The sequence below is a fragment of the Phacochoerus africanus genome, chromosome 14 (genome assembly GCF_016906955.1).
Source record: "Phacochoerus africanus isolate WHEZ1 chromosome 14, ROS_Pafr_v1, whole genome shotgun sequence".
Classification (NCBI taxonomy): Eukaryota; Metazoa; Chordata; class Mammalia; order Artiodactyla; family Suidae; genus Phacochoerus; species Phacochoerus africanus.
In genome coordinates this window covers 21652681-21709250 of record NC_062557.1, presented here as the reverse complement: position 1 = coordinate 21709250, position 56570 = coordinate 21652681, and the positions used below count along the sequence as shown (strand labels likewise).

The following is a 56570-nucleotide window of genomic DNA, read 5'->3' as shown; positions in this document are numbered from 1 at the left end:
TATTTTTGCCTTTTTTTGCTTTTGCCTAAGGAGATGGACACCCCCTGCCCCCGCCACCCAATATTGCTTAGACAAATGTCACAGAGAGTGCTGCATTTCTTTTCTCCCAGGAGTTTTATGGTTTCGGGCCTTACATTCAAGTCTTTAATCCACTTTGAGTTTTATTTTTGTGTATCATGTGAAAAAAGTGTTCTAGTTTCATTGTTTTCCGTGTAGCTGATCAGTGTTCCCAGTACTGCTTATGGAAGGGACTTTTCCCCCATGGCAAATTCTTGTCACCTTTGTTGTAGATTAATTGACCATAAGTGCATGGGTTTGTTTCTGGGCTCTCTGTCCTGTTCCATTGATCCATGTGCCTGTTTTGGTGCCAGAACCACATTGTTTTGATTTCTGTAGCTTTGTAGTATAGTTTGAAGTCAAGAAATATGATACCTCCTGCTTTGTTCTTCTTTTTCAAGATGGCCTATGGGAAGGTCCTTGCACACCAAGATTCTTCCTTATTTAGCAGTTCTTGGTGCCTAAAATTCAACCATGTATCGTGTTTCATTTGCCAAAATATTGCTTCCTATTTAAAAAAAAAAAAAAAACCCTTAAGGTATTGTTTGCTTTTTTATTCATCCATTCATTCATTGAAAAAATATTTATTGACTACTCAGTCTAAGTGGCTGAGGCATAGAGAGCAAGGGGGAAAGTAGGATGAAATGAGCTGGCAATGCACACAGGTGCTGGGTTGTTCCAGGATTTCTCAACTCTGCTAAGTATTTTGATCTTTCGTATGAGAGCTATGGAAAACCACAGAATGATTTTAATCAGGGGAGTGCCATGCAGTGGTCATATTAGCATTTTAATATGATTACCCTGGCTGCCTTGTGGAGAATGAATGAGAGCAGGAATGAATGTGTGGGGGTCAGCTGGGAGGTTATTATACCAGTGCAGGAGCAAGAAAATGGGCATTTGTTTATTTATTTCTTTTCTGGTAGAAGAATGACTCAGAGAAATGTGCAGAGATATTAGAGAGTAGCACAGTATTAATTAGTTTTCTGCCCAGAAGACGACGACATTGGAGTAAAATTCAACTTATCATTGATTTTTTTTTTTTCTTTTTAAGCTTGCACCTGCAGCATATGGAAGTTTCCAGTTGAGGGGTTGAATCGGAGCTGCAGCTTCTGGCCTATGCCACAGCTTATAGCAATGCCAAATCTGAGCTGCATCTGTGACCTACACCACAGCTCACAGCAATGCTGGGTGGTTAACACACCAAGCGAGGCCAGGAATCGAACCTGCATCCTCATGGATAGTAGTCAGGTTTGTAACCCACTGAGCCACAACAGGAACTTCCTGTTATTGATTCTCATGGCATCCATTGTAAGCATATGCTTCATTCATCTATTCTACAGTATTATATATAAGAAATAGTATTTATTGTGCTATCTTTAGCTATGCATACCTGGTAATATTCTAATCAGTATGCTTTTTTGACAGGATGTCGTCATATATTTTGCTAAAGTATTTTTTTGTTTAAGGATCTTGTTTCATGAGCCGATAACTATATGACGGACTCTTTATAGATGAAAGAATTAAACCAGTGAAAGGAGAAAGACCTGCCTAGATAAATATCCCCTTATAAAAGGTATCCTTCTGTCTCCAGATGAATTAAAAAAAAACATTAATTTCAAGTGTGCCGGAGGCCAGCTCCGGTGGCCAGGGAGTGTACACTTTTCCCGAAAGAGAGGGATGCGCATCAGCTTTTGCAACGGAGACAGCCTCTTTGTCCCTTCTTTCAGGGCGCTGGACTGTTCAAATTTTTTTGGCATAAGTGTAGACAGTTCCTAACTACAGATTACATCATAGTGTTAAAAGTACATTGGTTAACTTTTACATGGTACAGCAGCTATACATAATGTTCTAAGATCTTTTTTTTAACTAAATTTAGTGAGTACAATTTAAGGGCAGTTAGGTACAATACATCATGTGGAAAGGAGGAGACTCAATACAAATCATCCCATAGCCAGCAAGTCTCCACAAGTTGAAGAGGTCACAGACAGAAGAATTTGGCATTCACAAATCTTGTTTTTAGACTGGTGCTTATCTTTAAAGCGTTATGGCAAGGAGACAGTGCAAGAAAATATAAACCAACTTAACTAGCTATCACTTAAAAGCTTCTATAACTCATAGCTAGGTGTCTTTTGGTCATGAATAATATATGTCTAACTTCTATGAACCTCATTAAAATCCTAACTCTAAAGTTTATTGTATAACTAGTTCGTAGATAAACACTATGTTTTAATTAAGTTGGATTTAAGTAGGGGAAAGTCCTTCAGGATGAAATTCTTATTATATTGTTGAAATTTTGTTAAATCACAAATCACCACAGGAAAATAAGAATGAAAAATAAGAACAATAAGCAAGTAATCAGGAAAGACTGAGGAAAACTGAATAACAAGTGCATAACAGAAAAGACTAAGTCATCCATGGAACAATCCCCACTCAGCAACGCAAAATGGAAATCGTTTCCTGGAAAATTCAGTTCCCCACCAATGTCAGCAGGCGAGCCTTATTGTCTTCTGGGGCCTGTCCTCGGAATTGCGCCCGTACAGGCAGACGTCTCCTTGTCTAGGAATCTGCCCTCGGAACTGCGCTGTTCAGACAGGCCCCTTTTTCTGATTAGGAGCTTGCCCTCGGAGTTGTACCATTCAGGCAAGCTCCCTTCCTCGGCTCCTTGTATCTTCTCGGCTCCTTGCACAAGTGTTTAAAAAAAATTTTTTTTTATTATAGTTGATTTACAGTGTTCTGTCAATTTCTGCTGTACAGCAAAGTTGACCCGGCCACACATATATACACAGACATTCTTTTTCTCACCTCATCCTCTCATGTTCTAAACCAAGTCCATGGAAAGGTCCGCCTAAGTTTACGCTGATGAATGTTTTGGTTACCAGCATGAAGTTCAAATTCTGATTTTACTCTCTGCCATCCAACCCCTCAGGCCTCAGTTTCCACAAATGTGAACTGAGATTCATACTCACCCCTGGGAATTCTCACTGTGCTTCAACGGGTTAAGAACCAGACTAGTATCCATGAGGATGCAGGTTTGATCCCTGGCCTCACTCAGTGGGTTAAGGATCCAGTGGTGCCATGAGCTGTGGTGTAGACTGGCAGTTGTAGCTCCAGTTTGACCCCTAGCCTGGGAATTTCCATATGCTGCAGATGCGGCCCTAAAGAGAAAAATAAGGAAAAGAAAGAGATAAAAACCTCAGTCCTGATTGATGGGGTTATTGTGGGAATTAAATTAGAAAATCCATGCATTGCACATAAAAAAAGGTTCAGTGGTTCTGTTTTGTTATATTTGTTTATTTATTTAGTTTTTTAAAAAATATTCCCCGGAGTTCCCGTTGTGGTGCAGTGGTTAACGAATCCGACTAGGAACCCTGAGGTTGCGGGTTTGATCCCTGCCCTTGCTCAGTGGGTTAAGGATCCAGGGTTGCCGTGAGCTGTGGTGTACGTCGCAGATGTGGCTTGGATCCCGTGTTGCTGTGGCTCTGGCGTAGGCCGGTGGCTACAGCTCCCATTGGACCCCTAGCCTGGGAACCTCCATGTGCCGCGGGAGCGGCCCAAGAAATAGCAAAAAGACAAAAATAAATAAATAAAATAAAATAAAATAAATAAATGTGAACCTGAATGGACAATACAAAAAAGAGGAACAGGAGTTCCCGTCGTGGCACAGTGGTTAACGAATCCGACTAGGAACCATGAGGTTGTGGGTTTGATCCCTGCCCTTGCTCAGTGGGTTAAGGATCCGGCGTTGCCGTGAGCTGCGGTGTAGGTTGCAGACGCAGCTCGGATCCCTTGTTGCTGTGGCTGTGGCGTAGGCTGGCAGCTACAGCTCCGCTTAAACCCCTAGCCTGGGAACCTCCATATGCCGCAGGAGTGGCCCAAGAAATGGTAAAAAAAAAAAAAAAAAAAAAATTCCTCATTTAGGTGGAAACACGAGTACTTGTTCTTCTTTGACTTATCTAAGTATAAATACCTTCTGTGTCCATCTGTGTTGTGGCACGTGGAAGATTTCATTCTTTTTCATGGCTCAGTAAAATTACATCATATTTTTACCGTATCTTCTTCAGCCATTCATTTGTTGATGCACATTAAGAGATACAAACTACTGGTTATAAAGTGAATGAAGACACACAGGTGTACAGCACAGACAATATAGTCAGTAACTTTGTGTAGAGTATAGTCTATAAATATTGAATTTCTATGCTGTGTATCTGAAACTAATATAATATTGTAAGTCAACTATACTTCAATTAAAATGAAGGAAGAAAAGAAAATATGGGCAGAAGGAAAAAAAGGCTCAGTAGTGCTATTATTAAAACACATTTGTTGTGTGTGTTTGTGTGTGTGTGAGTTGCTGGAATATTCTATTTTGCACAACTCAACAACCTAATTAAAAAATGGGCAGAGGACCCAAACTGGCATTTTTCAAAAGAAGACCCACGGAAGGCCAACAAGCACATGGAAATATGCCCTACATTACTAATCATCAGGGAAATGCAGTTCAAAACCCCAGTGAAATGTCCCCTCCCACCTCTTAGAATGCTATTATCAAAAAGATAAGAAATAACGAGTGTGGAGTTCCCATCCTGGTGCAGTGGAAAGGAATCCGACTAGGAACCATGAGAGGGCGGGTGCAATCCCCGGCCTCGTTCAGGATTTAAGGATCTGGCGTTGTCATGAGCTGTGGTGTAGGTCGCAGACTCGGCTCGGATCTGGCGTTGCTGTGGCTCTGGCGTAGGCTGGTGGCTATAGCTCAGATTGGATCCCTAGACTGGGAATCTCCATATGCTGTGGGTGTGGCCCTAAAAAGACAAAAAAAAAAAAAGAAATAACAAGTGTTGGAGTACACGTGGAGAAAAGGGAATCCTTGAACACGTTAGTGGGAATGAAAATTGACGCAGCCACCGTGGAAAATTGCATGGCAATTCCTCAAAAAAATAAGAATAAAACTACCATGTGATCCAGCTATTCCACTTCTGGGTTGTTCTCCAAAGAAAATGAAAACAGTAATTAGAAAAGATAATAGGAGTTCCCGTCGTGGCGCAGTGGTTAACGAATCCGACTAGGAACCATGAGGTTGTGGGTTTGATCCCTGCCCTTGCTCAGTGGGTTAATGATCCGGCGTTGCCGTGAGCTGTGGTGTAGGTTGCAGACGCGGCTCAGATCCCGGATCCCGCGTTGCTGTGGCTCTGGCGTAGGCCGGTGGCTACAGCTCCGATTCAACCCCTAGCCTGGGAACCTCCATATGCTTCGGGAGCGGCCCAAGAAATAGCAACAACAACAACAACAACAACAAAGACAAAAGACAAAAAAAAAAAAGATATATACACCCCAATATTCATTCACTGAAGTATTGTTTACAAAAGCCAAGATATGGAAACAACTTGTGTCTATCGATGGATGAATGGATAAAGAAGATGTGATACCCACCCACCCACAAGCACAATGGAGTACTATTCGTATTAAAAAAAGAAATCTTGCCATTTGTGACAACATGGATGCACCTTGAGGGTATGGTGCTAAAGAAGTCAAGTGGAGAAAGGCAAAGCATATGATTTCACTTCCATGTGGAATCTAAAAACAAACAAATGAACAAGCAAAACAAAGCAAAAGCAAACTCAGAATAAACTAGTGATTACCAAAGGGGAAGCAGGTTGGATGGAGCAAAGTGGATGGAAGGGACCAATTGCATGGCGATGGATGATAAATAGACTTATGGCAAAGATCATTTTGTGGTGTATACACATATCTGAATTATAAAGTTTTACACCTGAAATTTATATAAGGTTACATGCCAGTTTTACAGCAATAGAATAGAAAACTGCCAACTACCAATTTTCTCTAAAATTTTTAGATGCGGTTTTGACAAACACAAAATAATACATTAAATGTTGTGAAGCATAAAAACCAGAATTTCACAACGTGAAGACAATTTGGGGATTATTGCAATATTGCTCATGGTTTACCAAAATCCAATATCTTTTCAGCTGTAGAAATGGAATTTTGGCCAAGCACATGTCTGTCCAGCCACAGTGCCTTTCTTAGTTTTGTTTATGCTCAGCTAGGGCAGCGTGTCTAAGCTCTTGCCAATGCAGTGCAGGCAGAAGGGTGCATGCCTCCTTACAGGCTGTGGCCTTGCACCTGAGCCTGTGCCTCTGCCATGTTCTCTTTCTTCTTCCCACCAGCTGCAACCCAAGAGCACAGCTGTGATTTATGCAACTCCATCAATGCCCGGGGCTGGAGTCACAATACAGAAGAATGAACCTGGGTCCTTGGATAAACAGTGTAGGGCAGATATGCCTGCCCAACTGGAACACTCCCCTGGGACTGTTGCGAAAGGAAACAGTCCATTTTGACTTCTTTTGTCACTTAAAGAAAAAGAATAGGGAGTTCCTGTTGTGGCTCAGTGGTAATGAACCTGACTAGCATCCATGAGAACCAAGGTTCGATCCCTGGCCTCGCGCAGTGGGTTAAGGATCTGATGTTGCTGTGAGCTGTGGTATAGGTTGCAGACGTGGCTCGGATCCCGCGTTGCTGTGGCTCTGGCGTAGGCTGTGGCCGTGGGGTAAGCCGGCAGCTACAGCTCTGATTAGACCCCTAGCCTGGGAACCTCCATATACCGCAGGAGCAGCGGTAGAAAGACAAAGAGGAAAAAAGACAGAAAAAAGAAAAAAAAAAAAAGAAAAAGAATAGTCTATTTTGGTCAGGCAAAATGAACCTATAGCATACTGGCTTTGTATCCAGTTTGCTGGGAGGTTATATACATTTTTTATAGAGTTCTCTAAATTTATAGACTTCACTTCAATATCTACTGGGTGCATTTTATTATTTATGTATTTATTTATTTCCCTTATTAGGGCTGCACCCGCAGCATATGGAAGTTCCCAAGCTAGGGGTCAAATCGGATCTGCAGCTGCCAGCCTACACCACAGCCACAGCAACACCAGATCTGAGCCACATCTGCAACCTATACCACAGCTCAAAGCAGTGCCAGGTCCTTAACCCATTGAGCAGGGTCAGGGATCAAATCCACATCCTCATGGATACTAGTGGAGTTCTTAACCCTCTGAGCCCCAGTGGAAACTCTGTCCTGGGGAACTTTCAAAGTCTCTCTTTCTCATATTTGTTTAAGTTAAAGCATAGCTGATCTACAATGTTGTGCCAATTTCTGCTGTACAGCAAAGTGACCCAGTCCTACATACATATACATTCTTTTTCTCATAGTATCTCCCATCATGGTCTATCCTGAGAGATTGGATATAGTTCCCTGTGCTGTTCAGCAGGACCTCATTGCTTATCCATTCTGAATGGAATAGTTTGTATCTACTAACCCATCCCCTCCCTCTCCCCTCCCCCAGGCAACGGCAAGTCTGTTTTTATGTCCATGAGTCTGTTTCTATTTTGCAGATAGCTTCATTTGTGCCCCAAGTCTTTCTTTCCTTTTCTTTTCTTTTTTTTCTTTTTCTTTTCTTTTTTCTTTCTTTTTTTTTTGTCTTTTTGCCTTTTCTAGGGCCCCACCTGTAGCATATGGAGGTTCCCAGGCTAGGGGTCTAATCAGAGCTGTAGCCACCAGCCTATGCCAGAGCCACAGCAATGCAGGATCCAAGCCTCGTCTGTGACCTACACCACAGCTTACGGCAACGCTGGATCCTTAACCCACTGAGCAAGGCCAGGGATCGAACCCACAACTTCATGGTTCCTTGTGGGATTTGTTAACCACTGAGCCACGACGGGAACTCCCACAAGTCTCGCTTTTCTATATAGATTATATCCCATATATAATTCCCAGTTAATTTGATTGGTATATTTTATTCCTACTGCTTCCAAGTTATCTATTGAAAGTTATTTTATATCTTACAAGGGATGCTATTTCTACTCTGAGGCTCCCAGAACATTCCATATGTCAGAATGTGTTATAAGACCTGGGGTCCGAGGTAGGGTGGAGCAGTGAACCAGCTTCCCTAGGGAGGCTTGAATTTGTCCTATTTCTTTGTAGCAGGTAAAAGTCACCTCCCAGTGCCTGTTGTTGGATCTCACTTCCATTCTTTCCCTCCCATCTCTCTGTCTTCCTCACTTCCTGAATGGACTATGACTCTCTCTTTCTCCCTCTCTTTGTTCTTTCCTTGTGCTCCCAGAATTAGAGGAGCGGTCAGGCAGGGGTGGGCAAGTTGGCTGGAGAGACGGCATCATTCCAGCTAGTTGTCCTTTTTCTTTAATATTAAGATCATAACAAGTCAATTAGGGAATACATTCTTGCCATGGGTACCGTGATTAAAAAAAGAAGGAGGTGGTTTTTGCACGATGGTTGAAAGTGTAGAATCTGGAGTCAAATCGTCCTAGGTTTGGATCCTGGCTCTGATACTAATTATGTGTGTGACTCTGATTTAAGTGTAGAATGATTTCATGCCTCAGGCTCCTCCTTTGTAAAGTGAGCAGTGCAGCAACTGCAGGTAGAGAACACTGACCACTTTGTCTGGCACATGGGAAGTACTCAGTAAATGCTCATTGTTATTATTGTTGCTATAAAAAGATGCTCCCCAGAGGGTTATGGAGCATGTTTACATCTTCAAACCATTAGTTAAGGTGTAAGCCTAAATATATACTATCTTTAGGTCAGTTGTGTTCCCTGAGGCTTGGAGTACAATATGGAAACTTGATTTCATGTTGAAACTTTATTTAAACACTCATGACATTGTATGCATCCATCTCCAGATTTGGTCTTGGCATTCTAGGAGATAATACATGAGTCTCTCTCCCTCTCTCTCTCCTACTTAATTGTAGGCAAGTATAATAGGCAGAATAATGGCTCCCCAATCCATGGCAAAGGAGGGTTTAGGATACTTGCAGTATCCTAACTGTTGAGTGCCTGATGAGCAGGCTAGAATGCAAATATGTTAATTTAACATTGAGGGACGATCCATGCTGCAGCCATAATGTTCCTGTCTGCTTCTCAGGGCATCTTCTTTGTTGTTGTATCTGAGTATCCAAGAAAACAAATTGTGACATGGAGTTTGTTTGGCAAAATGGACTCGGAAGAGAGATGTGGGGTCTCAAGAATGAGGCCTCAGGAATGGCTCCAACACTCCATGTGCTAACGTGATGGTGTCCAGGGTCCCTCCTTCCTGGATTGGGCTGATTAGCGACAGCATCGAGTTGGAGTTCCCCTCGTGGCTCAGGGGTAACGAACCCAACTAGTATCCATGAGGACCTGGGTTTGATCCTTGGCCTCACTCCGTGGGTTAAGGATCTGGCATTGCTGTGGCTGTGGTGTAGGCAGGCAGCGGCAGCTCCCATTCAACTCCTAGCCTGGGAACTTCCTTATGCCATGGGTGTGGCCGTAAAAAGACAAGCAAAACAACACAAAACAAAAAAATCATTGAGTTGCTTTGGGGCTCCCCTTTTTCAGAACTCCATGGCAAACACATTATATCTTTAACCATCTATGCCTTTGATTGAGTTACAGGTATTTTATTGGCCAATGTGAGTAAGATCAGGCCATTTAGAGTAGAGAAGACTTGAATTTGTTGAAATTTTAACTTGACCCTTTAATGACCATATGATTCTGAGCAAGTTAACTTCTGTAAGCCTCAGTTCATTTATTAGTGACTTGGGAATAATAATGGTATTACAGGCTTGTTTTGAGATTGGGTGAGATAATCCATATAAAGCACTTAGCCGGGTCCAAGGCATGGTATTCAAAAGACCTTTAGTTGAGTACAAGTAGCACTCTTCTTTGTACTTTTTGGCCACAGGAGGGATTGTGGCTTCTGCACAGATCTAACTGCTTTGATTGTCTCTTGCCTGTATTATGTTAATTCTGAGAGTTTTGAGGAGCCTTCCTAATGCTTTCTCTGCTGGGCCCATAACCTGACTCCAGGGAACACTGGGCCCTGAGAGACAAGGGTAACAGCTATTGTACCAGGAGAAGAGCTACCAGTCCTTTGTGAACTGCCCTGTTCACAAAAATGATCCTGCTTACATGCCTGGCTTCATCCTCTTCTCTCTCCTCTTCCTGGGCCGTCTTCTTCCTATTGGCTGCCAAGTATGAAGGTTGGCATATTATGGGGAGGTTTTTGCCAGCTGAGTACCATAACATTCTGGAAAATAAAAGAGTTGGACCTATGTGTCATTTTATGAAGTTTATGTATCACTGTGCATAATTTTTATTAAAACTAAAATAAAAGGTATTTCATCCTGGGGTTCTTGTCATGGCTCCGTGGTTAACGAATCTGACTAGTATCCATGAGGAGGCAGTTTTTATCCTTGGCCTCACTCAGTGGGTTAAGGATCCGGCGTTGCCATGAGCTGTGGTGTAGGTCATAGACATGGCTCGGACCCTGAGTTGCTGTGGTTGTGGCAGTGGCTGGCGGCCACGACTCTGATTCGACCCCTAGCCTGGGAACCTCCATATGCTGCAGGTGTGGCCCTAAAAAGCAAAAGCAAAAAAAATTCCATCCTAATCATTATCAAGATGGCTTTGTAGGGCTGTGCCATTGTCTGATTGAGTGAAATACCTCATTAGCTCAAGTGTGAGTGTTTTGCCTGTTGAACGGGAGCTTTTCAAAGCAGCACAATGAAATTATACTCATGATGTTACCAGATGCCAGGGGTGTTTTCAGGGCTTTGCGTGCATTTACTGGTGTCATCATCTCAACCCTGTGAAGTAGAGGCTATTTATAGCCTCAGTTTAAAGACGAGGAAGTGGAGATGGAGAAGTTAAGTCATTGCCCAAGGTCTCAGGGTATGTGGCAGGGCTGGGAATCAGACCGGCTGGTCTAGCTTCAAGAATCTGTTCTTGATCAGCATGTGATTCTGCCTCTTGACCAGAGACGGCCAGCATTCTCTTCTGGCTTTTTCTCATGCCTCAGGAGGAGCCACTTGTTCTGAATTTTTGTCCTAGCCTCCTTTTCACCCTCAAGTGACAGAGTCCTCTCAGATGGGTTGTAATTTTTATTTGCCTTCCACTGTGAGACTTTGCCCTGCACCCACAAAAACCATGCTGAAGGATGGGGAGGGGTGGTTTCTCAGGCTGTGGAGGTGGAAGAGGAGGGCGGAGTTAATTTTTTTCTGATGGGTCAGTGGAGAATGAATTGACAAACACTTACTGTCTATTGAGAGGCAGAGAACAGACCTTCTGCTGTTACATACAGGTTAGACCCGGGTGGTTCTCTATAACCAACTATGTGGATTTGGAGAAACTCAGCCTCAGGTTTGGCCTCTCTCTAGGTCTTCTGGTTCCGTACAGTTAAGTTGCTTCTCCAAGGGCCACGCACCTCAAATATGGGTACAGTTCTCCCCAGAGTAACTCTCAAGCACCGACTAGGTTCCCTGGGTCATCATAAAGAGCCAAAATATCAGAGATTTTTGCCCTGGTTAGAGTAAAAGCTTGCTTGATTTTTTTTTTTTTTCCGGTAGTTCTTTAGAGAAAGACACAGAGACGCTGTCTCTTTCCGGGAAATAGGAAGAGAAACTTTAGCCTCAGGTGTGTTCTCCAGGTACCAGAGAATGTGTCTGAGTTGATTTTTAACACTGTTCTAGACAGAGAGGGACGGGGGAGGGAGAGAGGAAGAGGAGGAGGTGGGGGAAGGGGGGGAGGGGAGGAAAGAGGAGGGAGAGGAGGGGAAGGAGAGTAGGAGGAAGTAAGAGGACCAGAAAAAAAAAAAAAAAAAAAAGACCCATATTCAGAAACCTTGCTGCTGGTGACACCACCTTAATTAGGCTATTTGGAAACAAGGCATGTTACATGCTTTTCTTATGTGTCTCTTAGTGATGGCCTGTGTCTTCAAAGCAGCGCCCAAGAAAGCCCTCCAAATATGATGTTCTACCTGAAATGGTAATTCAATTAAATACACCTTTTCAATGTGGCCACATGGGGTTGTGCCCATTGGAATGGTGTGTGTGGGTTGTTCCCAGGAAGCTTGTGAATCATGCATGAACACCCTGGCCAGCTATTCCTAGCCACCAAATAGCCAAAGGATTCATTTCCTATAAAAGACATTTGATTCCAGTGTTGAAACAATTCTTCGCAGGCTTGCTTGTGCTGATACGAACCCATGGCACTGTCTTATGGGTGCTGCTTGCCTCAGCCTAGAAACTTCCTAGCATGGGTGGAACTTTTTTTCTTCTGAATTTTAATCCCCCCTTTTTAATTTAATTTAATTTAATTTAATTTAATTTAATTTAATTTATTTTTATTTTTGGCTGAGCCCACAGGATGTGGAAGTTCCCAGGGCCAGGAATCGAACCTGAACCACAGCAGTGACAATACTGAATCCTCAACCATTAGGCCACCAGGGAACTATAGAACTTTGATTTTAAATCAAAACAGTTAAGATAAACCTACTCAGGCAATGAGTAAGATACTTTTATTTGATAAATGGAATTTATGGGAATTTATAGTAGTAACAACATACTATTGTTATCTTACGAAGAACTTAAAGATCTTATCAATCACATCTAATTGCTTGTAAAAGAAACCAGAGAGAGAAGGAGTTAGAGGATGTTAATTCTGGTGTCATTTCCTATGTGCAGATGCAGAAGATTAGACACAATGGGGTGAAGTAATATCAGGGCTTATAAGGGAAACTAAAGATATTAGATCAAAAAGATCCTTGGTTGAGTACCCCCCGTCTAAGCACAGAGAAGTCAAATGATGCTCCTACGAACTATACCTGAAGGTCATGTGTAGGGTCCAGGGTTGTTTCCATCACACCCAACTCTAGCCGTCTACTATATCCCATCCACCACTGATTCAACCGGGCGTGAGAAGTAGAAGAGAGGGCACTGGATTCTCATTGACTGTGTACTGATGGACCAGTCACCCTTCTTTCTGGGCTGCAGTTTCTCCACCTCTGGTATGAAAAAGGCTGTTAGACGCCACCAAAATACCTTTCTAATTTTCGAAGAGATATTAGCACTCTCACGTTCATTGCGGCTCTATTCTCAATAGCCAAGAGGAGGAAACAGCCACTTCTGTTCATTGATGGATGAATGTGGATGAATGCATAAAACAGAATCATGTACATACACATTGGAATATTATTCAGCCTTGAAAAATAAGGAACTTCGTCAATATCCAACAATATGGCTAAACATTACACTGAGGTTAGCCAGTCACACGAGGACAAATAATGCATGATTTCATTTATATGATACCTCTTAAATAATAAAAGTCATAGAAATGAAGAGTAGAATAGTAGTTGCCAGGGGCTTGGAACTGGGGAAGAGGGGGGAGTTACTAATCAAGAAGTATAAAATTTCAGTTGGACAAGATAAATCTGTTCTAGGCATCTACTGTACAGCCTTGTGCCTATAGATAACAAAACTGGAATCATTCATTTAAAAATCTCTTAAGGGGATAGATCTCACGAAAAATGTTCTTACAACAGCAAAACAGAATTTAAAATAAATTCACTTGTCTATGAATTTCCGGACAAAGAGAATGATCAGTGCTGATGGCATAAAGACTCCTTGGATGGTTTCTCGGTAGAAGCAGTGACAAGCAAGCTGGAGAAAGGTGCTTGGAGTGATTGAGAATAATCTGTTGCTACTGTGAATTGTTTCTACTCTTGGGGACTGATTGTATAATGTGTCAATACAATGCTGTATGGACTTTCCTAGGGAAATCAGAGAACTTAAAATTCAGCCTTGTTACTGTGTGGCAAATATAACTCCTCAAGGGAGTCACCTAACTTCTCTATCTGTTGGTTTCTTTATCCTTTTTTCTTGTTTTTTAAAATTTTTTAAATATAATTTTTGTACAGTTTTAAAAGTTTACTTTCCATTTACAGTTATTACAAAATACTGGTTTCTTTTATTTTTTTTGGGGGGGGGCTTTTTAGGACTGCACCCATGGCATGTGGAAGTTCCCAGGGTAGGGATCTAATCAGAGCTACAAGCCATAGCCATAGCCACAGCCATAGCAACTCGGGATCCGAGCCAAGTCTGTGAGCTACACCACAGCTCAAGGCAATGCTGGATCCCTAACTCACTGAATGAGGCCAGGAATCGAACCCAAATCCTGGTGGATACTAGTCAGGTTCATTTTAGCTGCACTGCAGTGGGAACTCCTCTTCATCTTTTAAATAGGAATATTATTAGTAGCTCCTTCAGGGTAGTATTGTTAGGATAAAGTGAGTTAGTAACATTTGTTTTTTAATTTTTACAATTATTTTATTTTATTTTACTATTTTATTTTTGCTTTTTTAAGGCCACACCTGCAGCATATGGAAGTTCCCAGGCTAGGGGTCAAATTGGTGCTTCGGCTGCCAGCCTACACCACAGCCACAGCAATGCTGGATCCTTAGCCCACTGATCAAGGCCAGGGATTGAATTTCATGGATACCAGTTGGGTTTGTAACCCACTGAGCCACAACAGGGACTCCCTAGTAACACTTCCTAATGTCTTTATTATTGACTAACTCCACTTATAATCAAGTAGGTAGGTATGTGGAGGAGGTACTGTCTCCAAGTGAGGTCATCTGTCAAGCTAGTGTCAGAACCTAAAAGAAAGCCTCAAAAAGACATCAAGTCACCTAGATTCTTAAACCAAAAGACACCTGTCAATTAGAAAGCAGGGAATTCCCTTTGTGGCTCTGTGGGAATGAATCCAACTAATATCCCGGAGGATGCGGGTTCAATCCCTGGCCCCAACTCAGTGGGTTAAAGGTCCAGCATTGCTGTGAGCTGTGGTGTAGGTCACAGACTCAGCTTAGATCCCGTGTTGCTATGGCTGTGGTGTAGGCCAGCAGCTGCAGCTCTGATTTGACCCCTAGCCTAGGAACCTCCATGTGCCTCACCTATGGCCCTAAAAAGGAAAAAAAAAAAGAAGGCAATTAATCTCTATCTCAAAAGCCTATTTGTTTCTTTCTGGGCTTTCTATGTATATATTTCCTTTATTATTGCTCTCTGTTTCACCCCATCAAATGTCAACTCCCCTAGGAAGGAACTTTGTCTTCCTTGTTTAATGCCGCATCTCTAACCATAGTCAGACACCTGGCACTTACTCCTCCAAGTATTTTAATCCTCAGAATGAGCTGGTGGTTGTTAGCACTCATGCCCCCATTTCACAGATGGGAAAAGCAAGTCCCAGGAAGGTTCAATAAACAGCTTGAGGTCTCAGGGTGAGGAAGCAGAGATGGAACTTGAACCCAGACTCTAGAGTACCTGGTATTTCCTGACTCACGGTTGTCTTTTGATTTGGGCTACAATTCTACTTGTATTGAATCCCCCCATCTCCCTCTCCATCAGCCCCCTTTCTACTAGAACTGCTGGCCCGTGCTAAACTGGGTAAAAACCCTTTGCCTCCCTCCTGTGGCTGTAGAGGATTCTGATGTACCTTCCTGGCAAAAATCCATTACCTTTAAGAGTTTGATGCCTCATAGGCAAGGTCTAGTAGATGACTCTACCTTCCCTTCTGTAGAGAAAATACTTGAAACATCCATCAGCCTTTGAGTAGTCTGGCTCCCTCTTCCCCACGCAGTTTGTAACAAGTAATTCTGATCGTGGAAGGCACGTGGGATACTTTGCTCTGAGCGGGAGGAAGATGTTCCGATCCTGAGCTCAACTGACAATGGCAGTTACCTGCGTTAGCTCCAGGTTTGCCTGAGTCTAGCGAGGTTCTTAAACCCTCAGTCATGTTGGAATTAAACCTCAGAGCACACCGGCTGGTTTCCCATTGAGTGCAAATGGTATGGGGTCCACTAGGGACCATCTCTGAACCAGACACAAAGGAAGAAGGCGTGGAAGGAAATGACCTGGACTTAGTTTTCAGTGTAGGAAACTCCTTTCTGCACAGTGTTTTACAGCTGACCAGACCCTTCACATGCTAATTCCATTTCATCCTTCCAGCCATGCAGCAGGCAGAACCCAAGTTGTTAGGTCCCTTTTAGGCAGTGACACATATGCCCACACTGGGTTGAGACTCTGTCTTAGGGTTTCTGGGTCCAAGCCCCATGCTCTTTGCACATTTCCATCCTTCATTCTGAGACAGCATGCAAGATAAGTGCTGGCTGGCCAGGGGTAATGTGAGCATTCAAGAGGAACAAGAGATTATTGATAGAAAAAGAGATCCCTCTGGGAGTTGTACATTCCATTTGCTTAGTGTAAGTTGCTACTTGTCTGGAGGAAGTGGATGGCTAAGCCATGAGCTAAGCAATGCTTTGGTCTTTGATGTGGGTATCTGCCATCAACTGATACCTGATACACACGCTAAGACTTCAAAAACACTTTATTGAGTGGAGCTTGTGGGTTTGATCACGGGAGATCTTGTTCTGTTCTTTTTCTCCCCCAAAGCCAAACACTTTTATTAAAACTCCCAAACATGACTGGAGAACTAAATTCATGGAGGAAGAATTTTAACCTGCGATAATCATGACATCATTAGGTCTAGGGGCTCATATAAAAATAACACAATGGAAGTCGGTATGAGAAAAAGATTGTATGTATAGGTATGACTGAGTCACTATGCTGTACAGCAGAAATGGACAGAGCACTGCAGATCAGCTATACTCTCATAAAAGGAAAAAATAATTTGTGGTGTACTTTTCAGCGTACGAAGCAGCCTTCCGTAGCCAATTTCATTTGATCTTCACAACAAAATAGGTATGATCCTCATTTAACAAACAAACAAAAAAATTAAATGTGATGAAGCCTAAATGTTTTACCCAGGGTGGTGGTTAGGAGGTGGCAAGCATAGGGCTTCGGGACTTTTTGACTTCACGTTCTGCGTTTGACTTGGAACGATTTACTAAAATCTCTGTAAATGTCAAATAGTTTTTGGAGGGATTGATTTAAATACTCTGCTGCCCCACTAGTATGAGAAAAAGAAGGTATATAGTTGTTTGACTGGGTCACCATGCTGTACAGCAGAAATTGACTCAACACTGGAAATCGACTACACTCTAATAAAAAAAATATTTTTTTTTTTGAAAAGAAAACGCTTTGATAGTGGCTGGTACCTAAATGGTGCTTTCTCACACTGGGATTGCCTTGTGCTTGTGAGCAGCAATTCTTCATGATAACTTTTCTGCAAGGTGTATATCTCTATTAAGTCCGTTTGTCTCTGATGGATAGACGGAAGCAGGCCTCTAGAGTATATTTTCATGGTCACCTGTCACAGGGAGAGAGAGAGTCAGGGTTGTCTTGAGAGTGCCAGCTACATGTCCCTGGTCAAATAATCAGAACCAAATATGATGCCCTAAAGACTAGAAAGAGACATAGCCAACATTTCATGAAAGGGTCCGTGCTGTTTCTTCCAGACGCCAGAGATTCACTCCCCCCAATGATTCCTGAAGCTTGATAGAAATACTTGGAGCATCTCATGGTCCACAAAGTTTTGAAGGTCATGGACATCTTTCAAAATATCTCGGGGGAAGGTGATGTGTTGTGCGTGGGGATGAAAGTAATGGAGGCGCCAGGGTTCAGCCAGATTCGGACTCGGGATGATCCAAGGAAGCAAAGTCTTCAAGGTCTCTTGCTCTGTTCATGTGGATCCCACGTAGGCTTCTTTCTACATCCAAAGAAGGTGTTTAGAAGGGAAGGTTGCAGCTTTTCAAAGCCTTCCTGTGCCATGGCCAAGAACAATCCACAAACTTGCCTGACTGGCTCGGATGTGGAACGTAAGTAAACAGGGCTGAATAAACAGACCAGAAACCTGCCCATCACCTGTGGAGGATGTAGGTCACCTTCCCGGGCACCTAGACTTCAGTGCCTGAACCTCGGATAAACGGGAAATGGGCTCCCAGAGAAATGTCACTGATTACCGTGTTGGCGGCAGCGACTTAGGGAAAGACAGAATAAAAGATTTTTCTCTCTAGCGATGGGCCCCTGATGAGTAGCAGGAAACTAACTACTTTAAGGGATTGGGGGGGGCGGGGTTCTTAAGCCTTTCTGGCAGGAGCAAGTTTTGGCCTCTCTGTCATGAATGAGGGTCATTTTTATCACCTTTTGAGGTTAGGCTTTGGCAGTCCGGGTGATGAAGCAAGGCTGCACGTGCTCGTGAGAAGAAATGACTTTCCCATCCTTAATCTCCTTGGTGGTGGTGCAGATTTTGATGAGAATTCGGGACAGGTCTCTGCAGGCAGCTCGGGCCTCGGGTATCCCACAGGGGTCTGAGGGAGGTGTGTGAGGCCGGGCTGTGCGTTCCACGGCTCTGGCCTTACTGGATGTGCAAGTGGAAGGTTGATATTTGGTGGCACATGGGTGACAGGGGAGCCTAGGGGGAGAAAAACAAAAAAAACAACAAAAAAGGAATTTTACCTGTAATCGAGGGAAGGCAGCAATGGTACAGAGAAACACGGCAGTGGTTAATTTTTCAATACCTGTCACTCAAAACAAGTATTTCCTACAGCTTGTTTATTCGTGGATACGGCTGTCATTAGTGGAAGAAAAAGGATCAGACCAGATCTACGGGAAAGCAACATCCTAGGTTTAGAAGTACTGGGATTGGAGTTCCCATCGCGGCTCAGGGGTAATGAACCCGATGAGTATCCATGAGGATGCGGGTTCCATCCCTGGCCTTATTCAGTGGGTTAAGGATCCAGTGTTGCCACAGATGAGGCTCTGATCTCCTGTGGCTGTGGCTGTGGTATAGGCTGGCAGCTGCAGCTCCAATTCGACCCCTAGCCTGGGAACCTCCATGTGCCGAAGATGTGGCCCTAAGGGAAAAAAAAAAAAAGTGCTAGAATTATATAAGCTGCCATTACAGCCAACGCCACAGCGTTGCATGAACATTCCCAGGAATCAAAGACTGGGATGGAGCCCAGCTCTGTCACTTGCCAGCTGGTGACCTCAGATGTCAGTTCACCCTCCCCAGCTTTAGTTTTTCATCTGCAGAATGGATATAATGGAAGCTCAACAGTGACAAGGAACAAGTCAGAGGGCATCCTATCTGAGGAAAGGAAGTTAATCTGGTATTTTTCATAATCAGAGGATGAGTCGTGATGCTTCTGGTAGCCTGATCCCCATCTCTGGAAGAGTCCTCAACAGCTTCATCCTGAAGCTCTAAAGTCCTTCCGGGTGTCTATAAATGAATCATCTTTAGAGAATCGGAGCCACGAGGAGTTAAAAGTAAGAACTCTTTGGAGTTCCTGCTGTGGCACAGTGGGTCAGGAATCTGACAGCAGCAGCTCGGATCCCTGCAGAGCCGGTTTGATCCCTGGCCTGGTGCAGGGGGTTAAAGGTTCTGCAGCTGCAGCGTAGGTAGCAGCTGGGGCTCCACAGGCCATGAGGGTGGCACAGCGTCATGCTTCTTTGATGATTCAAGGCACTTTGATATATTGCAGCTCCTCAGCGTGATGACGTAGGTCAGCACTGTGCTGGTACAATGCGCACCTGCCAGTTCAAAGGTGGCCGTGGACCCGAGTTCACTTGTTTCGGGGAGGGAAGTCTCCTTAGCATTTGTAACTAAGTCTGCATCTGCAGTGTTAGTCTGGACCGAGTTGCATCCAAGAGCTCGTGTTCCCATGTCAGTTCCTTGTGAATTGGTTAGATTCTTATCATTTTTTCAAAAAATGACAACTTCTCTAAAAAAGTGCTGAGAGGGAGTTCCCATCATGGCTCAGCAGTAACGAATCTGACTGGTATCCATGAGGAGGCAGGTTCAATCCCTGGCCTCCATCAGTGGGTTAAGGGTCTGGCATTGTCATGAGCTGTGGTGTAGGTTGCAGATGAGGCTTGGACCTGGCGTTGCTGTGGTGTAGGCCCGCAGCTGCAGCTCCAATTCGACCCCTGGCCTAGGAACTTCCATACACTGTGGGTGCAGCCCTAAAAGACCCCCCCCCCCCAAAAAAAAGTGCTGTGCTGCTGTCGGCCATCGAGGACAAGTGGCTGGACAGAGCTAGGGTTTCAGCCATGGTGGAATGTTTCTCCAAAAGAGCAGGATTGTCCTGTTTGATCTTGTGAAAGTCAGGCATTCATCTCAGTGGGGAGAAATCTGTCAATCACCAGGAATATTTATCTCTGGGGAGACTTTTTTTCACTAGTAATTTTTTTTTTTTCCTTTTGTGGCTGCACTTGCACCATATGGAGGTTCCTGGATCAGGAGTTAAATCAGCTGCAGCTGTGGCCTGTGCCACAGCCATGGCAACACTGGATCCAAGCCACATCTGCAACCTGTGCCACAGCTTGCAGCAGCACCAGATCCTTAACCCACTAAGCAAGGCCAGGGATCGAACCTGCATCTTCATGGACGCTTGTCAGGTTCTTAACCCTTGGAGCCACAAGGGGAACTCCTCCCTACTATTTTTTTTTTTTGTCTTTTTAGGGCTGCACCCACGACATATGGAGGTTCCCAGGCTAGGGGTCGAATTGGAGCTGCAGCTGCCAGCCTACACCACAGCCACAGCAACTCCAGATCCAAGCTGCATCAGTGACCTACACCACAGCTCATGGCAACACCGGATCCTTAACCCACTGAGCAAGGCCAGGGATCGAACCTGCGTCCTCATGGATGCTGGTCAGATTCGTTTCCATTGAGCTGTGATGGGAACTCCTCCCTCATAACTTTTAAAACTCTTAAGAAGCTAGTCAACCTGTAAGGACTTGAACTGGACCACTGTCTCTTCAAGATGATGCAGCCCAGCTAACTCTTCACTTAAGTGACAGTGGTGGTGTCCAAACGGCTCAGCTGGAGGGAATGGACGGACTCTCCCAACCAAGGCTCCCCATCACTAGCAGGAAGACCTAAGCATCTGTCCCCTGTTGCCCTCGGCAGTACACACATGTGTGTGTTTAAGCCTTTTTCTCATGGAAGCTGCTTTTATTTACATACTTGCCATCTGAGCACTCCAGAAGGCTGCGGTACGTGGTAATCTCACACTCCAGCCGGGACCGGATGTCCAGCAGAATCTCGTATCCTTGGTTCTGTCTTTCCAGGGCCCCCCGGATCTCTGCCAGCTGAGCCTCTAGGTTATCAATCAAACGCTGGATCTGGGCCAGCAAGGCTGCGTAGCGGGCCTCCGTCTCCGCCAGTGCCCATTCCTGGGAATCCCTCTGCCGTGGAAGAGGACAGGAGGAAGGAGGATTTACAGTGGGGACAACTCCTCTAAACCCAGGTCACTTGTGATCAGTATCATTTCATTTCTTTCCTTCTTTATTAGGGCCTCATATTTGGCACATGTGCCACCATGGGAGCTCCTAATTTTTATAGATGTGAAAACTAAGGTTCAAGAGGTGAGAGTTGCCCGAGGTCACTTGACTAGCTGGTGCCAAGACCCGCTTTGGGTCAGGGTCTTTCTAATACCCTTTGTATCAGAGCATTTATTGCTTTAGAGAGGCTGTAGAATGAAGTGGTCCCACCTTTGGAACCAGCATTCTGGCTCAGACTCTTATTTCTTTTGGGACTTTTGACAAGTTACTTAATGCTTCAGGACCTCATGCCTCCATTTACAAAATAGGGGAGATGAAACATCTTGGCTTTGACTTGGGAAAAAACACCTTAGCTCTCTGAGCCTCATCTGAAAAATTGGCTTCGTAATGATGCCGCTTCCTACATAAGATTATTTCATAAATTTGATAGTTTGTAAAAATGTTTTGCATATAGTAAAATGCTCTCTTGCTGTTTCCCAGAATGTACTCTGTGGATTATCATTGCCATGAGGTGCTCTTTGAAAAAAGAGTCTATAGTCAAATACAAAATACTATATATCCCTTTCCTACAGATTTGTTTAAAGAACGTGCCCATGGCATATGGAAGTTCCGGGGCCAGGGATTGAATCTGAGCCATAGCTGTGATCTATGCCATAGCTGTGGCAATGCCAGAGCCTTTAACCCACTGTGCTGGACCGGGAATCGAATCCCTTCCTCTGCAGTCACCCGAGCTGCTACAGTCGGATCCTTAACTCACTGAGCCACAGCGGGAACTTCAGGAAGGTACTCTGTTTAATCTTTGTTTAATACGCCATTTCCCAGACTTTCTTGGCCAGAAAGTCCTTTTTCATCACCAGACCCATTAACCAAGAAAGGAACTGTTGGAGTTCCCGTCGTGGCGCAGTGGTTAACGAATCCGACTAGGAACCATGAGGTTGCGGGTTCGGTCCCTGCCCTTGCTCAGTGGGTTAACGATCTGGCGTTGCCGCGAGCTGTGGTGTAGGTCGCAGATGCGGCTCGGATCCCGCGTTGCTGTGGCTCTGGCGTAGGCTGGCGGCTACAGCTCCGATTCGACCCCTAGCCTGGGAACCTCCATGTGCAGCCCAAGAAATGGCAAAAAAGACAAAAAAAAAAAAAAAGAAAGGAACTGTTGTCCTGAGGACAGGCTTTGGGAAACATTGCAGTGGACAGGGGTCAGGGGCTACTGCCAACCCTGCTGTGCTAAGTTCGGTCAGTGTTTCAGGTACCATTCGGTGCTGGGCCTGCAGTTCATTCTCTAGAGCCTTCACGGTGCGTCTCAGTTCAATGATCTGCCTCTGGCAGCACTGCTGCTGCTGAGTGCTGGTCGCCACCTGCTGGTTCAGGTCCTCCATCTGAAACACAGTCAAAGCCCATGGGTGGCTTGAAGGACAACACGCCTGTAGGTCAAAGGCCCCTGGAAATGCAAAGTTGACTTTTGGTTTTCGACCTGTCTCCCCTCCCTACCTGTGTGCAGAACCACTGTTCCACATCTCTGCGGTTTGTCTCCACGACGGACTCATACTGACATCTCATTTCTTGTAGAACCCGGTTTAGGTCAATAGAAGGGGCCGCGGTCACTTCAATGCTGAGTCTCTCCCCAAGCTGGCTCTGTAAGGAGCTGATTTCCTATGGACATAAGAGGATTGCGAGATCACTTGGTGTTCTTATTTCTCTCTAAGAGCAATAATGTAGCCTAATTGCACCTGAAGGAGAGCCCACGATAAAGGAATATGTAATTTATAGGTGCTGTGAAGATGCTGTAAAATGACGTGAGGCTATTTCAGATATGACTGGGTGTTCAAATAGATGCAACATTAAAAGGAATTGACTAGCAAGATCGGGACTTTAAAGAATTTAGACCATTTCCAGGGGTAATGGTGAAGTGTCACAGAGATAGAATTCCTCATGAAATACCGTAGTCTCCATGATGCCAATACGGGCTTATGCCAATATTGACTTCTGCCAATGGTGGCAGAAGTCCGTGCAGAGATGCCTGCAAAAAAGATGGGAAACCTGTGAGGACAGGAAAATTGGGTTGCTTCCTTCTCCTGGAAAAGCTAGAGAAGACAACAGAAGTTTCAGATATTGTGTTGTAGGCAAGGGATTTGAACCAATGGATGGAACCAATGATAGTAGCAGTGAGTCTATTCAGGGCTGAAAGACAGAGCAGTGGCCAGTGGGAATACCTTTTGTCAAATTCAACTCAAAGAAATTGATGCCATTTTTAGAGGTTTAGTTTGTGATGCCTCCCTTGACCTTTCTCTAACCTCTTCATGGTTGTCTTTGAGGCAAAGGAGCTCCTCCTTCAGAGACCGGACTTGTGCTTCCAGGTCAGCCTCGCCCAGGGTCAGTGCGTTCAGGATCTGCCGGAGGCCGTTGGCATCTGCCTCCACTAGCTGGCGTAGGGACACCTCAGCTTCGTACCTTGGAAAGTGAGACATGGCAAAGAAAACATTAACATGTAGGTGGTGTACCTCAAGCCATGCAGAACTTTCTTTTGCATGTTCCTCTGGGCTTCTCATTTCCTATATTACTAGCATAGGTTTTATTCTCTTTAGAGGTGTAACCACTTGAAAAACATCCCTACTTAGTTATGACTCCTAAATTAGTTTGCCAGAGTGATGCTCCTTGTTATTTGAGACGAGAGGGATTATCCTTTTTTTCCCTGCTCCTTGAGGTAGTGCAGGTAAGTGGAAAGAGCAAGGAATTATGGCTTAGCAAGCTTGGGTCCAAATTTTGGCTTTGTCTTGGATAAGTAGCTGAACCCTGTGAAACCTGTTTTCTCACCTTAAATGGGGTAGTAATATATTATTAGCTTTACCTATTTTATGGCTTATTGTGCTGGTAATCAGATGCGTTCATATGTTAGAAGCTACAGGTACTGTATATATGTGAGTTGTTATGATTCAGTCATTTATATTGAATTTGCAGTCTTCTCTGGGCGAGTTCTGACATGGTATGGGCAGGAGGGCTAGCAGACTTGGAGATGACCTTTTTGGGCACGTGTAGCGTCAGGTGCAGGGTCATGAATGGCAGTGTTGGGTGGGCTTACTTGGCTCTCAAGTCATCAGCAGCCAGTTTGGTGTTGTCAATTTGTGAGACCAGTCTGGAATTCTCAGCCTTGGTACACAAGATCTAGAATTAAGAAGTTGGACACACAAATGAGACAAACACCAAGATCTCCTCTGTAAAAGCCTCTGAAGGGCTTATGAGTGTTTCAATTGACAGGGGCAGGCTAGATAGGCTTCTTATAGCTTTAGGCTTCTCATAGCTATGCTTAGGATGCTTGGGAAACTTGGGAAAGTCATAGTTTTTGTTATTTTCCTAAAAGATCAGCAAAAATTACGTCAATAAATTTGAAAAGATACATGTACCCCAGTGTTCATTGTAGCACTATTTACAATAGCCAAGACATGGAAGCAACCTAAATGTCTATCAACAGAGGAAGGGATAAAGGAGATGTGGTACATACATACAATGGAATATTACTCAGCCGTAAAAAGGAATGCAATAATGCCATTTGCAGCAACATGGATGGATCTAGAGATTATTATACTAAGTGAAGTAAGTCAGAAAAAGACAAATATCATATGATATCACTTATATGTGGAATCTAAAAAAAGGATACAAGTGAACTTATTTACAAAACAGAAACAGACTCACAGACATTGAAAATAAATTTATGGTTACCAAAGCTGCCTGGCCTACACCAGAGCCACAGCAGCACCAGATCCGAGCCACGTCTGTGACCTACACCACAGCTCATGGCAACGCCGGATCCTTAACCCACTGAGCAAGGCCAGGGATCGAACCCTCAACTTCATGGTTCCTAGTCAGATTCGCTAACATTTGATCCACGATGGGAAATCCACTTCAATAAAATTTTTAAAAATGAAAAAAACTTTTATAGATGTTTTACTGTTAAAGTATAAAATTAATCCTAAATTTGCATAACATGCCATGCCGTGGTCCACTAGAGTAAATGCTACAAGGGTGAGATTTTTTAATGCGATATGTCCCCAGAGCTAGAATAATATCTGGTGCCTTGTTGTTGATGCTCAGTAAATATTTTTTGAAAAAATATAACAGAATAAATGCAGCATGTGTAGCAGCAGCATGTCATTCTGAATAGGAGATAGGTTTAGTGCGGGGAGAAACTATTTAAACAATTTGGGGATGATGAAATGAGCATTAAAATGGAAAAGAGTGGTGATGGTCGAAAAAAATGGGACAAAAGTTAAAGTGTGTAACTTATTAAAACAAAATTCACTTTCTCAGACCCCTGTTTTCTTATTCTTATTAAAGGACGGTTGCTAATACATACACGTTTTGGTCTCGCATGCTCCAGTTTTAATGGCAGAGTCTATCTCTGGAAAATGAAAACCTATAAAACTCTAGATGTTGCCTCAAGTTGACAGTTTCATTCAAGAGGTTTTCTTACTCTACGGAATGTTGTTCAGCATAAAGGGAACTAAAAATATGAAAGTTTAGCCAATGGCCACTGCCTGGAGAATGTCAGTTCACAACTTGAGTATACAGGTTCTCGAGCATCTTACCTTCTGCTGGATCTCCTCAATGATAGCGTAGCAGGACTGGTAGTCAGGACACATGACCGGGAGCTCTTTGTCACGCTCTTCCTGGATTTTACACTCCAGGGCGGCGTTCTCTCGTCCCAGCATTCGTACCTTTTCCAGGTAGTCAGCAAGGCGGTCATTCAAGAACTGCATGATCTCTTTCTCCTTACAGTGGATGCCTTCCTCACACCAGTGGCAATCATCCAGAGAGGGACAGGCACTGCACTTGTTTATTAAGCAGAGGGGCGGGAGCCCAAAGCAAGGAGTGGGTTGGCAGCGCTGAGACAGGTGATTTCTCAGACCATGACCCGTTGGTTGACAGCTGTTGGCGTCCAGACCACCATGCCGGCAGCTGGTATGAGAAACAGTGGTCCTCACGTCTGTGATCCTAGAACAGCTTCGACGTGGCGCTGGAGAAGACATAGTTGTTGTACAGCCTTTGGTATCCGTAGTGTGTGTGCCTGGCCTCGGTTTAGGTCAACGTCTTGGTCTCCAGGATCCAAAGCTCAAGCAACTGGGACGGAGTTTAAATTCCAAGCCTCCTGGCTTTTTCCTCTTTGAAGTGCTTATATAGCCTTTGCTCTAGGTGGTGTCACAGCAGGTGGGATGTTTTCCTTTCTAATGTTATATCAAATCCCATAGAAACATCTCATTAGTCTGCTTTTTACTTGCCTGGGAAGAGTTACTTGACTCATAAAAATGTGCGTTTAGGTGGTTACTAAGTTATGACCTGTCACAACTACTACTTGTCATGGGATTCAGAGCTTCACCGTATATCTTCAAAAGGAACTCTCCTTACAGTTCTAACAGCATCCCTTATTAAGCAGGTGTGAGTGTATTAGGTTCATTAAGGCCTTTTGACCTCTTCCTCCGGCATTGAGCTTGACCAGGAATGAATCCATCCTTCTTTTCCTTTCTTCTTTAGAAAAAGGTGTCTATTGGTATCTAATAATTATTAATGATCTTAGAAATCAGTATTTTATTTTAGTCTCACCCACTGATTTTGCCATTTTCATCATTCAGACATTGTGAATATGGATGAAAATGTTGGCCTTAAATAAGACTCTTTTAAAGGTCTAGATTCCTGGCTTTCCAGGTAGGGTTTGTCTGATAATAATAAATGCCTTGGAAAAGAGGTTGGGGCGCTCCTATCGTGGCTCAGTGGTTAACGAACCCAATGAGGACCTATGAGGCCTCGGGTTCCATCCCTGGCCTTGCTCAGTGGGTTAAGGATCTGGCATTGCTGTGGCTGTGGTGTAGGCCAGCAGCTGCAGCTCCCATTTGACCCCAGCCTATGCTGCAGGTACAGCCCTGAAAAGACAAAAGACAAGGAAAAAAAAAAAAAGACTTGGTTAACTTCTGATTTTTCTGGAGCTCACATTCTATAACTTTTTTTTGTTGTTCTGTGTTTGCTTGTCTTATCACACTAGCTAAAAATTTGTCATGGTATTGGTTTTATGTTTGCCGCTGAAACCTGATCTGTTGAAAGGTGTGTTCTTTCTTAGCATTTTCTTAAGAAAACTGTTTGTTCCTCATCCTTTCTGGAGGCCCTAGGAGAGAGTCATGGCCTTGCCTTTCCCAGCTTCTAGAGGCTGTCCGCGTTCCTCGGCTTGTGGTCCCTTCCATCTTCGTAGCGGGCAATGGCCGGTCAAGGCGTCCTCACATCGCTCACATCTGACACGGACTCTTCTGCTCCCTCCTCCGTATTTAAGGAAGAGGCCTTGTGATGATGTTGGACACACTCATCATCGAGGATAATCTTCCTATTTTCAGGTCAGCTGATTAACAACCTCCCTTCCCCTTTGTCCCGTAGCCGAACACAGGCAAAGGTCCTGCGGTTAGAACATGAACAACGTTGGGGGCCATTATTCTGCACTACCCACCCTGGTAAGGAAAAAATACACAACTTAACAACAGTACCAACACCTAAAAAATATGCAGGAATCAATTTAGTTAGAAAGGCAGAAGACCTACATGAATAAAATGTTAAAATAGACCGAAGAACAGAAAACTAGAATAAGTGAAAAGATAGGTCCTTGGACTGAAATATTCTATTCATCATTATAAAAATGTCAGTTATCTTTACCTTAATGCCACTTAGATCTTAACACATTTATTGAGATTGTCTCATGATGTGACTTTTTTCAAGTAGGTGAGATAAGTGTAAAGTTTTATAAGAAAAAGGAAAATACGAATGTTCTGGAACTGGACATTTTATCAGTTCAAGTGAAGTATAGAAACCTTACCTCCCGTGACCTCCTTTTACTCTCCTCTTCTTGGTTATTTTCCCGTCTATACCAGCAGGTGTTTCTGAATGGTTGGTTTCTCCAATTCTGGGGCGTATGAGGCAAAAAGAAACCCCAGGAAACTCACCACTGTGTGGTTCCTTGACTCTCAAAGACTCTAGTTGATTTGGCTTCTTCTGCCTTTCAGAGTCAGCTTTTATTTGTTCTCTATGTGATTCTCAGGATTTAGAAGAGGAATGGGGGGAATATACATCTACTTCCTCTTTCTGGAAGTTCTCTTCCTTACTGTTTATATGCGTGAGAATATTCATTCTTACACCCTGAGTGTCCAATGAACCTTAAGGTATTTTATGCAACCACAAATATAATGATCCTGAGACAATCTTATACTTTTTATTAGGCATGTAAACACCTAGATGGCAGAGTGAAAAAATAGGTCAAGGTTATATGCATATGCAACTATGATTACTGCTATAGGGGAAAAACCATTGTGAGAAAGAAAAGTGGATGTTTTCAGAATACGGGCAGTGGATGTTTGGGCTATGGAATGATGAGGGATTTTTCCCTTTCATGTTCCAAATTAAAAAAAAAAAAAAGGAATCTGGTACTTTTATAATTAAAAGTAAAATAAAATACACATTTATTATATTCCTAAGTTTTTTCTCAGAATGATTCATAAAACTAATGACATTTTACATAAATAAGCTAATCTATCTGTATTAGCTAATCTATCTGCATTAGCTAAATAATCTATCTATCTGCTAAAAATATTTCTCCTCTGGATTTAGGCAAAATCAAACCACTGGCATGGGCAGTAGTTAGATAATTACCTTGGCATCAAGTGGCTAGTATTTGAACAGTAATAAGTCACAAGGCTGTGTCTGCCATATGCTGAAGGAATGAAAACATTTTATTTGGAGATCAGCAAGAAAGCTCTACAGACACTGAGAATATCGCAAGCAAGCAAGCAGGGGAGGGAATGGTAAAACAGATATACATCATGGATGCTTAGAGGACAATTTCAAAATATGAAAGCCTTTTTTTTTTCTTTTTAGGGCCGCACCTGAGGCATGTGGAAGTTCCCAGGCTAGGGGTTGAATTGGAGCTGTAGCCTACACCACAGCCACAGCAATGCGGGATCTGAGCTGCACCTGCAACCTACACCACAGCTCACAGCAATGCCAGATCCCCAACACCCTGGGCGAGGCCAGGGATCGAACCCGCCCTCATGGTTCCTGGTAGGATTTGCTTCCGATGCGCCACAACGGGAACTCCTATGAAAGTCTTCTTGACTTGAGTTTCAAGTGTGGGTGTCCTCGAATGAAGCGCCGTCCCCTTCCCAAGATGCTGCTCGATTCCATCCCACCATCTGCAGGGCTGGGTGTTTACACCTTCATGCACAGCAGTTTTCAACGGTGCAAATTATGTACGCTGAACATGGCTCACAAGCATTGCTTGATGTGCTGGTTGCAGTGCATGGGTTACAGGGAAGCCTGTGGAAAAATCCATTTTTAACTAAGCTTCACATGGGGAAGCTGGATAAAATGTCAATGCAGAGAAAAACCATGGCAAAAATGTGCCCTGCATATTATGTTCTGAGGAATACTCTTTGCAGAATAACATTTGACTGAAACCTATTTTTTTTTTTTTCTTTTTAGAGCCACACCTATGGCATATGGATGTTCCTGGGCTAGGGGTCAAATTGGAGCTGCAGCCGCCGGCCTACAGCAGACACAGCAACACCAGATCTGAGCCACATCTGTGACCTACCCCACAGCTCTCGGCAATGCCAGATCCTTAACCCACTGAGCGAGGCCAGGGATTGAACCATATCCTCATGGATACTAGTTGGGTTCTTAACCCACAGAGCCACGATGGGAATTCCTGACTGAAACCTATTTTATCCCTGGATCTACAATTGTCACTTCATATACATTGCAGCAGTGATGGTTGAATGAGCTTTCTTGTATTTTCTTTACTTGGCAAATGCCATCTTATGTCTGTTCCTGAGTTCCCCTTAATGGAAGACAGGAGCAAAGGGAGACGACGCAGCAGCATGAGATGTCATATAGGATATCGTTGCTGCTTTAGAACTTTAGAATACTTGGAACATTTCTATTGTCATGGGATTAGCCTCGGCTGCTTTTCATTCTTTTTTTTTTTGTCTTTTGTCTTTTTTTAAGGGCCGAACCCTAGGCATATGGAGGTTCCCAGGCTAGGGGTCCACAGCAATGCCAAATTCAAGCCGTGTCTGCGACCTACACCACAGCTCACGGCAACACCGGATCCTTAACCCACTGAGTGAGGCCAGGGATCAAACCCGCAACCTCATGGTTCCCCGTTGGATTCGTTTCCACTGCGCCACGACGGGAACTCCTGCTTTTCGTTATTCTTTAGGGAGATCCTTTAACACATCAGGGATGTTTGACCTTGGCCAGATCTTGAGGAAATAAGATTGTCCTTGAGCCTCTCTGTGACTCTGGGGCATGTTGAGAGTAATCGTGTGGAACTTGCCTGCGGTCCTCGCTCTCCAGGAGCCCCCGGTACGTGGTGATCTCACACTCCAGCCGGGCCTTCGTGTCCAGCAGCACCTCGTACTCCTGGTTCTGACGCTCCAGGTCGCAGCGGATCTCAGCCAGCTGGGTCTCCACGCTGTCGATGAGGCGCTGCATCTGGGCCAGCTGCGAGCTGTACTGGGCCTCGGTTTCTGCCACCGTGCATTCCAGAGATTCCGTCTGCAGAAGGAAAAGAGTACAAGAGCTGTTTTTACTCAGTCGCCAGGGCCAGATCACCTGTTTTCCATCCTTGTCTTAGCTTTTCTTCCCCACCCACCCCCAGCTCTGTGACTTTGGGAAGATTACTTAACTTCTTTCTCTGAGCTTCAGTTTTATTCTATAAAAAACGAGGAATGCAAAGTACCTTATTTCACAGGATGTTTGCGAGGGTTAGGCGAATAAATATATATAAAGTATGTAAAACGGTGCCTGGAAAAACTTTAAGGGTGGGTAAGCATTGATTTTCATCATCACTACAACCACCCAACCTGCCACATACATCTGTAGCCTAAAGAGGATCAAAAGCATTTGAGAGGCAACGTTGTGGGTGGTCTCCTGGCTCCTCGGTGGTTGAGAGAAGAGACTCTGAGATTGAACCACTTGGATTCAGTTTCCATTTCTGCCATTGCAGGACCCGGAGTTCCCGTCGTGGCGCAGTGGTTAACGAATCCGACTAGGAACCATGAGGTTGCAGGTTCGATCCCTGCCCTTGCTCAGTGGGTTAAGGATCCGGCGTTGCTGTGAGCTGTGGTGTAGGTTGCAGATGCGGCTCAGATCCCATGTTGCTGTGGCTCTGGCGTAGGCTGGTGGCTACAGCTCTGATTCGACCCCTAGCCTGGGAACCTCCATATGCCTCGGGAGTGGCCCGAGAAATGGCAAAAAAAAAAAAAAAATTGCAGGACCCTCTGTTACTTAATCCCAGTCTCGGTTCTCCTCACCTGTCTCACAGGGTCAGTACAAGGGCTTTGCCCCATGAGGTTATGGTGACGCTTAATTAGCTTTGTGCCTCTGCCTTTCACACAGTGAATGCTCAGCTATTATTCACCTAAATGTTCTCTGGAGGACCTAGGGTGGCACCCACAGAGGAATGGCTTAATGTAATCTCGAATGCGTGGTAGTCTCTTTGCTTGCGTGGAGTGGGAGGCAGGGAGGGGTCCAGGTGAGGTGTGGATCCTGGGAAAGTTTAGAATGGTTGTAGAATGCCAAGTCTGGACCTCTGTGTTTCAGATGGGATGGGGGCTTGGAAAACTGGCCCGAATCAAAAGAGAGATGGAATCCATTGGAATTCTTGAGTGCCTTTGACTCAGAAGTTCCCCTCTCCTTCTGCTCCTGCCCATTCCCTCTCTTTCCTTGTCTCTGGAGGGTGCTGCAGGATCAGGCCTGAGCCCCGGGGGGGACGGTCAGGGCATCCTAGTGGGGCAGTGCAAGCTGCTGACCTATCCCTTCTGCTTCTAGCTGCATAAACAGCATACTTGAAACAGGCAAGGGTAGAGATTACTAATATGTGGAATCAAATTAAAAATGATACAAGAGAACTTATTCACAAAATAGAAATGGAGTCAAAGGTTTTGAAGCCAAACTTAGGGTTGTGAAAGGGAAAACGCTGGGGGAGGGATAAACTGGGAGATTGGCATATACACACTACGATACACAAGATCAGTAAGTAACAAGCCCCTACTGTATAGCACAGGGAAAGCTGGCTATTCAGGACTCTTTGATAGCCTACGTGGGGAAAGAATCTGAAAAAGAATGGAGATATATATATATATATATATATATATATATCCACTTATGGAGATATCCATATATATTTCACTTTTGCTGTGCACCTGAAACTAACACACTGATATAGTAAGTCAACTATATTCCAACAAAATTTATTAAAAAAAGAAAAAAAAGGCAAGGAAATGCAATCCTTGCACATTGGAAATTCAGACCTTCTGCTCCATGAACTGTGGGTCTCTCCTTTGGGTTATGGGGACACTATCTCAAGGCCTGACTCTTCAGTGACAAAACAGTTATCTTTCCCTTACACACCAGGCTTTGCTGTGCTTGAAGCTCAATCTCCAGAGCAGTGGCTGTGCGTTTCAGTTCCAGCATCTCCATCTGGCAGCCCTGCAGCTGCTCTGCACTGGACAGCTGCTGCTGGTTCAGCTCCTCCGTCTGTAACACAGGCCTGATTAAGAGAAGGCAAATAGGGCACAATCGGGATGCCTGGCGTTTTGCTGCTCCAGATGCTCACCTGAACGGCGAACCATTCTTCCATGTCTCTGTGGTTGTTGGCGAGCACGGTTTCATACTGACCACGCATCTCATCCAGGACCTTGTTGAGGTCCACGGTGGGGGCACTGTTTAGCTCCACACTGAGTCGGTCCCCCAGCTGTTCACGAAGCACGTTAACCTCCTGTGGGTGGATATTATGGAGTAAATAATATCAGAGTGGTGGGGAAAAAAAATTCAACTTCACACCCCAAAGGCATCCCATTTCTGCTTTGGGGAGTAGTGGGTAAAAGTGAGGGATCAGATTCAGACTGCCTAACCTGAGTCTGGTTTCATCACTCAGTTTCTCCACCTGTGGAATGGGTATGATTTTTACCTTTACCAGAGAGTTATTGCGAGATATATGAGTTAAGAGACATAGAAAACACTTATCAACACTTATTGGTACCCAGTAAGTTCTCAATGTCGGCTGTTATTATCGTCAACAAATGTTCAAGGGGAAGTTAGACTTTGTTATGTCATCCAGCTCTTCATTTTTTTTAGCATCATCAATAAGGGATAAGTAGGAGTTCCCTCTGTGGCTCAGTGGTTAATGAACCTGATTAGTATCCATGAGGATGAGGGTTCAATCCCTGGCCTTGATCAGTGGGTTAAGGATCCAGTGTTGTAATGAGCTGTGGTGTAGGTCACAGACGCAGCTCATATCCTGCATTGCTGTGGCTGTGGTGTAGGCCGGCAGCTACAGCTTGGATTTGACCCCTAACCTGGGAACCTCCATATGCCAAGGGTGAGGCCCTAAAAAAGACAAAAGACAAAAAAATAAAAAACAAAAAATAAGAGATAAGTATACACTTCACATTTAATGATTTTTTTTTTTTTTTTGGCCATGCCCAATGCATGCAGAAGTTCCTGGGCCAGGGGTTGAACTGTGCCATAGCAGTGACCAGAGCCACAGCAGTGACAATGCTACGTACTTAATTGCCAGGCCACCAGGAAACTCCACATTTAGTGATTTTTAAAAGTTTATAAATGCAGCATATTTAAAAGTATTTGTCCAAATACTGCATGAGTCTATATTGCCTTTTTTTTTTTTCTTTTTCAGGGATGCACCTGCAGTGTGGAAGTTCCCAGGCTAGGGATCCAATTGGAGCTGCAGCTGCTGGCCTACACCACAGCCACCACAATGCTGGATCCAAGCTGCATCTTCAACCTACACTGCAGCTTGCGGCAATGCCGGATCCTTAACCCACTGAGCAAGGCCAGGGATCAGACCTGAATCCTCCTGGATACTAGTCGGGTTCCTAACCTGCTGAGCCACAACAGGAACTCCTATTCCCTTTTTGAAATGGCCTTTATTTTCTGCAATGATCAGCCTGCTTTTCACACCTTATGAGTTAGAGTTAAGAGCAGCAGAAAGCCTCCAGGAAAACCATGTGTGGGTTTGCCTCGGCCACAAAAGCAGTGGCAGGTGAAAGGTTTGATTCCTCCAGGGGTTAATTCCGTTACATTCAGAGACACACCAGAATGATCAGGCTGGGGAGTAATAGTGCCTCGAGTCCTTTTCTTCCACCTTAAGCAACATCTACTCAAGTCCAATCTATATACACAACACGGGTTCTGTCAGTTTAACTGTGCCCCTCTTAGAGCCGTTCAGGGATTTTGCCCTTTTCCTCACCTCTTCGTGGTTTTTCTTAAGGCAAAGGAGATCGTCCTTCAGAGACTCCACGTGAGCTTCCAGGTCGGACTGGCACAGGCTCAGCTCCCCCAGGATCCCACGCAGGCCGCTAATGTCCATCTCCACCAGCTGGCGGAGAGACAGCTCAGCATCGTACCTTTCACAGCAAGAGACACAGCCAGTGCTTACCCCGCTGGACGCTGTGCAAAGCGCCGGGCCTACCAATGGCGGATGCATGGGCCCAAGGAACCCACATATCGTGACTCCTTATACTCCCCAAATAATGAAAATTCAAGCTGCGTGAGCATTCTTCGCTTTTTATATATATATTTGGGGGGGGGGTTGGAATTTTCTTCTGTTTCCTTTACACAGAATGAAGCATTTACATATTTTATAGGGTTTGCTCAGAGATGAAAACAGAAGGAAATTTCAAAATTACTTCTGGCTTAAAAAATATTATGTAGAGAATACCAGTGGTGTGTGTGGAGCTATGTGAGAGAAGGAGAGAAAGAGGCAACCGTAAATTATTTTCCAATTCAAATTAACCTTACTTTGACCTAAAGTCATCGGCAGCCAGTTTGCAGTTGTCCAGCTGTACAGCAAGTCTTGAGTTCTCTGCCTTCGTACACAAGATCTGGGAAGCAAGATATTATGTCATAAGTGGTTCTGTGAAAAGAAACCCAAGTATCTACTTGTTTAACCACTAAGGCATCACTTATCTTTTAAAGTTTTACAAGAAAATATAAAGTAGCTTTCAGGCTGCTTTTATTAACCATGTCAATTTGTGAAGAAAAAAAGGAGCGCAAGTTATAAATGAAATGGAGAAATAAAAAGGTTTAGTTTTTTAATGACACAAGACTTTTTTTTTTTTTTTTTTTAAACCGTCACACCTAAGGCAGGGCCAGGGGTCGAACTGGAGCTGCATCTTTAGGCTAATACCACAGCCACCTCAACAGTAGATCCAAGCCACATCTGTGACCCAGGCTTGCAACAATGCCAGACCCTTGACCCACTGAGTGAGGCCAGGGATCGAACCTGCATCCTCATGGATACCATGTCACGTGAACCTGATGAGCCACAACAGGAACTCCAACCTAAGACATTTTGCAGTATCCCTTGGCACTTAGGTTTTTCTCCAGAAGTAGTTTGTTTTATGACTGTAGTCCCATTCAAGATAATAAAAAATTCATCAGTAATAAAGGGAAATAATTACTAGGTGAAATTATAGGATTAAAAAGATGACATTTTGGGAGTTCCCTGGTGGCCTAGCAGTTAAGGATCTGGCATTGTCACTGCCATGGCATGGGTTCAAACCCTGGCCCGGGAACTTCTCCATGCTGCAGATATACCCCCTCCAAAAGACATTTCAATATCTGCGTTAAAAATACTGTAGAGGATTTCCCGCTGTGGTCAGTGGGCTCAGCAGAGGCTCGATCCTGGCCCAGCACAGTGGGATAAGGATCCCACATTTTCTGCACCTGCAGCGTAAGTCACAACTGCAGCTCAGATCTGATCCCCAGTCCAGGAACTCCGTGTGCGGGGGTGGGACGGGACAAAAAAGAAAAAAAAACGTGTACATGTGTACACATACAGTGTGTCATACAGAAGTCCTTCTCGATATAACACTGTTGTTCCTCCTTCCCTAGCTGATAAAGGTAAATTTAGAGGTCAATTATTTTATCATGATCACTTAGTAATTAGCGGCAGCCTGGGGGCTGGTGCTGAGGCCTCCTGACTTTCCTCTGCATCGCATTACCTCTGAGAAGTCCCTCCCCTTTCCCTGGTATCCTGCCACAGAACAGCCTCTAACAGAACAAAAATAAAGCAAGTCACAGACCGGGAAGGTGGGACTTCAGGGCGATGAGATACGAGACCTTTTGTTGGAGCTCTTCAATGGTGTCGAAGTAACTCTGGTAATCAGGGCACACCGACGGGGCGTCCTCTTCACTCTGTTCCCGGATCCTGCATTCCAACTCCGCATTCAGCTCCTCCAGCCCGCGCACCTTCTCCAGATAGTTGGCGAGTCTGTCGTTCAGGAACCGCATCGTCTCCTTCTCGTTGCTGTTGAACACGCCATCCTCACCCCAGACACAGTTCCCCACCAGGCACGGAGCGTGGCAGCTCCCGGCCAAGCAGCGTGGCGTGAGGCAACCAGCTGATGCACAGGACCTGGGGAGGAAGGTGGGAGTGTGGCATCTGGAGGTGGCACAGGCGCTGGGGAGACACGTGGCGTCCACGGGACCGGTTGAAGCAATCGCGCCATCAGAAGCCCCGGCCCTCGACGCAGAAGAGCAGCAGGAGGGGGAAGAGTCAGAAGCCATCCTATCAGACGAGAAGGGCAGAGACTAGTTGCAAAACTCCAGCTCTCCTTCTCTCCGGAGACTTTTATATCAGCCCCCAAATGGGTATTTACGCAAAGCACGCAAAGCACCGGATGTTTTCCGGTGCCAGTTTTCATATGAACACTCATTAGTGTTGTTTATTTGCTGAAGAAGAGTTTTATGCCTCATAAAACAGGCATAACTTCAAGTTGCTAAATAAGGACACTGTTGCCATGTGCCGGGAGGATAAAAATGCTTTTTTTCAGAAAATCTTCATAGGAAATACTTTCCTTTTGACCAAAAGGAAAGAAAAGGGAAAATTTGGCCAATCAGTAATTATAGATACAATTGATTGGGCATAAGGAAAATAATATTCCCACAGATTTTGAGCCTGTGCCTTGAAAATGGTTTATGTCTTCTTTTAAAATTAATATTAGAAGTCATTTTTTCATTTTTTTAAGGTTTTGTTGAGGTAGAATTGACTTACAAGGTTGTGATCATTTCTGCTGGACAACAAAGCGGTTCAGTTATACACGTGCCCACATCCATTCTCTTACAGATTCTTTCCCCACATGGATTATTACAGAAGACTGGGTGGAGTTCGCTATGCTATATGGCAGGTGTCCGATGGCCAGTCATTCCATATACCTCAGGGTGCATCTGCCCATCCCAACCTCCCCGGTCCATCCCCCCCTGCCCCCACTTATCCCCTTTGGTACCCACAAGTTTGTTTTCAAAGTCTGTGAGTCTGTTTCTGTTCTGCAGATATGTTCATTTGCATCTTTTTTAAGATTCCACCTATAAGTGATATCACTCATTTAAGCGCCCCTTGTTTGTTTGTGTCACCACCATAAAAGTGTCCTGTGTGGTTTGCAGTCCTTGCAGTGCTTTCTGTGGTCTCGCCGTGCTCACGTGGTAAAGGAGTGAGGTGTGTACTGGGTTTAAAGTGTGTGTGTGAACCATACCTACTTGGGTGCAAATTGACAAGTCACTTTACATAACAGATGGGCTTAATTTTTGCTCTCCAGTCCGAAAATATAAATTGGTTATCAAGTTATGGGGTTGTGATCATTGCGATTTTTTTTTTTTCTTTTTTAGGGCCACACCTATGGCATAGGGAGGTTCCCAGGCTAGGGGTCCCATTGGAGCTGTAGCTGCTGGCCTACGCCACAGCCTCAGACATGCCAGATCCAAGCCACATCTGTGACCTGCACCACAGCTCACGGCAACGCTGGATCCTTAACCCATTGACTGAGGCCAGGGATCAAACCCGAAACCTCATGGCTCCTAGTTGGATTCATTTCCGCTGCGCCACGACAGGAACTCCTGGAGTTGTGATCTTTGATTTCCTGAAAATTGCCGTCTCCACATTTCTAATGCCTCGTTTTCCTATCAGGGATACTGTGGGGTTTTTTGTTTTTTTTGTTTTTTTTTAACTGCATCTCTAATAGGAATGAAATACAAACTCTCTTATAATCTTTTAGTTTCTTGGGAAACTAAACCCTCATTAATTAAATTACATTTCAGAGTAGGGGCAAGGAAGAAACAGGCTTTTCTTCTGGGATATGGAGCCTCTTTTCTCTTTTTTACTAATTTATTTAGTCTTGAAGCTCCCAAGAGCATGAAAATTAAAAATACTGGAATTTACGAATAAAATTCTATGAGTTCCAGCAGTTCCATTGGATGAAATCTCTTGTGGTACCAAATGGATAGGTATTTGAGATCTAAGTTTTCAGGATTCTCTCTTAAATTTTATCTTCACTTTTCACTTTTCTTGGCTTTAATTGTGATATTTATTTCCTTAAAAATGTACAGAATAATTTGTCTGCAGAATCTTTAAAATCTTTATGGGAAAAAAACAATTATTCTGACAACATTAATATTTTCTTGATTTAGAATAAACAATTTTTTTCTAATTTTGAGCACTACTTCCTTAGGTAGCTGATAACAAAAATAAACAAATAACCAAAGCCAAACCTAGAAACCTTAAATAAATGCATTAAAATAGTCTCTTATGACTTATTATTCATTGAGCAGAGTTGGGTTTTTTCCTTTTAGGGCCACACTGATGGCATAGGGAAGTTCCCAGGCTAGGGGTTGAATCAGAGCTACAGCTGCCAGTCTACGCCATGGCCATAGCAAAGCGGGATCTGAGCTGACTGTGCGACCCGCACCACAGCTCACAGCAATGCCAGATACTTAACCCACTGAGTGAGGCCAGGGATGGAACCCAAATTCTCACAGAGACTAGTCAGGTTCATTACCACTGAGCCACAGTGGGAACTCTGAGCAGAGTTGGGTTTGATTTTAGTAGTTCTCTTAATATTTCCACACTTGTGCTTAAAATTCTTAGCGTGCCAATGGTATAATGATGCAGTTCTGCAAAGGACATGAGTTCAAAATTTCAAAAACATACTTGAAAGTTATAAATATCCACAGGAAAGTTATGATCCCACGGTGACCTAGAGTCAAAGGAAGTTTCTTTGAAAAAATAATCCACGTCTTGATTGTCCACCCATAGGTTCTAGGGGTTAAGGATCTGGCATTGTCGCTGCTGAGGCTCAGGTCACTACTGTGGCATGGGTTCAATTCCTGGCCCAGGAACTTCCGCATAATGTGGACACAGCCAAAAAATTTTACAAAAAGGATATTACTAGCTTTTTCCCCCAATATAATTATACCATTTTACATTCTTGACAATAACATTTGAGAGGTTTAGTTCCTCTGTATCTTCACCAACATGTGGTATTGTCAGACATTTATGATTAAAATGATTTTTTTGGTCACATTTAAGTGTTACAGTTTAATTTACATTTTTCTTTTGACTAATGATGTTGAGCAACTTTTCATGTATTTATTGGCCATTTGGATATCTTCTTTTGTGAAGTGACTTTTCAAATCTTCAGCTTATTTTTCATGGGCTGATTATCCAGGAGAAAGTATATGCTACTTGGCAATACAGTCTCCGCAGTTCTGCTAAATTGACCATTTCCAGGATTCTTTTATGCTTCCTGTAGGTCTGAGATTTCATTTGATATAATTATTCTTTTAAAGAAAAAGACTATTCTTTAGTGTTTTCCACAGTATAAATCTTCAGGCAATATTTTTAATCAGTGTTGTTTATCTAAAAATATTTTTGCTTTCCTTTCAAGTTTTGAAGGCTATTTTGCAAGGTATTAGAATTCTGGATTAATGCTTTTTTTCACTTTCAGGACCTTAAAGATGAGGTTTGACTGAACAGAAGTTAGGCATCATTTTTCTCTGGATCCTTAGGCGTGGTTTTAGCTTTTTCTGGGACAGGTGTAATTTAGTGTGTTCTTTACTCGGGACTGTGATCCTTACTCTTTTCATAAGGCTCCTTACTCTTCTGGAATACGACTGAATGCCTAAGGGACTCAAAGAGCTTTGCCTGCTCCAGAAAGCCTGGAACTTCAAAGTCTTTTAGACTTGAATGACTTCTTGTATTTCCACTCAGCTCTTTATCCCCCAGCAGCCATTCTATGCTAGCATCTTGGAATTTCATCCTGCGTGAATGCAACGCAGCCTTTTGCAAGTACTTGATCAGATCTTTTATATAGACCTTTGCTCCTTCCCTCATACCTCATCCTCCTAGAACCCTACTGTGCAAATTCCAGCTGCCTAGACTTCATTTAGATATGCCACTTGTGTCTTGCCATGTCTGCAGCAAAACTCAGTATTCCCCTTTTAATTCTTTCCTGCTTCTCTGCTCCCATGCTCAGTTGGTGACCTAACACCACTGCCCAGTCTCTCTTTGGCAGCATCTTCTTTATCATAGTCTTTTGATCTCCAGCTTCAGTCAATTTGTCCTTGACTATGTCTTTCTCTTCTTTATCTTTGGGGCAGCTATCTTGATTTCTTAATGGTTCTCACTTTTGTGGTACCACAGAAGTTTATTAATGCTACTGGTAGAGCACTTATATTTTTATCATAATACCATGCCTGGCATTCAATTAATAATGATCAATTGTATGAGGGAATGAGAGGGTATTGTGTATGTATCTGCCTTATCCTCCAGACAGTCAGCTTATTTTTAGCAGGGACAATAAAACAGGCTTTTAGTATGCTTGTTGAATGGATGATATTGTTATTATTATTTTATTTTTTTGCAAAAACAGATCAGGCATCTGGGTTAGTTGATTTATTATTTCATATTTGGTCTTACCTTAAACCATTTTGGGGGCAGAAAGTCAGAGAAGGTATGCCAATATACTGGACCATTTTATATGCAAAGCCATTTAGGTTTCTTAAAACAACAAGAACGATAAAAGCAAGAAATATTTGTCCGTATTGTCACCCTTTTTGATTTTTCAGATGTTCTCATTTCTTAAAATGCGGACCTTTGGATTCAAGAAATACACTCAATGAATTAACAAAAATAAACAGAAGTAACTATAGACGTTTGTGCTATGCCAGAGATGTAAAATTTATTAGGATAATCATGAAGTTCCTCAATTTCCAGGAAGATACCATTCAAGACTGGAAAAAGAATTCCCAAAGCACCCAAAGAAAGATACACTTTCATATGAAGGAATCAAGCAACTTTGGCAAGTCTATGAGCATCCACCTATTCCAATTGCCCTAGTTTACTGATCTCTGATCCGTGGCCGTTGAAAATCTCTTGGTTTCTTTTTTATGGAGGTTGTCAATGACAGCGCCATCCTTGTTCCAACATTGAAAGTGGAGCCACATTTGTTGCAGGTACCGAGACAGGTGAATACTAGAGCTTCTGGGTTGACTCGTTCCACGTCAGGCTCCGAGCAAAGCAGTCATCACTCAGCAGCATCTTGGGATGCAGGGCTCGCTGCCGCAGCCGGGCTGAACGTAGGTTGTGAGATTGAGGGTCTCCAGGCCAGGGGTGGGCTGGGAGGAGTTGAGCAGGAAGCAGGTGGGCACACAGGGCTTAGGGATGTGGCAGGGTGGGGGGCAGTTGTCACAGCAGATTGGCTCCAATAGCCAAGTCGTGTGGGGGCAGGTGCTGGGCAGGCAGACTCCACACCGGCAGAATTTGTCAGAGGAGCAGATGGTGGTGGCGGGGCCGGTGGGGACGCTGCAGCATCGGGCAACACAGCAGGCCATGGTGTTGGGAAACTGTGTTTTTGATCGGTTTGATTTAAAGAAAGCTGAGACTTCTTCTGAGATGTGAATGTCTCTCTTTTGCTCTGGAGCTCTTATATATCCTCTCCAGTGGGTGTTGGTCCAACCAGAAGGCTTCTTTCCTGGTTCTTGTTTGTGTTAGTGCACCCATTATCCTTTGATTGGTTTGACATTTAGAGGCTTGTAAAGAGTCTCTAGTTTCCTAATTAACCTTTATTTGAGTTCATTGCTAAATCGGAACTGATTACTCTTGCTATTTGTCACTAGAACACAAGCTTTATGAGGTATCACTGAAGGCTTCTGCTATTATAATTCCAACACCAGCCCTGACGGGAACACGCGTGATGTGCGCCCGTAGTATGTAGGTCTCTTCTCTGGTGCTGCTCAGTTTTTATTCTCGTGACCCGTTGGTCTGATGAAGTATTCTTGTTTTAAAGAGAAGAACCTTGTTTCAGTAACTCTCTTTTAGCTTTTGGGACTTTAAAAAATTATCTAATTTTTAATCGATGTGTCATCGATATGGAATATTGTATTAGTTTAGTCTGGGTACTTTTGAAGATCAAAATTACATTAATATGGGGAAATACGCTATTTTTCCAGTCTCTATCATCACATATTACGTATTCATTTAAAACTTTGAACTACATAGAGAGGTATAAAGAAGGGAGTTCCCGTCGTGGCGCAGTGGTTAACGAATCCGACTAGGAACCATGAGGTTGCGGGTTCGATCCCTGCCCTTGCTCAGTGGGTTAACGATCTGGCGTTGCCGTGAGCTGTGGTGTAGGTTGCAGACGCGGCTCGGATCCCGCGTTGCTGTGGCTCTGGTGTAGGCTGGTGGCTACAGCTCCGATTGGACCCCTAGCCTGGGAACCTCCATATGCCACTGGAGCGGCCCAAGAAATAGCAACAACAACAACAAAAAAGACAAAAGACAAAAGACAAAAAAAAAAAAAAGAAAGGTATAAAGAAGACAAATCATCCATGATTTTATCATCAGGAGAAATTCTCTACTAATGTTTCCATATATCCCTCTGGTCATTTTTCTATATATTTGTTTATCATTTTATTAAATCACAGGAGTTACATATATATATATATATATATATATATATATATCATATCTGTCTTTGGCTCGGCATGTGGAATTTCCGGGACCAGGGATCAAACCTGGGCCCCAGTAGTGATAACTCTGGGTCCTTAACCCTCTGAGCCACCAGAGAACTCTCACTGGAATCATATTGTGCCTACTGTTGTATAACTTGCCTTTTTGCTTAAACATATACATTTTCATTATCTTGTATTCTTAAGTATATTTGATAACGTTATTTTTAATATTTCCTAGCGTTCATTGTAAAACTGTATTTCTAAGTTGCCTAAAAATCTTATCTTTTTCATCATTTAAGCTATTTGCAACTTTATGATAATTGTGGCCATAGTTACAATTGTCTATAAATCTTCATGCACTTTCCTGATCACTTCAGAAACGAGAGTAATTACTGGGTGGAATTATTGGACCGAACATTAAGGAACGATATTTTAAGGCCTCTGATATTCACTGCCATACTGCTCTCCAGAAATGGGTCTATTTACCTTTTTTTTTTTTTTTTCCTGTCATGTATTCCTAGCAACTCTGTTTGAGAATTCCTGTTTCCCTATGTTTATGGTGGATCTGTTATTTGAAAAGTGTTTCCCAATTTGGTGGGTGAAAAATGAAATTTTATTATGGTAGTATTTGTATTTCTTTTATAACTGTTGGGTTTGAACATTCGTGCATTGTCCATTTATCTTTCTAGTGAGAACAACCTTGCTTCGTTTCCTTCTCTGCTAAGAATTGGAAAGTTGATTTTTTTTTTTTTTTGTCTTTTGAGGGCCAAACCCGCAGCATATGGAGGTTCCCAGGCTAGGGGTCCAATCGGAGTTGTAGCTGCTAGCCTACATCAGAGCCGCAGCAGCAACGTGGGATCCAAGCTGCATCTGCAAGCTACACCACAGCTCACGGCAATGCCGGATCCTTAACCCACTGAGCGAGGCTAGGGATCGAAACCCTGTCCTCATGGGTGCTAGTCGGGTTCGTTAACTGCTGAGCCACGACGGGAACTCCGAAAGTTGGATTTTTAGCTTATTTCTATATAATAAGTAAAAGAATAATTAAGGACAGAGATACTAATATTGCTACTAGTGGAAAGTGAAGTAAAGGGGGTTCCTGCCGTGATGCAGTGGGTGAAAACTCCAACTGCAGTGGCTCGGGTTGCCTCAGAGGCTCTGGTTTGATCCCTGGCCAATGCAGTGGGTTAACGGACCTGGTGTTGCTGCAGCTGTGGCATAGGTTGCTGCAGCTGTGGCTCGGACTCAGTCCCTTGTTTGGAAATTTCCATAGGCCTTGGGTGCAGCTACAAAAAAGAAAAAGAAAAACAGAAAAAGAAAGTGAAGTTAAGGACCTAAACTAATTGGTCCACATTTGACCTTGTTCACTGTTACTGTTGTTGCTGCTGTTTTCCCCAGTGTCCTGCATTTTCTCCCCGGATAGTGGAGACTGGCTTCTAGATCCAGTAGACGGCTGAAGCGTCAGGCTTGGCGCCTTCTGTGAGAGGGATCGCAGAGTGGGCTCCTGTCCAGGGTTGTCCTGACAACTCAAGCCAATTTCCCCTCAGCTGTGACTCACCCATCCTTCAAGCCTTCTCACTTCCTTTAGGTATTCCTGTATCTCAGTGCTCAGTGGCGGGAAGGTCTGTGTGGTTTTTTCGGGAGATGGTGTAGATTCAGAAGGGCCACATTCAGGGTTATGAGAGCCCTTTTCCAGGTATTGCTGGTCACTTCTTGTTAGGGCAGGCAATGCACTTCTTGGAGCCTCACCTCTCTCCTCTGCAAAATAGGGGTCTTTCCATTTGCCTTCTTCCCCTCTGAACACCATTGTGAGGCTCGCATGAGCTAAAAATGGATTCAAGTCCACAGACAACCATAAAGTGCCATTCAGAGATATATGATCATGGCCATTATCTGAGCACGTCACAGAGCAAACTCAGGGCAAGAGAAAGGGGAGGAAACATAGTGCAAAGAAGAAAAAATAGTTGAAAGGAGGAAAAAGAGCAACCTTATAGGAAATAACAGATATTAATCTACCAGTTCACACCTATGGTTAGAGGACATGACCGGCATAGAAATGAATACATTTTTTTGGGTCTTTTTTTCCTTTTCTATGGTGGCTCCCGTGGCATATGGAGGTTCCCAGGCTAGGGGTCGAATCGAAGCTGTAGACCCCAGCCTACGCCACAGCCACAGCCACAGCAACGCAGGATCCGAGCCACGTCTTCGACGTACACCACAGCTCGTGGCAACGCCGGATCCTTAACCCACTGAGTGAGGCCAGGGATCGAACCTGCAACTTCACGGTTCCTTGTCGGATCTGTTAACCACTGAGCCATGATGGGAACTCCAATAAATTTCAAATTAAGAAAAACTCTCCATGGTTCTTGCAAGAAAGGGTTCACGATCTCTGCTAAGGTCCCTAGATTCCTCTCAGATTGATTTTTGTGTGAATACCTGCAAAATTGCTCACCCTTTTACTCTGGACTGATTAATATTTTTTTCAGTATTTAAGAAATAATTCAACATGCATTTATTGAACAGTTGCCCTGTGCTAGGCACTGTGGTAAGTGGTGGATGCACAGCAGGGAGCAAAATAAACATTGTCTCTGCTTTCATGGACTTCAGAGTCTGGTGGGAGGTTTAGCGTATACACAATGGATTATTATAAATTACTGTTGCTATAATTTATGATAGGAAGGAAAACAATTGAGTTCCAAGAGCAAAAAATAAACAGAAGGGAGTTCCCGTCGTGGCTCAGTGGTTAACGAATCCGACTGGGAACCATGAGGTTGCAGGTCCAGTCCCTTCCTTTGCTCAGTGGGTTAACGATCTAGCGTTGCCGTGAGCTGTGGTGTAGGTTGCAGACGCGGCTCGGATCCTGTGTCGGATCCTGCGTTGCTGTGGCTCTGGCGTAGGCCGGTGGCTACAGCTCCGATTGGACCCCTAGCCTGGGAACTTCCATATGCCGCGGGAGCGGCCCAAGAAATAGCAAAAAGACAAAAAAATAAAATAAAAAACAGAAGGAAATTATATTGACGTTTTAAGAAAAGCATCATAAAGGGGTTTGCAGACTCTCACAATTAGAATTTCATGGCAGAAAAATAACAGTCTTATTTAGAATGCATATTATTCTGAGTAAAGCTTTTAAGGATAAAGGAATTGTTCCTATTTGATGTGGAATAGTACGTTTCTACAATTGGAAATTAGATTCAGGGTTACAGCTTAAAAAGTTGTAAAATATCGAGTTTATGAATAAACTCTCTCTTATTGGAAAGCCTTGCAGTACTTTATTGACCTTTTCTCTGCAATGATCTCCAACACCTGGGAATAGTCCTTAGTTTACAAATTAGGGGAGTGAGTTCCAGAGAGGTGAGATAATTTGCCTTCTATGGCCTGGTGACTGACTTGACTAAAAACATAAACATATGATCTCTTAGGAGTGAGCTACCTTTTATGTGATTTAAAATGTAAGTTTAAAGTTTATGTCAGAGACGGAGTTCCCGTCGTGGCTCAGTGGTTAACGAATCCGACTGGGAACCATGAGGTGGTAGGTTCGATCCCTGGCCTTGGCTCAGTGGGTTAAGGATCCGGCGTTGCCATGAGCTGTGGTGTAGGTTGCAGATGCTGCTTGGATCCCGTGTTGCTGTGGCTCTGGCGTAGGCCGGTGGCTACAGCTCTGATTCGACCCCTAGCCTGGGAACCTCCTCCATATGCTGCGGGAGCGGCCCAAGAAATGGCAAAAAGACAAAATAAAATAAAGTATATGTCAGAGATACTGAGCATATTTTATTTTTAGAAACAAAGGGTGCCGTTTTCCTTTAAGGAAATGCTGGAAAAACATGGTGATTCTTGATGAGATGGTAGATTTTCAAAGTGTTTAAAAATCTACACACACACACACACACACACACATACACGAACTTGCCCAGTTTTAATTACACTTTTCTATAGTCAATGAAGGTATCTGTGACCATGAAGATGCAAATTAAAGATTGATAATAAAAAGAAATAGAAAGGAAAAGGGAAGTATGATTGTTAGTCTCTTGCTTCAAATCTCATTGCTTCAAGGGTTCAGCCTGAACCCCTCTGCACGGGGCAGGAGTGGGGGGCACCTCGGGGTCTGGCACTTCTTCTCTCTCTGTGCCTCAGCCTCTCCCCACTTCACTGCATTTGGGAGTTACTGAGCTGCTGTTGTGTCTGAAACAGCTCTTCCCACCTCTCCTGCCTTGTCACCTTTTAATGCTGAGCCTGGAGAGCTTGCAGGCTTTCCATAACTTCCCCTCACCCTGACTCTGAGTCACCAAATGAATCCAGGGACTCTTTCTGCAGGCTTGCGGGCATCACAGCAGCAATCACAGGGCATTATCATTACATTCATACCACAAACACCCAGATTTTGTGACTGCAAAAACTTGTCTGTCTCCTTCACAAGATTTGAGAGAAACTCAAGGGCATTTTAGGTAATAACATTTCTTCTATCTTTATACTCTTAGCGTGGGTTTGGAGCCTGGCCCTGGGGAGGCACTCCAGAAATAATGGCCAAGCGAATGGACTAAATCCTTTGTTGACCGTATCCTAGGTCAAGGCCCATCTTCCCCATGGCTTCCAAGTTCTTTTCATTCAAAGCTGAGCTGTTCATAAGCCTATGGGATCCTCTAAGAAATCCTCCCCCTGTATGAGACCGAAAGCACAAGGAAAACATTTCAAAACATGTTTATTTAGGAGTTCCTGTCATTGTGGTTCAGAGGAAACGAATCTGACTAGCATCCCTGAGGATGCAGGTTCGATCCCTGGCCTTGCTCAGTGGGTTAAGGATCTGGCGTTGCCATGAGCCGTGGTGTAGGTCAAAGAATTGGCCTGGATCCCGAGTTGCCGTGGCTCTGGGGCAGGCCAGTGGCTACAGTTCCAATTTGACCCCTAGCCTGGGAACCTCCATATGCCTTGGGGTGGGGCCCTAAAAAGACAAAAAATAAAAAAATAATTACAGAATGAAAGGCAGACATGCAAGGAGTTGAATCCTGGTTTCCTTAGCAGCCAACTTTGCAACTTTGCGAGTGTTGACTCACTCTTAAAACTGCATTTTCCTCATCTCTTATGCTGTTTTAAGAGTCAGATGAGTGAACAGAGTGATATACCTTGCAAAGGATGGGCAAATAAACGTTGGCTCACCCTCAGATTGTATTTATTTGAGGAAGAAAAGAGAAGATACACACTTTAAAGTTAGCAAGCCAGCACTTTTAAAGTTAGCAAGCCATGTAAAAAAGCTAGTTTCCATCATTCCTCTGAGAGATGCTTTTAAAAAAAAAATAAAAGGATTATCTTAGCATTACCTTTTTTCAATGAAAGAAACATACCCAAACCTCTAACATAAACGAAGAACACATCTCACCACACAAGTAAAGTTTATTGGAAAACCCATCAAGAAATTAATTTCCCTCTAGGAAAACACCCGGTCCAAGAAATGAGATCCAAGAAGCCACATGATCAGGAAAGTGGAGTCTGAGGTCTTTTGTAGATTTCAGTACTGTTTTGATTAGAGATGACATTCTCTGCCCAAATGAATCCAATGGCTACTTAGTGAAATAACCATTTAAAAAGTCTTGATTCTCTTTCCATTATGATGAGAGGCAGGTTTTCCATATCTAGGCCATCTGGTCTGCCTCAATATCTGATAAAATCTGGAGGCAAGTGAATGCTGAGGACACAGCCCAGCCTGCGTTCTTTATTGCCAGGCGCTGAGGGCGTCAGCCATCACTCAGCAGCATCTTGGGATGCAGGGCTCGCTGCCGCAGCCGGGCTGAACGTAGGTTGTGAGATTGAGGGTCTCCAGGCCAGGGGTGGGCTGGGAGGAGTTGAGCAGGAAGCAGGTGGGCACACAGGGCTTAGGGATGTGGCAGGGTGGGGGGCAGTTGTCACAGCAGATTGGCTCCAATAGCCAAGTCGTGTGGGGGCAGGTGCTGGGCAGGCAGACTCCACACCGGCAGAATTTGTCAGAGGAGCAGATGGTGGTGGCGGGGCCGGTGGGGACGCTGCAGCATCGGGCAACACAGCAGGCCATAGTGTCGGGAATCTGGTTTGCTTTGGTTTCTTGGAGAGAAAGATGAGATTTCGAGAATGCAGATGTCTCCTCTGACTTTTGGGCTCTTATATACTTTGCTCATTGAGCGTTGGTCCAACCAGAAGGCTTCCTTTCATTGTGGTTTATGTCACTCTTTTCCACCAAGATTCTCTAATCAGTTTGGTATTTACCTGTCCACTAAGTTTCTGCCCTTATTAAAGGAATCATGTTTTTGACTCATTGACTTGTTATTTCTTGTCATATGACCACAGTTTACCTTCACAGGGCTGTGGAATGTCAAATCGTACATAAATTACAGATAATCAGTCCAAGTGACTCTTCAGCTATCGTTTCAGAGGCTAAATTCTTCTCCTTTTTTCCCTCCTTAGTTTTAAATAATACGCATAACATGATCAGGATTTTTAATGAGTAATTTCCAAATATGCAACTCAAATCATTAATTGGATCATTTTCTACTCAATATTGTCAACAAAGACATAGCTACTTATAGATGAATGTTGTGTATAACTATATGCATCTCAGACATATTTGCCTTATTTATTGATGATATAATTTAAATTTTATCGAGACAGCAAGGTGAAACCCTGAATGGAATAAATGAAATCCATTTCATTATTTTAATAAGTCTGTAGTGAGTTCCTAAAAGTTGTATTACTCTATGGGTTAAGGTTTTTTTTAAATTTAAATATTTTTTAAATTAATTAATTTATTTTTGTCTTTTTAAGGCCACACCAGCAGCATATGGAGGTCCCCAGGCTAGGGGGTGAATTGGAGCTATAGCTGCTGATCTATGCCACAGCCACGCAGGATCTGAGCTGTGTCTTTGACCTACACCACAGCTCACAGCAACGTGAAGTCCTTAACCCACTGAATGAGGCCAGGGATCAAACCTGCATCCTCATGGTTACTAGTCAGATTCGTTTCCAATGAGCCACAATGGGAACTCCTAATTTTTTTGAAACAGTCTCTTGGAGTTCCCTGGTGGCCTAGTGGTTAAGGATTTGATATTATCACTGTTGTGGCTCATATTTGATCCCTGGCCTGGGAACTTCTGCATGCCATGGGCAAGACCAAAAAAAAAAAAAACAAAAAAAACAAAACTCCTCCCCCCAGAGACCGCAGTCTCTGTTCTCAAAGTTGTGCCAATGTTGTAACAAGTCAAAGTGTCAATTTACTGGAAGGAAAGACCTACCCGCTTCCTATTGATAGGGAAATGTACCCTTAAAAGAAAATTATCCCCATCTTCCTTCATTTTCTCAGGAATTATATACTTTAAAATAAGATGAAACAGGCAAGAAGAAGTCATAAGATTCGCAAAGAAACCGTCAGTCCTGGGAGGGGATCTGGTCCAGTCTGGAGATTTGGCACCATGGCATTCATAGAGGTCGTTTTTTTCTAATGACGTATTCCCGCCCTGGTGTCTTGGTTTTCATACCTCAGGTCGTCAGCAAGGTTGTAAATTCCTTTGAAGAACGTGCCTTCTACACCTTCTTCACCTCAGGTGGCCTTGGTTTGCCTCCTGCGGGCTGGCCGATGAGGAGGTCGAAGCAGATCCTCGCCGGTGTGAAATTCATCACGGTTCCACGTGTCCACGAACTGCCCGACGCGCAGCCCCCGGCGACTCGGGGAGGAGCACCTGCGTCACACAGGCTTTGGGTGGCAGATGGTTGTTGACTAAAAGCAAAGTACAGAATCTCTTGTCTCTGAGGGCACATTTATGGCAGGACACTCTGACCTGCTTCTCGGAGAAGAAGGTGGGCTCAGACACATCCATGGAAAATAATACATGTCATTGGTAAGGCAGCCTCGTGGACGTTGAGGAGTTGTTTGTGAAGTTGGTTTGACTTGGACGTAAATATTGATGTTTATTATAAAGCACATCAAATAGAAGCGAAGGTGTACCCCTGTGACCATGGTCATATTGTTTCTTTTTTTAAAAATTTTATTTAAATTTATTTATTTATTTGTTTATTGCTTTTTAGGGCCACACCCGAGGCATATGGAGGTTCCCAGGCTAGGGGGTCCAATTGGAAATGCAGCCGCTGGCCTACGCCAGAGCCACAGCAACATGGGATTTGAGCCCTGTCTGCAACCTACACCACAGCTCAGGGCAACGCCGGATCCTTAACCCACTGAGCAAGGCCAGGGATCAAACCTGCATCCTCATAGATCCTAGGCTGGTTCATTAACCACTGAGCCATGTATTTTTATTTGAGTATAGTTGATTTACAGTGTTGCACCCATTTCTGCTGTACGGCTTAGTGACCCAGTCCTACATACATATACATTCTTTTTCTCATAGTATCTCCCATCATGGTCTATCCTGAGAGATTGGATATAGTTCCCTGTGCTGTTCAGCAGGACCTCATTGCTTATCCAGTCTAAATGTAATAGCTCGAATCTACCAACCCCAGGCTTCCCATCCATCTCTCACTTCCACCCCCTCTTCCTTGGCAACCATAAGTCTGTTCTCTATGTCCATGAACCTGTTTCTGCTTTGTAGCTACTTTCATTTGTGCCGTAATTTAGATTCCACATATGAGTGAGATCATATGGTATTTGTCTTTTTCTTTCTGACTTAATTCGATTTTTTTTTTCTTTTTTAGGGCCACGCATGTGGCACATAGAAGTTCCCAGGCGAGGGGTCGAATTGCTGCTGTGGCTGCCAGCCCACGCCACAGCTACAGCAACGCAGATTTGAGCCGCATCTGCAGCCTATACCACAGCTCACAGCAGCATCAGATCCTTAACCCACTGAGTGAGATCAGCAACATCCGAGCCACATCTGTGACCTACAGCACAGCTTGCAGCAATGCCAGGTCCTTAACCCACTGAGTGAGGCCAGGGATCGAACCCGCATCCTCACGGACACTATGTTGATTCTTAACCCGATGAGCCCCAGTGGGACCCCCTAAAATTGTTTTGCATTCAAAGCTTCACCTGGATGAGACCATGAAAAAAACGTGGCTCGGCTCAATGTCTGTCTCTTACTGCCAGTTCTTCAACCTCTGTAAAGATGTCTGTGAGTTACTTCCATAGGCAGGGAAAAAATTAAAATTACAAGTAGTGGCTGACTTTGGAATTTAAAATGACTCCAAAGTTAAGAGTTTAAGATATTTTATTATCTGCGGAATTTTCTTCACATAGTCACATATCCCTGTGAGGCCTTCTTTTGACTGGGAGATTTATGTGGATGTCAGCAGAAAGGGCAATTCTGCTGGGCATATTTATAGGTTCCTGATGCATGCATGTGTCAAGAGTCGGGTAATTATGGCATTAAACATCGAGACAGGACATGGTTTGGGGAGCAGTGGTGTTTATTGCAAATAAGGAAGTCCATGAGAGCATTTTTTCCACTTCTCATTTGAAATCATTGTTCAAAACTCAGAACACTTCACAGAGTTCCCCTTGTGGCTCAGCAGGTTAAGGACCCAACTTTGTCTCCATGAGGATGTGGATTTGATCCCTCACCTCGCTCAGTGGGTTAAGGATCCAGCGTTGCCACAAACTGTGGCATAGGTCGCAGCAGTATCTCGGATTTGGTGTTGCTGTGGCTTGTGGCATAGGTCTCAGCTGCAGCTTTGATCGGGTCCCTGGCCTGGGAACTTACCTATGCCACAGGTGCAGCCTTTAAAAAAACAAAACCTCAGAACACATCTGCAAAACTGAAGGCACAGGGTCAGAACATTTCGTAGCTTCTAATTAAAGGCTGCTGAGCAGTTCTTTGTGACTATTGCAGGCCTTTAGGGCAGTGTGGGCAAGCTCGTTGAGTCATCTTTGGTCAGCAGCTCGGGGCTCTGCATTCCCAGAGCTGGACGCAGGTGGTGACAGAGACACCACTCAGGTTTGGAGCAGGGTGGCTGCTGTGGAGCAGCCAACACGATGGCACGTAGGAGTCAGGCACACAGCAGGGTGGGGGACAGGTGTCGCAGCAGGTGGGCTGAAGGAGGCTGATCTCATGTGAGCAGGTGCTGGGCAGGCAGACTCCACATGGACCGCACACATCAGAGGAGCCGATGGTGGTGGCGGGGCTGGTGGGGATGCTGCAGCTTCCTTGCAGACAGGACTCACAGCAAGACATGGAGACAGTGGATCAGGTAGATTTTGGTTGCAAAGAAAGGTTTTCTCTTCCAAAGTTGTCCTCTGTGTCTTTTATAACCACCCGTCTCAGGGAACATGGCTTCTGCCCATCAGAATGTTTCCTTGTCGTTGTTTGTATAATGCTGTACAAATAACTCGCTATATTCTTATTTATCAACAACGGAAGAGCTCTCCTTCAGTTTTATTTGGTTGTGTTGCTACGTTCAAACTTGCTTCCTGGTGCAGTTTCAAAATGGTGTCAATGTCGGCTCTCCACTTACCTATGCACAGGTAAATAATCAGTATCTACTCTTTTTAAAATTTATTTTATTTTTATTATAGTTGATTGACAGTGTTGTGTCAATTTCCGCTGTACAGCATACTGACCCAGTCATACGTATACATGCATTCTTTTTCTTGTAGTATCTCCCATCCTGGTCTATCCCAAGAGACTGGATATAGTTCCCTGTGCTGCACGGACCCCATTGCTTATCCATTCTAAATGGAATAGTTTGCATCTACCACCCCCAAGCTCCCCATCCAACCCCCACTTCCACCCGCCTCTCCCTTGGCAACCAGAAGTCTAGGCCCGTGAGTCTGATCTACTCTTTCCTCTTTTTCACCAACCAGAATGTGTTCTTAGAAGGAATCACTGCTGAGTGTGAGGAGTCAAGAGGGATTCCCCAAGAAGTTAGAAATGATCCCTCTCAGAATGTGTGCCTGGATCTATTCGGGAAGTCAAAACCCGTGGGATGGTTTATTTTAGCAGATTCAGGGCTTGCTGTCTTTTCATGGGTTTGAGGAGATAAATAAATATTGACGATATGTCGGATGATCTTAATGGGGACATTCAGAGCCCGCTAGATCATCTTCTGTACCGATACGCTACCTCGTCTATGTATGCGATTATGTATAAACATAAACGAGCTCTCAGGTTTAGAAAGGACGTTGGCTTTTTAAACCAGAGGTGAGAACATATTAACACATTGATTCATGAGACAATCCAGGGCCTGAAAAATGAATTTGGCTCTCTTTGCAAACTAGCATGAAAAGTTCTTTCTTTTGAGATAACCAAACTGCCAACTTGCCTATTCTACTTTTCCTAAATCACTGCCAAAGCGGATGGATCACTATCAAACAGACAGCTGCCTCTAAAAAGTTCCTTCCACTTATTTCGGTTACAGTGTTACGATATCATGGCTAAAGCCCAGTATGTAACTAGAGGAAAGGAGACTGATCAGCAAACGCATTCACGATGAGTCAAGTAGTTACTGAATCTCTTGTTTGTTTGCTTGTTTGCTTTTTAGGGCTGCCCCTGCAGCATATGGAGGTTCCCAGGCTAGGGGTCGAATTGGAGCTATAGCTGCCAGCCTACACCACAGCCACAGCAATGTAGGATCTGAGCTGCATCTGCGACCTACACCACAGCTCACGGCAACGCCGGATCCTTAACCCACTGAATGAGGCCAGGGATCAAACCTGCAACCTCATGGTTCCTGCTCTGATTCATTTCCGCTGAGCCACAACGGGAACTCCCCGAATCTCTGATAGTAGGAGAGATAGAAACATAGAAGACATGGTGCCTGTCCCCAAGGAGTACGTGTTCTGATGGAAAAGGTTAGACATCCCTTTGCATATAATCCATACAACATATAATTAAGTACATGATGGGGAAATGAAAGAGTTTCAGAGATAGGTCTGAATCTTGATCATAACTTACATGCTGAGAGAACTAGATGAAGTTACAAACTTGGGGGATTCAGTTTTTTCAATTACAAACGTGGGAAAAATAGGAGTTCCTGTTGTAGCTCAGGGGTAATGAACCCGGCTAGTATCCATAAAGACCAGCTTCCATTACAGGCCTCGTGCAGTGGGTTAAGGATCTGTGGTGTAGGTGGCAGACTCAGCCCAGATCTGGCGTTGCTGGTGGCAGCCTGTGGCTGCAGCTCTGATTCAACCCCTACCCTGGGAACTTCCATATGCTGTGGGTGCAGCCCTAAAAAGACAAAAACCAAAAATCAAAAAACCAACCCACAAATTTGGGAAAAAGAATTACCTACTATAGCCTTATTGCAAAAGCTAGATTAAGTGAGAATTACATATGCAACTCATTCAGCACTGTGTATGGTACAGTAGAGTCACCAAATAAATGGCAATTTCTCCTCCGGAGATTGTGAGAGTTCCCATAAGAAGAAATATGATGAAAGAGGGCTGAAAGACCACAAGTTCTTCGTGTAGGGTTTGGGGTAAATTGTTCTGATGAGAAATGCTTTGAAAAGTTAAGGAAAGCAGGAGTTCCCATTGTGGCTAAGTGGTTAACAAATCCGACCAGGAACCATGAGGTTGCGGGTTCGATCCCTGGCCTTGGCTCAGTGGGTTAAGGATCTGGCGTTGCTGTGAGCTGTGGTGTAGGTTGCAGACGTGACTCGGATCCAGCGTTGCTGTGGCTCTGGTGTAGGGCGGCGGCTACAGTGCTAATTAGACCCCTAACCTGGGAACCTCCATATGCCTTGGGAAGCAGCCCTAGAAAAGGCAAAAAGACAAAAAATAAAATAAAATAAAAAAAATAAAAGTTAAGGAAAGCAATGACTTCTATCACACTGTTCTGTCTCTACCCGCAGCGCGGCCCCAGCAGAACTGGCCTTGCCTCTATTGCACCCATATCCTCCCATATCACTTTGCTGCATTTTGGGGGTGCTAGGTCTCATTTTTCTGACTTCCCTGTTATCTTGTACAGACCCTGGATCATGAGGTGGGGTCTGAGGTCGGAATACATGGAATGCATAGCTAAGGAGGTTTGGAAATTGATAACGAGCGTTTATGGGTTGCTTCTGTATCCAGGTTAGTCAGGAAAACAAGCCAACAAAATCCTCACATAAAGGATTTCAACAGAGAGACTCTTAAAATAGGAAATTGGTGAAACAGGTATGGGAAGACGGAAAAAGCAAAACGAAATGAAAAAATACGTAAGAGGAGTTCCCGTCGTGGCGCAGTGGTTAACGAATTCGACTAGGAACCATGAGGTTGTGGGTTCAGTCCCTGCCCTTGCTCAGGGGGTTAAGGATCTGGCGTTGCCATGAGCTGTGGTGTAGGTTGCAGACGCAGCTTGGATCCCGCGTTGCTGTGGCTCTGGCGTAGGCCGGTGGCTACAGCTCCAATTCAACCCCTAGCCTGGGAACCTCCATATGCCGCGGGAGCGGCCCAAAGAAATAGCAAAAAGACAAAAAAAAAAAAGGTAAGAAGCACAAGAAGCAGCTATGAGCGAGAGGGCTGGGAATGAAGGAAAGAGGTGGCGGTTGACTGGACCCGGAGCTTGGAAGAGTGGCCCTACAGAGCTGGCCTCAGCCCAGAGGAGAAGCCCATGGGACCAGAGCTTGCACCTTCGTGGGCAGAAGGTGGCGAGTTTCCCCTGCTGATGCTGGTGATTCTGAGGAGGTGAAATGATGCTGTTTTTTGAAGA

At 44.1% G+C, this 56570-nt stretch overlaps 4 protein-coding genes across 4 annotated transcripts; all 4 read right to left on the bottom strand.

Annotated features, from left to right (window-relative positions):
- Nucleotides 1-18003: 18003 nt before the first annotated feature.
- On the bottom strand, nt 18004-27359 carry KRT39 (keratin 39). The gene is made up of 8 exons (XM_047756792.1): nt 27307-27359; nt 25716-26199; nt 24212-24294; nt 23427-23583; nt 22624-22785; nt 22386-22511; nt 20822-21042; nt 18004-18265 (listed from the first exon to the last, which is right to left on the bottom strand). Exons 1-8 carry the CDS (start codon nt 27357-27359, stop codon nt 18004-18006), a joined length of 1548 nt encoding a protein of 515 aa, XP_047612748.1.
- A 148-nt stretch (nt 27360-27507) lies between these two features.
- On the bottom strand, nt 27508-36781 carry KRT40 (keratin 40). The gene is made up of 7 exons (XM_047756791.1): nt 36304-36781; nt 34981-35063; nt 34430-34586; nt 32777-32938; nt 32572-32697; nt 30494-30714; nt 27508-27565 (listed from the first exon to the last, which is right to left on the bottom strand). The coding sequence occupies exons 1-7, from the start codon at nt 36748-36750 to the stop codon at nt 27508-27510; spliced, it is 1254 nt and encodes a 417-aa protein (XP_047612747.1). The 5' UTR covers nt 36751-36781.
- Nucleotides 36782-41173: 4392 nt separating this feature from the next.
- LOC125113808 (keratin-associated protein 3-3) lies at nt 41174-41909 on the bottom strand. The gene has a single exon (XM_047756756.1). The coding sequence runs from the start codon at nt 41845-41847 to the stop codon at nt 41545-41547; it is 303 nt and encodes a 100-aa protein (XP_047612712.1). The 5' UTR covers nt 41848-41909; the 3' UTR covers nt 41174-41544.
- A 6427-nt stretch (nt 41910-48336) lies between these two features.
- LOC125113807 (keratin-associated protein 3-3) lies at nt 48337-49066 on the bottom strand. The gene has a single exon (XM_047756755.1). It carries the CDS (start codon nt 49007-49009, stop codon nt 48707-48709), a length of 303 nt encoding a protein of 100 aa, XP_047612711.1. The 5' UTR covers nt 49010-49066; the 3' UTR covers nt 48337-48706.
- Between the last annotated feature and the right edge of the window lie 7504 nt (nt 49067-56570).

Coding starts and splice junctions, on each gene's coding strand:
- LOC125113807 (XM_047756755.1), bottom strand. CDS start 49,009: ATGGCCTGCTGTGTTGCCCGATGCTGCAGCGTCCCCACCGGCCCCGCC.
- KRT39 (XM_047756792.1), bottom strand. CDS start 27,359: ATGGAAGGGACCACAAGCCGAGGAACGCGGACAGCCTCTAGAAGCTGG. Junction 22,786..23,426: donor TCAAAGACAACCATGAAGAG/GTTAGAGAAAGG, acceptor TTATGTCCATAG/GAAATCAGCTCCTTACAGAG. Junction 22,512..22,623: donor AACAGTGGTTCTGCACACAG/GTAGGGAGGGGA, acceptor ACTGTGTTTCAG/ATGGAGGACCTGAACCAGCA.
- LOC125113808 (XM_047756756.1), bottom strand. CDS start 41,847: ATGGCCTGCTGTGTTGCCCGATGCTGCAGCGTCCCCACCGGCCCCGCC.
- KRT40 (XM_047756791.1), bottom strand. CDS start 36,750: ATGGCTTCTGACTCTTCCCCCTCCTGCTGCTCTTCTGCGTCGAGGGCC. Junction 34,587..34,980: donor GCCGATGACTTTAGGTCAAA/GTAAGGTTAATT, acceptor TTGCTGTGAAAG/GTACGATGCTGAGCTGTCTC. Junction 30,715..32,571: donor TTCAAGCACAGCAAAGCCTG/GTGTGTAAGGGA, acceptor TTCCTTCTGCAG/ACGGAATCTCTGGAATGCAC.